At 41.6% G+C, this 72,089-nt stretch overlaps 3 protein-coding genes across 5 annotated transcripts in view; 1 reads left to right on the top strand and 2 right to left on the bottom strand.

Annotated features, from left to right (window-relative positions):
- Positions 1–3,253: 3,253 nt before the first annotated feature.
- On the bottom strand, positions 3,254–25,643 carry aldh1l1 (aldehyde dehydrogenase 1 family, member L1). Of its 3 annotated transcripts, XM_028407273.1 has the most exons (23): positions 25,534–25,643; positions 24,342–24,487; positions 22,891–23,125; positions 22,630–22,795; positions 21,582–21,683; positions 19,764–19,853; positions 19,484–19,621; positions 8,454–8,579; positions 8,288–8,379; positions 7,682–7,829; positions 7,479–7,598; positions 7,242–7,369; positions 6,786–6,936; positions 6,622–6,692; positions 6,153–6,258; positions 5,983–6,070; positions 5,796–5,889; positions 5,172–5,271; positions 4,997–5,095; positions 4,759–4,924; positions 4,571–4,676; positions 4,302–4,501; positions 3,254–3,683 (listed from the first exon to the last, which is right to left on the bottom strand). In XM_028407273.1, the coding sequence occupies exons 2-23, from the start codon at positions 24,466–24,468 to the stop codon at positions 3,628–3,630; spliced, it is 2,709 nt and encodes a 902-aa protein (XP_028263074.1). In that variant the 5' UTR covers positions 24,469–24,487; positions 25,534–25,643; the 3' UTR covers positions 3,254–3,627. The 3 variants fall into 3 exon arrangements, with proteins under 3 accessions (XP_028263074.1, XP_028263076.1, XP_028263075.1); XM_028407274.1 differs by lacking the exon at positions 3,254–3,683 and having other exon boundaries at positions 4,347–4,501; positions 4,575–4,676; XM_028407275.1 differs by lacking the exons at positions 21,582–21,683; positions 22,630–22,795; positions 22,891–23,125; positions 24,342–24,487; positions 25,534–25,643 and adding an exon at positions 19,958–20,082.
- Positions 11,742–15,357, top strand: LOC114436807 (zinc finger protein 2 homolog). The gene is made up of 2 exons (XM_028407277.1): positions 11,742–12,009; positions 14,228–15,357. Exons 1-2 carry the CDS (start codon positions 11,811–11,813, stop codon positions 15,001–15,003), a joined length of 975 nt encoding a protein of 324 aa, XP_028263078.1. The 5' UTR covers positions 11,742–11,810; the 3' UTR covers positions 15,004–15,357.
- A 38,897-nt stretch (positions 25,644–64,540) lies between the features above and the next one.
- The window catches only part of LOC114436804 (zinc finger protein ZXDC), a 9,163-nt gene continuing 1,614 nt past the window's right edge, over positions 64,541–72,089 (bottom strand). Inside the window, exons 1-10 of the mRNA XM_028407272.1 lie at positions 71,676–72,089; positions 71,290–71,442; positions 71,022–71,100; positions 70,171–70,301; positions 69,915–70,085; positions 68,774–69,558; positions 68,567–68,651; positions 68,274–68,446; positions 65,462–65,563; positions 64,541–65,372 (exon numbers count right to left, since the gene is read on the bottom strand). The exon at positions 71,676–72,089 is cut by the window's right edge and continues 1,614 nt beyond it. Of these exons, the coding sequence (XP_028263073.1) occupies positions 65,286–65,372; positions 65,462–65,563; positions 68,274–68,446; positions 68,567–68,651; positions 68,774–69,558; positions 69,915–70,085; positions 70,171–70,301; positions 71,022–71,100; positions 71,290–71,442; positions 71,676–72,089 (2,180 nt within the window). The 3' untranslated portion in view covers positions 64,541–65,285. The remainder of the gene's footprint in view (positions 65,373–65,461; positions 65,564–68,273; positions 68,447–68,566; positions 68,652–68,773; positions 69,559–69,914; positions 70,086–70,170; positions 70,302–71,021; positions 71,101–71,289; positions 71,443–71,675) is intronic.

Below are 72,089 nucleotides of genomic sequence, written 5' to 3' on the forward strand. Positions count from 1 at the left end.
GCATGAAAAGTTTTGCAGCAGGGTCACAAATAGGCAAACAATGGCCACAAAAGTCAAAATGGAGGACTTCCTGTTGGGTTTGGAGGGGGGGGGGGGGGTCCAAGAGACTTTTTTGTGCGTCTTGGGCACATATGTGTGCCAATTTTCATGAGCTTACCCAAAACAGGTGTTACACGCCTCACATACAGCGCGGCCTGTAGCAGTTTTATGCAGGTAAAATATGGACAGGAGACGTTAGCTGTTTCTGTGTCAGCAGGCTGTATCCGTCTTATATTAGACAATATTTTTTCTCTATCTGTGTTTCTCGTTTCCTCTTATAAAATAATATCTAGCAAAATCTTTTGCAATTTCAACTCAAGTCACACATAACGCCGTCTTACAATTCAACACTTGCATCACAAAATAAATGCACCATGAATGCATAGTGTACACCACTGGCATCTACACATAACCAGATTTGGCATTCTGTTTGAAACAATATTGCTGCACATTGCTGTTATCAAACGTTTCAGATTTAGTCAAAAGTATATTACAGTGAATTTCACACTGTGAATAGCCCACTTTACAGTTTACTACAACACAAAATATTCTTAACGTTCTAATTATCTAAACATATCCAACCATACTATATAACAACAAGTCCCAGCACATTTACAACCTTTCAAAATGACACTCAATAATAACTAAATTTGTCTGTTTAACTGGTGCAAAACCGCTCAGACATTTGCTCCATACACTCATTTAACTAGAGCTAGCAGGTAGCCATTTTAACCAGGAGGCCGCATTGTGTTTACATGGGAGCCGCCATTACGATCGGTCACAAAGTGGATTTAAACATAAAACTACAAGTTTCCTCAATAAACCTCATTAATACCAGCTCTGGTATTAATGAGGTTAAGGTTTCAAGAATCCTTGGAAATGTTTTGACAGTACATACATATGCATTACTGACCTGTTTTATGCAGGTAAAATATGGACAGGAGACGTTAGCTGTTTCTGTGTCAGCAGGCTGTATCCGTCTGAAGGCGGAAACACTCCTGCCCACCTACCACAGCACGCGTCTACCTGGGCCAACACTCCCCCTTGTGGCACAATATTGAAACTGCATGTTATTGCATACAACGTCAAATTATACAAACTACACATATAATTGCAGCCACCCACACCATTAAAACATAAAAATACGTGGCAATACAGTGGTAGGTGTCACACAGGCCAGACGGGCATGCAGAAAAACCTAACACAACATGTTGTGTAGCCAGTAGGTGGCGCTCTGTCAAAACCTCAATATTGTTGTATATATGTGTTTAGGGTCAGACTCTGATCATACATGTGACATTTGGTACAGATTGGACAGTAAACACAGAAGTTATAGCAACTTCCTGTTTCCTGTGGCCAAACTTTGAGGCCACGCCCCGGTCACACTGTAAGACCTTTGAAAGAGTTTTGGAATACATATGTTTCGTGATCCTGTGTCACGAAACATACGGCCAGAGGGGCTACACTTTAGGGTGCGCTATAGAGCCGTTTTTCCATGTGTGTTTAAAAATTCAGCAAATTTCTAAATTTTTCGGGTGAATGAATTTTTCCACCAAGTTTGGTGAGTTTTGGGGCATGTTAAGGCCCCCAAAAATGCGATCTTGGGGGGGGGGGGGAGAAAAAAAAAGAAAAATAATATTTCCTAAGGTTTCAATAGGGCTCTCGCACCATTCGGTGCTCGGGCCCTAATAATTCCATTACCATTTATGCTGCTGTGCAATGTTTGTACATAATTCCTCTTATCTTTTATTTTTTACTGTACTGTATTTTATTTTATTTAGCTCTTGCTCTGACTGTCGATGTTGTATTGCTGCTGGTACCCAAATTTCCCTGAGGGACCTTCCCAAAGGGATTAATAATAAATAAATAAAGTATATTCTATTCTATTCTATTTTGTTCTATTCTAATTACTAAGGTTTCAATAGGGCTCTTGCACCATTCAGTGCTCAGGCCCTAATAATAATCCCTAGGGTTTCAATAGGGCTCTTGCACCATTCGGTTTTTGGGCCCTAAAAATATAGTTGACAGGAGTAACTGCTTTTGAAATCACTCCGCCCAGCAGCGGTGTCTGGAATGTAGCTTTGCAATGCGTCGATAAACACTCATATCTCATAATGTCACGTTTATATTTCATAGCGTGGTGAATGTTGAGGTAACAACGAGTCCATGAGAGCGTTTTGGAGTTGTTGGACTGTGTATTTGATGAGTTTTGAGGGAAAGCCTAACACACCGTTAGCCTCCACTATGTGAGCTGAGCAGCTCACTGCTCTGTCTCTCCTGGCCCCGACAATAAAGGTTAAAATTAATGCTGAAGTATCTCTTGCAATAAAGAGTGGCAGTGTTCTTTGCTCTGAGACGCTTGGTGTCTGCGAGGCATTAGCCCAGTGGCCTCCTGCAAATCCATAGCTTTTGGCAGTACTGTATCAGCAGCTGCTGCTCCTGCCTGGTGAGACAAAAAACTAAATCCTGTTGATTTAGATCTTCTAAAAGCTCTTCCTTTACCACAACTCAATAGACTATTGGTGATGATGAGAAAATAATGACATGCCTAATGCAAGTGGAGTGCTTGGTAAATGCAGTGGTGGCTTGACATGTCTATTCAGCCTCTACTTTTCCAACCCAATTTCTTTTACATGTAGGGTTTTACTGGTCACAGAATCTTCTAAGATTCAACTTTATTTATATTAGTGTACAACTGCAGCAATCACATTGTATCAATAAGCACCTAAAATAAAGTCATTTAAAGTTGCATACACTGGTTTTGAATTTTTGTAGACAGGGTGTGTTTGGATGAAGCACTACAGCCCTACAGTTGTATAGTTGTCCTACCTTCTGCTGTGTTTAAAGTCAATCTGCCTGAATCATATATTCTCAAGGTATTTGGGTTATTGCATTCTACCTGCACTGCTCATCTCGACACCCAAGCGCTGTCTTTCCACTGACCACTATACCATAATGCCAAAGATGTTACACTGACAGCCTGTTTAGATCATTGATTTGTTGGTTAAGTTGTATGCATACATACATAGAATGTTTTCTATTCTACTCTCTATTTTGCAACATATTTTATTAACTGAAAAATCTTTGTTGTGATCTGTTTAAGCCAAAGCTTAATGGTATCAGTATTGATAAAAGTAAAATTGCGGTTTTGGTACAAATAGTAGTGTTTTAGAATCTACGGAGTGAAATGCATCTTGAATAAAGAGGTCTGCAGTAGTGGGGGTCTCAGCAGTTTTAATTGATAACAAAAGTTGTTGTTGAAAATGTTTACACTTTGTAAGACTTTTCTGACCTAATGTAAGCTATATTAGAAATGAATGAGACAAGCCAAACTCCTGTCCTGTAATTAAATCACACATCAAGTCACTTGGTCTACCTAGAAACATCACCATTTGCATAGGACAGAACAATACTTAACAATATTTACTTACAATGTGGCTCTGTGAATTCTGATTGAACAATGATGTTTTAATGTTAATGTTATCAGCGTCTTAAATCACATACATATTAAAGTTAGTATCACTATGTTGGTGCTCACTCATCACTGAGCAAGGCTGATGTCTCTGCTTCCTGTCTCTTGTGACGAATTTAATACTCGATGGTCACTGCCTTTGTTTTCAGGTATTCATTGAGAGCCTCTTGTCCTGTTGGAGTAATAGTAAATATTAATATTAGTCATCACAGGCTTCACTACACTGTCCTGAGGCTGATGTTTACAGCTGTTAACAACGGTAATAAAACAATGGGGAACCTTTAGAATCAGTTTTGTAACTAATAAATTGCTTGACGTGGCTATTGTGGATCAATGGGTCATGTTAACTTTGCACTTCCTTTACAAGTCACAGTAACTTCACTAAAAGTTGTATTATAAATTATGTGGTGCTAAATGGTTGCATTTTTTAATCCTTTCACTACTTTGGAAAAATGACAGGCACACAGAAAATAGGTCATGAGAAAAGCTGGACTTCAGGTAACCTTAATGATTCTGATGTAAACAAGCTGAATTTTAACTGCCTATATATGCTCTCAAGTGCACTATTTTGGTTACCTTTCAATATCAACTTAGCATTCAGTCTTCACTATACCTATTCTTTAAATTGCCATGTGATGCAAAATGGACATGTACAAGTATAGTATATATATAGGGTGGACATCATGGTCAGGTTATTTCAGTCATGCCCAAAACAGACTTATTCTGACTGTCCCTTTTGACCATTTTACTTGATTTGAAATACATGAATGTAGAATGTAAAATTTCTTACCCAGGTCTTTGCCAAATCCAGACTGCTTGAAGCCTCCGAAAGGTGAGGCTACATCAGTCTTGTTGTAGGTGTTGACAAAAACAGTGCCAGCGTTGAGTCTCTCACTGACATACAGAGCTTTGCTGATGTCCCGTGTAAAAACTCCTGATGCCAGGCCGTACTCTGTGGCATTGGCCCTTCTCAGGACATCATCCACCTCACTGTAGGTAAAGGAAAACAAAGACCATCAAGCACGGATTGGTAAATTTCAATTGAAGCAACAAACTTACCCACTCTCGAACTTGGAGATAATCATGACAGGGCCAAACGACTCCTCTTTAGCAATGTACATGTGGTCCTGTACATCAGTGAATACTGTGGGCTCAAAGAAGAAACCTGGAAACAAACATGCAGCAAGACAGCCCATTACAGATGAGAAATGAACCAGTCTACAACTAATCAAGCTTTGTTGCCTTACCTGGTCGCTGGACCTGTTTACCACCACAGACCAGTGTGGCTCCCTCTTTGATGCCAATCTGACAATACTCCACCAGTTTGTCCAGGTGGGCTTTATGGTTCTGAGGGCCATGGTCTGTGGAGCGATCCAGTGGATCACCAATCTTCATCTTCTTGACTTCCCCAATCTAAGACATTAGAGAAATAATAACTTTAATCCATAATAAGGCTCAAATGTCTGAAGAGAAAATGACACATACCACTTTTTTCACAAACTGGTCATGAATAGAGTTTTCCACAAACAGCCTGCCAGCTGCAATGCAGTTCTCTCCTTTGTTGAAGAACACTGAGCTCATGCCCTGAAATACAACCACACAGGTGTTTTACTTCTGAACTACTTGCGTGTGCAAAATGTCCAGAAAAACAAAACCTCACCATCCGTATAGCCTTGTCCATGTCACAGTCACTGAAGATGATGAGTGGGGATTTTCCTCCTAGCTCCAGCGAGACTTTCTTTACATTACTGACTGCACAGCTTTATATGCAGGGGACAACAGACAAACACAAATGAAGGCTAGTGTCAGCGAAGGTTCTCAGTCATCTAAGTGATTTTTATCCAACAGTTTCAAGCAAGACAAATGGACTTGTTCACCAATCCTCTTTAAAGAGATGCTTTCGGCTTGCACGACAACATCTACGACCATCATATTTGTTCTCTGTAATGTATGATGTTTGTGCATGTTTGTTCCTCTCTCTCTATCTCTGTCTCTCTCCCCCTCTCTCTTCTTCATCCTCTCTGTCCTGTCTACCTCTTCTTCTCCTCCTCTACCCGGCCGACTGTCAGCAGGAAGGTTCTCCTTATGAGCCGGGTCCTGTTCAAGGTTTCTTCCTGTTAAAAGCAAGTTTTTCCTTGCTCTTAAGGGGGTTCAGGCTCTGGGTTAATGTGAAGCGCCTTGAGACGATTCTGACGATTCTGCGCTATATAAATAGGATAGAATAGAAACTACTATTGTTGCCTAATGTTTGTTTTACATTTTGTAAAGGTACTTTAACTTTCACCTCTTCATGATATGTTTGCCAATCTCAGTTGAGCCAGTGAATCCCAGTTTGCGCACATCAGGATGGTCGGACAGATGCTGACCCACCAGGGCACCTAGAAGAAACAGCTCTGTTAGGCTTTAGTCATGAATAAACTGTGTGTCTGTGTTTTGTTTGTGTCCCTGATGTATTGTGATGTATTGTGTACCTGATCCAGGCAGAATGTTTACCACTCCCTTGGGCAGACCGGCTTTTGCTGCAAGCTCAGCAAACTTCAGTGCTGTCAGTGGAGTCACCTGGAAAAGGATCAATGAGCAATGACTTTAATGATTCACTGTTGTTAGTGTTTGATGTCCAAATCAGATGTGTTGACTTGACCTGTGCAGGTTTCAGGACTACTGTGTTTCCAGCTGCAAGGCAGGCCGCAGTCTTCCAGGCCAGCATCATTAGAGGATAGTTCCATGGGATCACAATGGCGCACACTCTGAGGAGGAAGGAAAAAGGAGGTTTGTGGGTGTTTTGTGGGTGTTAATTATAACTTAATTATAACATCTGTGTGTAACACAGTAGGGGGTTCCTATAAAAGGACAGCTGGATTATAGGGGGTCATGTCATGTCTTTTTCACTTTATTGGTGCCTGCCAGTAAGTAATGCACCACCAATCTCCGAAGGTGGCAATAATGCACTCAAAATATTTTTTTTCCAAGAGTTTAAATCAAGGCAACTCGACTCAAGGATTGTTTTTTGAAGACGTTCTTCTTCGGTAGCATACCATTGTTGTGTGAATACTTGAATATTTGTATGTGCGAATGTGAAGCATAATGCTTTACTGCACTTCATTCCTCACCCTATTGGCTCCTTCTTGGTGAAAGTCAGGTTACGGTTGGGCCTGGCCTGGTTGATGGGTATAGTGCTGCCCTGTAAAGGAACTGTTATTTACATCTATGTACACAAGTGTGAATGCAAAATTAAATCTAATGTGTAACACATCTTTTACATTTGCCTTCTTACATGGATTTTGTCACACCAGCCAGCAAAGTAGCGGAAGGTCTGGATGGACATGCCTACATGAGTCTTGAGTGCCAGAGTGTAAACAGCTCCAGAGTCTATGGCCTCAATGGTGGCCAGCTCCTCCTGGTTCTCCTCCATCAGGTCAGCCAGCCTGTGGGGAGAGAGACCAAACACAGAGTCAGTTAGATCATGTACCATGGTTCATACTGCAGAAGGAAGGTATGTATTATAAATAATGTATAACCACTTGGCCACATAATTAAAATACATTTGTGACTGGCTGGCAGGTTTTGCTTTGAAGGTTACTTATGCAGTTTGCAGGGCCAATTGAAAAGTGTTATGTAGTTCATTGATTAGTGACTAATCTCAACCACAATTCAGTGTTGCTGCTGCACCACAAAGCACTGAGGCCGGAAGCCAAGTGCCACATGCTGATGATGTGTACTGTGTACTAACTTGTAGATGAGTCTGCCTCTGTCTCTTGGGTTCATCTTGCCCCACTCTCCCTCTTCAAAGGCCTCTTTAGCAGCAGCCACTGCCTTGTCTACATCACTTATCTGAGCAAGAGACACATCGCAGATGGCCTGTAGGAAGGACAGAGACAGGACATGTAAGTTATAAAGCCAGCAGTGGTGACACAGACATATTCCTTTTGTCATAACCATCTTCTGCCCCTTTCCTTTGCTGTCTCACCATGCCATCAGTAGGGTTGATGGTCTTGTAGGTCTTTCCTCCCTCTGCATCAACAAACTCTCCATTGATGAACAGCTGATGAGGCATCTTTATGGTCATGTTGTTGATGCTCTTCTCTACCTGAAGAGCGTACAGGATAAAATGGTCAACATGTCATCTCACTCGCACTGATCCACAGCAAATACTGTGTATTTAAATCTCACATAGTCGACAACCAACTCCTCCTCCTCATCCTCCCCTCTGAGCTTTCTGACACACATCTGGATGAAATCCTGGAAGGTGGTGTTCATGTAGACATCCTCATTTTGCAGCTGGCAGCTGCTGGCCCGAAGCTTCACCTCCTCCACCAGCCTGGAGGTAGCCACAAGAGGAGGAACAGAGGAAGAAATGTTGAATATTATTAGATCAATATCCCTAATGCAATTATGTGTAAGCAGATGTTTATCTGGACTGAACTGGACAAAAACCTCAGCTGATATTCTTTTCTTTGGCTGAGCTGTCCTTGCCATTATATGTAAAACCCCAGTAGTTGAATAGGCCTATTTTTTAGGTGACACAGGTTTAGCTAACCAATAGTGTGCAAAACTATCATCAAGGCAAAACAGTGGCTACACTGAATAATCATCATGCATTTCAAAATTTTTTTAAACTCAATGAATGCAGACCTGTTAAGATAGTGAATAGTAAATAGTAAAAATAGTGAATCTCTAAATGAAAGGGTGTGTCCACTATTTACGTTAAATAAAAAAGGATCAGGAATGATAAGGTAACTATTGGACATAAGTTTTACTTGAACCTGTTTTTCTTACCTGACCACATCCATAGAAGCTGCACCAGACTTGAAGAAATCTGTGGAATCTTCAATCTTGCTCACATTATTCAGAATGCTCTGCCACACTGCCTGGGGATGTGGCATTAAAGATCAGCACGACAACAAAAAGATTTTTCATTGTTGTTATTGACTTAAAGTCTTACCCTCATCTGCTCAGCGAAGGTTTTCTCCTCCTCTGTGAGCTCCATAGCAGCACTGCTCCCAGAGCTGTAGTACTGTGCCGCAGGGATCATCTTCCCATCCTCAAACTGCACATTTCTCACCAGCAGCTGCAGAGAAAAGAAAGATGTGGCACCAAATTTACACCTAAATAAAAATAACCCAATTTCTGCAGGGCTAGTAAAGCTTTCTGGAGGACAGTATAATGTATTTAATACCTAAACTGCTGCTTCTGCTGTTTAGCAGCGAAACGTCTTCAAAACCTGTGTGCATGTGCACTGCACGCTGAATAAGGTGTTCTGGACACACATTTCTTGTGAATTATGAAAAGTCAGGGCCAAACAAATTTTGTTGTTGTTCTTGCCACCTCGGAAACACAAATAGATTTCTCTGTTCTAGTGGAGTATAAGCTTAAGTGATGTGACTGGGTCTCCTTTATCTAGTCGTGGCTCTCTGGATAGCATTACTTTGGCCTTACTTTTGGCCTTTGATCAGGACATGTCATTTATTTCTCATATTAAACAGGTCTCTAAGATCACCTTTTTCACATCTGTAATATTGCTAAGATCAGGAGCATCCTCTCTCAGAGGGATGCTGAAAAGCTCATCCATGCTTTTGTTACTTCTAGACTGGACTACTGCAACTCACTATTATTAGGATGTCCACATTACTCCATTAACAGCCTGCAGCTGATCCAGAATGCAGCAGCTAGAGTTCTGACAGGAAGCAGCAAAGGGGATCTCTGCTGTTCTACCTTCTCTTCACTGGCTCCCAGTGGGCTCCGAATACACTTCAAGATCCTTCTCCTAACCTACAAGGCTCTACATGGACTAGCTCCATTATATCTGCAGGACCTGAAGGTACTGTATGTTTCCTAATAGAACACTCAGATCTCAGAGTGCAGGTTTACTTGTAGTACCTAGAATGACCCTCTTACCTCTCCTCTATTCTTATTAGTTGGTTCATACTAGTGATTCATGTCATAAACTGTTTGCTGTCTTCCTCGTAATTTTCTGCCTCTCTCTCCAGACCTGCAGTCCAGCCCCTGTGTAGAATTGGCACCCAAGTTAGGGCATATGATATTCATTATATTATGACTTGTAGATGTAGTGAGATGGCCCAGCATATTCCTGGTATCTCCACCACATTTAATGGTCCTTGGAGCTGGATCGCTGAGTTTACATCAGAGATAGAACAACTTTCAGAGTATGAGACCAGTGGTGCACACTCTAGACGACACATTCGTCCCCCAGTGCACTATGTGGATTATCTGGGTTACATCAGTCAGAGATGCCAGTCAGAGATAAGAGTAAGATATAAGAGAATCGACTAGCCCCCCTGGAGTGAGCCGAGAGAATGGTTCCATGAGTGCCCTACTGCCCTACAACCAGCGATGTGCACCACACATGATGATGCAAAGTCTGAGTTAGAGGAAATTCGTCATGAAAGACATCTCCTCCAGCAGACACAGCAAAACATGTCATCAGACCTAGGGGAGCTCAGAGCACTGCAAGCTGAAATTAGACAGTAAGTGGATGCTATACAGAATCTACAAAGCCGCCTCCGGCTGTCAGTGACCTGGACCCCATGACTTGCAATGTTCTTCTGATGTGATGTTCGGATGGATCATTACCTCAAGTGGTCTACCCAGGAAATTAGTTTACCAGTCCCCACTGTTGGAAGCACTCCCAAGTTCTGGCTGACCACTTCTGGGCCCGTTTTATCAGGCTTTACATGCCAAGTCTTCAAGGTCTTCTGCTGGTGACATAAGGTAACCGACAGTATTCCGGCAGAGAGAAACGTGTGCTCTGCAGAGCGGATATGTCAGCAGAGTGAGTAAAACTACAGTCGTGCAGTTAACAATAACATTGTGGCAAGTGGTCTGTGCCTGGGTGAAATGTAAGTATATGTATATATATTGTTAAATTGCTGTCTATATATATATATATATATATATATATATATATACACACATATATACATATATATATACATACATATATACATACATACATATATATACATATATATATATATACATACATATATATATACATATATATATATATATATATATATATATATATATATATATATATACACACAAATCCAGCCACTCAAGGGGCAGTTTTTTTTTACAGAATACTTCTTGATAGAAGTATTCTGAGGTAGGTACATAAACAGGCATGGACAGATAAGTTGAATGTGCAATTAAATGATATGATATGGGAGGAATGTCTACAAAATGTGCACATATGTTGAATGAATATATATACATATATATATATATATTCATTCAACATATGTGCACATTTTGTAGACATTCCTCCCATATCATATCATTTAATTGCACATTCAACTTATCTGTCCATGCCTGTTTATGTATGTATATGTTTATATTAAAATCGAAGCTCTTGATGTTGAATGAATATATATTCATTCAACATCAAGAGCTTCGATTTTGCATTCATTAATGTACTATGTGACTTTATTTGCTATAGGAAACCACATGATCTCATTGCCTGCCAAGGGAGAGAAATAAAAATCCATTACCTGTCCCTTTCAAGAATCATGAATCTTTTTTGTCACTATGCAAGGCACAATGAAATTTTTGTTCATCTTTCTTGGACATACTGGAATATAATACTATACAATAATAATATACATGAGAAAACTTGGCCTTAAGTTTGTGTTCTGGTCAATGTGAACGTAGGGATTAACTCTGAACCAACACCAGAAGAAGCATATTCTTGGTGTCACCACTACACCCTAGTCATTCTAATGCTTGCCTGCACCAGTCTCATTATTATTATTATTTATTAACTAATGAGATAAACAACCACTATAATATAAACACAATACTTTCAGCTTGCCAATATAAACAACCTGTCATGTTTGTTCTCTGTAATGTATGACGTTTGTACATGTTTGTTCCTCTCTCTCTTCTTCATCCTCTCTGTCCTGTCTACCTCTTCTTCTCCTTCTCTACCCGGCTGACTGTCAGCAGGAAGGTTCTTCTTATGAGCTGGGTCCTGTTCAAGGTTTCTTCCTTTTATATAAATAAAACTGAATTGAATATACCTATTCTTTTCCCCCCATATGTATCTGCACCACTACAGGGCTAACATGTGCTGACATGACAAATGTTGCTGTAAGTGGGCCTACCTACTATACTACTGCTATCTCAGTTAACACCAGATTGTTTTATATTATGAAACCTTTCTTCTCCAATCTCCGGAACAGTAGGTGGCGGTATTGGGATTAGGAAAAAAGAGAAGAAAGATCGAAAACGACAACACCGCCTGCAAACACAAAACTGGTAATATCGGCAAAGTCACAGAATGGCTGCAGCTACGCTTCAGACATTCAACGTGTTCCTGACGGAGAGATTAACCGTAGCTGCGGTGGACATCTACGGCTTCGTTGAAAAGACGGTGGTGGAGTATCAGGAGGAGGTTTACCGGACCAAGCTGGAGAATCAGAGGCTGCAGCGGTTGCTGGATTTGGTCTACAAGCCAGAGATAAGACTGCAGAGGGCGGGTAGGTTTCTCAGGAGTCTCGTGTTTTAAATAGTCGTGGTATGGGCTCAGATAACGCAGTCAAGTAAGTTAAGGTGTTTACTGGCTGATTACGTGGCTTGTCCACACAGCCAGCTGAATAAATCAGGTGAGAGGAGATAATTCAGACAACAGAAGACACATGTGTGTCTAAAGCCAGATTATGTTGGCTTTATTACACAGATATGACAACCACACACACACAAGCACACACTGAGTTACACAACAGTGTGGTGGCATGGGGCGTTTCCAGCGTAGTACTGTCACACCCCCATGTGACACGCTCGACTCCCAACTTATGTAGACAGAGCCTTGATGTATCATTTTTAAAGAACCTTATAGCAGTACAGTATAACCTTTTGCTGTGGCATCTTTGAAACAGCTGTGCTTCTTCACAGAAATTGTAAGGAAGTATACCGTTTAGATAATGACATGGTGTGATATCTCTTTGGAGGTTTGGAGTTTTAACTATAGAATTCAAGGATGTCCTTTCTTTGTGGCTATTTGCATTTGTACAGTAGCTAATTTAACCCACATGGACTGTTCACAAACACTACCCTTATGTGTTGTTCGGGACAAAAACGTCCCCTAACTTTAACGGTTTTAAAAATATATCAGATAAATATTTTTTTTTAATTTTTTTTGCATAGACCTTTTAATTAACTTCAGTTCTGATCAACAGTAGTGAAAAAAATAATTTTCCCCCAGGATTTTAACCCTTTAATGTAAGTCTATGGGACAAAATGGGAGAAAAAATGAAAATCCAGTGCTGTGCAAAAACTAATAATGCAATAAAGTTCATTTGTGATTTTTACAGTTAACAACTTAATGACCATATGGTCATTAAGTTGTTAACTGTAAATATCACACATTTTACCTCCTACCAACAGGGTAAACCACCAACAATCAAGAATGCATGATTATGTAGTGCCATGGCTGTGCAGTCAAAAAAAGTGTGGTTATAATGTAAGTCTATGGGACAAAATGGGAGAAAAAATGAAAATCCAGTGCTGTGCAAAAACTAATAATGCAATAAAGTCAATTTTTTACTGATGTTTGACATGACCAAGACTGTAATAAAGGTTAAAAAAATCCAGTCCACATTCACCTTTTCTATTAAAAATGAGCCATTTTGTGTGTTTTTTTCCAATTTTCAGCACCACCCCTTATAAAATTGGTGTTAAAATCCTGGGGGAAAATGATTTTTTTCACTACTGTTGATTAGAACTGAAGTTAATTAAAAGGTATATGCAAAAAAAAAATCAAAAAAATATTTATCTGATATATTTTTAAAACCGTTAAAGTTAGGGGACGTTTTTGTCCCGAACAACACATTAGGGAGAAAAAATGAAAATCCAGTGCTGTGCAAAAACTAATAATGCAATAAAGTCAATTTTTTTACTGATGTTTGACATGACCAAGACTGTAATAAAGGTTAAAAAAATCCAGTCCACATTCACCTTTTCTATTAAAAATGAGCCATTTTGTGTGTTTTTTTTCCAATTTTCAGCACCACCCCTTATAAAATTGGTGATTAAAGGCTTAAAATCCTGGGGGAAAATGATTTTTTCACTACTGTTGATTAGAACTGAAGTTAATTAAAAGGTCTATGCAAAAAAAATTCAAAAAAATATTTATCTGATATATTATATAAAACCGTTAAAGTTAGGGGAGATTTTTGTCCCGAACAACACATAAGGGGGTAAAATTTGCCCACAGTGTACTGTTGACCTATGAAAAATTTTAAAATCATATTAACAAAATGTATGTAAAATTAAGCTTGTTGAGCAAAAATGATTCAATTTGTCCACATATTGACAAAGTTATGGCCAAAATAAACAGAAAAATTTCTCTCAGAGGATAAAAATGTCCCGAACAGTGCATGAGGGTTAATTTGAGATACGTGATTAAATATCACAACTTGATTTGGAAAGTTCAATGTTCTGTTTGTTTCTCAAAATATAGTATTAATTAGTATCACGCTACTGATGTTTGGGTACAAACACACAGAATAGGTATCTAGTTGAAGGTTTTCTAGTTTCCACTAACTGATTTGTCCTTCTTTGAAGCTCATGTTGGTCTGACAAGGTCACTAAAAACAATCTAAATTCGTTAAAACTCTTAAAGAGTGCGGATCAATGAGAAGACTTTTATATCTGTAACACTGTGACATTAATGCATTTACATTCTTGCTCTTGCAGATGCCAAACAGCCAATAGTCCCAACACCCCCAGAGGAAATTTTCCCTAAACAGCACGAGTGGAACCCAAATGTGTGCCAGGACGAGCCGGGACCCTCCGAGATAAAAGAGGAAGAGAGAGAGGAACTGTGGATCAATGGGAGTGAGGAGCAGCCATCTGCAGAGGACAGTGATGACGGCGATGCTTTGACTAAAGAACTCATCAAAACAGTGCAGCAGTTAGAGGACTGTAAAGCCGCAGAGGAGAGCAGAGAGCCAACGCAAACATCCACAGATGATCCACAGCTCTCTGAAGAGAAGACAAGCGCCACCTTCTTCCGCTGTCATATATGCAACTACATATTTACCAAAAAGACTGTGCTAACGTGGCACCTGAAGACACACGAAAGCAAATCGCACAACACTAAAAGTAGCTTTGACTGTCACATCTGTGGCAAACACATTCCTTGTCAAAGCAACCTGCAGAACCACATGAGAGTGCACACAGGAGAGAGACCATACAGCTGCCACTTCTGCGGCAAATGCTTCAAACTGAAAGGACACATGACGGAACACATACGGACTCACACAGGAGAGAAGCCTTTCAGCTGCCACATCTGTGACAAGTCCTTCAACAGGGGCTCTACCCTGAGGAAACACGTTTTAGCCAAGCACAAAGAGGAGCGACCATACAAATGTGGGGACTGCGAGGAGTTATTTACAGAACGGCTGCTGATGAAAAGGCACATGAGGAAGGTTCATGGCATCAAACTGTCCACAAGTCAGAGTGTGGCATAACAAATCCTCAGTGCATGTTCCACAACAGTCAAAATCTTAGTGTTTCTAAAATCATGATTGAAAAATGTCAACTACAAAATTCTTTTTACATAAATCCAACCTGCCAGCTCTTGTCAGACTGCTTGTGAACATGTAGCACTATTGGTAAAATTAACTTGTTTGACATTAATGCAAAAACTCGAATATGAATAATTGTGTGTAAACGTGCAGCCTTGAACTACAGCCAGAAAGAGCAAGGCTGGTTAGCAGCTAAGCTAATTATTTCCATTTCTACACTCAACAAAAATATAAACGCAACACTTTTGTTTTTGCTCCCATGTTTCATGAGATGGACTTGAAGATCTAAACTTCATTCCAGATACACAATATTACCATTCCTCTCAAACATTGTTCACAAATCTGTCTAAATGTGTGATAGTGAGCACTTCTGCTTTGCTGAGATAATCCATCCCACCTCACAGGTGTGCCACATCAAGATGCTGATCTGACATCATGATTAGTGCACAGGTGTACCTTAAACTGCCCACAATAAAAGGCCACCCTGAAATGTGCATTTTGTTTCTGCTTTATTGGCGGTCTGGGGACTCAGAACCAGTCAGTATCTGGTGTGACCACCATTTGCCTCATGCAGTGCAACACATCTTCTTCGCATAGAGTTTATCAGATTGTCTATTGTGGCCTGTGGAATGTTGGTCCACTCCTCTTCAATGGCTGTGCGAAGTTGCTGGATATTAGTGGGAACTGGTGCACGCTGTCGTATACGCCGGTCAAGCACATCCCAAACATGTTCAATGGGTGACATGTCCGGTGAGTATGCTGGCCATGCAAGAACTGGGACATTTTCAGCTTCCAAGAATTGTGTACAGATCCTTGCAACATGGGGCCGTGCATTATCTTGCTGAAACATGAGGTGATGTTCATGGATGTATGGCACAACAATGGGCCTCAGGATCTCATCACGGTATCTCTGTGCATTCAAAATGCCATCAATAAAATGCACCTGTGTTCTTCGTCCATAACAGATGCCTGCCCATACCATGACCCCACCACCACCATGGGCCACTCGATCCACAACATTGACATCAGCAAAGCGCTCACCCACACGACGCCACACACGCTGTCTGCCATCTGCCCTGAACAATGTAAACTGAGATTCATCCGTGAAGAGAACACCTCTCCAACGTGCTAGACGCCATCGAATGTGAGCATTTGCCCACTCAAGTCTGTTACGGCGACGATCTGGAGTCAGGTTAAGACCCCGATGAGGACGACGAGCATGCAGTTGAGCTTCCCTGAGACGGTTTCTGACAGTTTGTGCAGAAATTGTTTGGTTATGCAAACCAATTGTTTCAGCAGCTGTCTGAGTGGCTGGTCTCAGACGATCTCGGAGGTGAACCTGCTGGATGTGGAGGTCCTGGGCTGGTGTGGTTACTCGTGGTCTGCGGTTGTGAGGCCGGTTGGATGTACTGCCATATTCTCTGAAACGCCTTTGGAGAAATGAACATTCAATGCACGAGCAACAGATCTGGTTGACATTCCTGCTGTCAGCATGCCAATTGCACGCTCCCTCAATGCTTGTGGCATCTGTGGCATTTTGCTGTGAGACAAAACTGCACATTTCAGGGTGGCCTTTTATTGTGGGCAGTTTGAGGTACACCTGTGCACTAATCATGATGTCAGATCAGCATCTTGATGTGGCACACCTGTGAGGTGGGATGGATTATCTCAGCAAAGCAGAAGTGCTCACTATCACACATTTAGACAGATTTGTGAACAATGTTTGAGAGGAATGGTAATATTGTGTATCTGGAATGAAGTTTAGATCTTCAAGTCCATCTCATGAAACATGGGAGCAAAAACAAAAGTGTTGCGTTTATATTTTTGTTGAGTGTATATACACTACCATTCAAAAGTTTGGGGTCAGTTGAAAAGTTTTAAAAAACAAAAAAAAAAAAGTTTTTTTTTTCCCAATGAAGATAACATTAATTAGACATACTACGACGGCGTATTAGGGCCATTGTAAGAAAAAAAAAATACTGACCCGGAAGAGGAGGGAGGGCTAATATTCTGAGATTTAAAGTAGCAAATTTGCTAGAAAAAAACTCGCAAATTTACGAGAAAACCTCAGATATTCTCTGACATTAGGCTATAAAGTCGCAAATCTGGAGAGACGCTGCTTGCCGTCACAGTCGCCATGGAAAATCTCATCAAGTTGTGACAATGCTGTGAAGAAGATAACACCGTTCATAACCTTTCCTGCTTCAACCTCCCGACCATAGTCAGGGAGCACAGAGGACGAGCTACGTTGCTCGTGGTTGACCCCCACCGTCACAAACAGCTGGAGTACCAGAACACTTTCCTGTCCTTGCAGGGCGGCAGCTTTGTTCTCTTATTCTTTACGCTGTACATATATATTGTTAATAAATCGCCCCTCTCTCAAGCTAACAAGTCATCTTCTCTCTCACTCCTACACAAACACGCTGTCCTGTATCCTGCACACACACACAGGTAAGCACACACGTACTCACTGCCTTCCTATTATAAGGCATATAGGCCTACAACTCTCATAACACAGTGATAAAAAAATTAAAAACTTTAAAGAGTTGCATTTTATCCAGTTTACATGTACACATAAACCGTGTGCATGTATGCAATGAAGATAACATCTTGGAAACGCGACACGATTCCATGACCAGGAAAACGGATGCAAATTTCTGACTTTTTTCTAGAAAATCTGCTTTCTCTTCCGTGTCAGTATTTTTTTTCTTACAATACGCCATGGTAATATACAGTCTCTACATTGTTAATGTGGTAAATGACTATTCTGGTTAGAAAAGACTGATTTATTAGAATATATACAAAGTTATACAGAGGCCCTTTTTCAGCAACCATCATTTCTGCGTTCTAATGGTACATTGTATTAGCTAATCGTGTTAAAAATGGCTAATTGATGATTAGAAAACTCCTGTGAAATTATGTTAGCAAAGCTGAACTGTTATGCTGATCAGAAAAGCTATAGAACTGGCCTGGTGACCCCAAACTTTTGAACGGTAGTGTAAATGTGGTATAAAGCCCTATGTCCGAGTACTTGTAAAGCTGGATCCATACTCCACAAGAACAGAGAACTCGCTCCTCGCTCCCGGTGTTTCACCCACTAAATGACATCATTTTTTTTTGGAGCACCTGTTCTGCAGCTCTCGTGGACACATGGATGGCAGCACTTTTTCTCTCAGTGGTGTGCGAGAACAATTCTGTGATTGGTCGGAATTTAGTGGGCGTGATGAATGGAGTGGAGAAGCGCAAGGGCTTCTTCAGGTGCGCAGAACACACAGCGAGAAGGAGAAAGTATAACGATGATGGACAGTTTAGATGAGCAGCTGGCAAACAGCTCCTAAAAGGAGACACACGGCGCACAGAGGAGAGTGTCTGTCCAAAAGGTGGCGATAAAAATTAATCCCAGTATTGTCACGACGTTACAGTGGCTTGACGTGCACATTAAACACCAGGAGACGGGATTTATTATTGCAGACAGTCATTCACACGTTTACAGAATTAAATTCACACAGACCAGAGGTCTGCTATACTAATCTTCTATTTATTTTCACCATGCCGAAACAAGCTTTTTTTTTTTTTTTTTACTCTTACCACCCAGGGAGCGAGGAGCGAGTTCTCTGTTCTCATAGGAAAATGTATGGTCTGAACAGGACAGAGATCTTTACTGTCTTTGTCACAATCATTCCAGTTTACTACATTATCCTATAATCTCAGGAATAAGCATATTTTCTATTTCGACGGTTTCTTGATTAAACAGTCCTGCTGCCACACATACAAATTGTTACATATAAAAGTTTATGGTGACACCAGCACCATCCTAAAATGTCCAGAGATTGTCAGCTCTTGGCACTCATACAGGATACTGCACTATGCAGCTGCACATTCTCTTTCCATTGTTAACTAAAAAAAAATATTTACAAGCTCATAAAAAACATTATGCCTAGCACGATCTTATGTCATGCCAACACTCACACTGGTTTAGGGCTTTTTGCCTCCTCTTCTTTAGTCTGCCTCTTCCCTGGCTCTAATACTTAATATACTTAGCACATTATCAAAAATGTAAAGTTATTGCTGTAAATGTGAAGAAGTATACCTGCCTGCCTTTCTTAAATTTGTGGACCTTCAACTTTAAATTTTAGTTCTATAACAACAGTATACTGCAGAATGTTCTTTCTTTAAGTTTACACTACTGTAAAATACTTAATATTTTATACATATTTGTTGGTTGTATTAATTAATTTGCCGAAATTCAATCCTATGATGAACTTGTTGTGTGAACATTCAAAAAAAGATCACACATTAAAGTGTAAAAAATGTCAGTAAAAGGAGCCTCACTGTTATCGTTTCTTTTTTGTGTAATAAGTTCCCTCTCTTAGTCTTTAATAAGCTGCAGCAGTGAAAAAAGGGAGAAAAACAGTAGACTTACCGCCTTCCCATTGTTGCCAAACAGCACCAGTCCTGCCTTGGTGACAATGCCGGGCTGGCTGGCACCAGGGATGTCTAGGGGCTTACCATTAGCTGCAGTGCTATTATCTACTAGACTGGAGCCATAGAAAGTCACTTTCTACAGGGACAGATACCAAACAGTGCAGAAGTCAGGTGGTCGCTGTCATCAGTGTAACTGTCACATGTGCACGCATATCTTCAGTACTATCATTCATTTTCTAGCATATCATAGACAATATTAATCGCTGACACTCTATTACCTGTCCATCAACCTCTGCCCAGGCTCCGGGCATTTTGTCGTTTCCTCTGATCCAGTTGTGCAGGGCCTCGGCTGACTGGTTCCAGTCAATCTGCCAGCAATCACATTACTTTTTCATTTTTGACACAGAGAAATCTGACACCAAACCTCATGTTTAACTGAGTGACAAATAAGATTTAAAATCACATCTACTACCTGCAGTGCAGTGCTTTGACTGAGTCATGTGGTATGTGAATTGCATTGTGCTTCCATGCTGCTCTCCCTCCCTCCCTACAGGTGGTGTTGTTGCTTCTTTTTTTCTTTTTTCAAACATCCACATGCTAGGAGAATTGATGAGAGGGACTGATACTGTCATTATTGATTTCCAAGAAATTATATATTTTTTTATTGATTTACACCACAGATGAGGTTTTTTCTTGGCCATGTGAAATAAAAAGATGTGACACCAGGGGCCGTATTCACAAAGATTCTTAGAATTCCCTCTTATCTTAGCCTAAAAAATCTTAGTAAGGACTCCTAGCTTAAAAGTGATTTAAGAACATTCTCAGAGTGACTCTGAGAAAGGAGCAGACTAAAAGTTTCATCTTAGTGAGGGGGCGTGTTTGACCCCATTGCTAAGTGTGACACATTGTTTTAGCAGATGTGATTGGTTGACAGTAAAAACATGAGAATACGTTCCTAATATATAGGGAGAGTGGGGTAAGTATTGCCAGTTTTTAATTAAAGTGCCACTTACGCAAGGGGATTACAGGAATGCCTCCAACTAAAATATGTACATATAGTTTAGGATGTTGTGCATCCCTGGGAGCAATCAGGCCCACCATTTGGATAATTTGCAATTTGCACAATACTAACTGTATAGACTCATGATGTAGTGTACTAAAGCACTAAAACATGTGTGTACTGTTTGCAACATTTTTTTATTATTTAAACACAGCAATCAAAAAAACCTTAATGTGAAAATTTTACTTTGGAGGGCAAAAAAATGTTTTTTGAAATTAAATGTGCTTACCTCTCAAGCCATGTGTCTCACTTCTTTGCAGGATGAGTGAAATAGATGCCTCTTCAAAATTATGTGGTCACATGACTATCTTCTACTATGGTTTTCTAAATAACAGGGGTGGCACTACTTGCCCCTTGGCACAAAATATCCCACTCTCACCTACGCAACACTGATTGGACAGTGACAGGGGCCGTATGCACAAAGATTTATGTTTCCGTTAGGAGTGAAATTCTAAGAACATTATTAGAATTATGACGTTTCTAAGAATTTACTCTTATATTTAAGCCTAAATCCTAGTAAAGATAAAAATGATTCGCAAAAGAGTAATCTGTAGTGCTTTAGGAGTTGAGCGTCATTCATAGTTTGGAATGATTCATAGTTTCAAGGAACTATCAAACCTCTTAAAAGTCCTCCTCTCCACTCTTAACAGTTTTTTACCTTAAGACCTCTTTTATCTTTACTAGGATTTAGTCTTAATTAGCTATAAGGGGAAATTCTTAGAAAACGTCATAATTCTTTTCTTAGAGGGAAACTCCTAGAATCTTTGTGAATACGGCGGTTTTTAGGTTTTTATAGTTTTGGTTTTTGTTATGATGCTTGGTGCACAGTGGAACTTTTTCACAACAGATTAATTTTGTGAATTCATTTATTATTTTTTGTCGATTTATTTATTTTATTTTATCCAGTATTTGACAAAGACACAAAATAGATAAACAGCATTGTTGCATTGTGTGTGAGTGAAAGTTAATAAAAAAGTGAAAAAACAACTACTACTACTAAAAAAAGAAGAAGACATGTCTGTAGGACTTTACTTACCTTAGAATTGTCTTTCTTCTGGATGCACTCATATGTGGCTCCCTCCTGTGGCTGTGTAACTCTTGGGGCTTTCCCACCTGCAATCAGCCTTACCGCCTCCACCTTGAACCAGAACAATGCAGTTAGAGCTGCCGAAGCAAACCAACTGTGCTATCATTCCCCCTGGACTTTGCCATCAACATGTTTGTCCTGTTGAGACACTTGGAACATCCATAACATGATGCGGGGTATGTGTTTGTCCAATTTCTCTTCCTGTGACACCAGCACCCTTCTAAAAGGGCAGATTGTCAGTGATGATTGACTTACTTATGAGCAGTGGTAAAAACTGCAAATCATTTAAAAAAAGCAGATATTTTGTAAGATTGTGTGGTAAGAACATTGCTTTGTGAACCTTGGTATGTACTAAACAAGAGGACCAAGACTTTTTGAAGAGGTGGGTCCTGGTTTTTCTAACAAACCATCTATGTTTGTCTATCACAAGACCAGTCAAATTAATGGAAGAGGAAACACTACATGCAGCTGGGAATCTTAGAAAGCTAGCAAGTAGCAGTTAGCATAAACTGTTGTCACATCTAAAACTGGCCTGTAATGGCCAGACTGTACTTCTTTACAGGATTCTGAATGGAAGCCTGCAAAATTGATAGCAAAAAATGGATTTGGGTGAGTTTGTGAAGTCACAAATCTCACATGAATCCAGCTCACAGTTTTTAGTACCATCAACAAAGTAAAAGCACAACGTTAGTAACAAGCTGGTGAAAATATTGAAATATTTAAAGATAATTTACATTCTATGTTATTAAAATTGTCATACCACAGCATGCTCCAAATGACCTGCTTTAACCTCTGAGGTAAACCAAACCTAAAAGTTAAAATGTAACTGGCAGATAAGAACAAAGACCAAAGTCAGCAAAGACACACTGTCTTTCTTTCAACTGCAAGATCTCCAAGGACAGTTCATAATTTGAAGAATGTTTTGTGATCAAACCACACACACATAACACACATTCTTTATGTATTGAATGTGTGTACAATATAAATGCTCACTTACTGTGCCTTTGACTCCCTCTGGGAAAAGAAATCTCTTGTAGATTGTGTTGACAGTGTCATTGGGTTTAACATCACACTCCCTCTGTAGCAGGATTGGTCCAGTGTCCAGTCCATCATCAGCCCAGAAAACTGTGAACCCACCCTTTTTGTCCCCATGGATCAGAGTCCTGTCAAGTGCAAGACACAGGATATGAGACTAAAAAGTGTCACCTGGTGTCAACACCCACTCCGCCCAGATTAATGTACTGTGTGTATCACTCACCAGTTGATAGCAGAGGCTCCTCTGTGGCGTGGCAGAAGTGAGGGGTGGTAAATGATGGAGCCATGTTTGGGGTGATCGATGACCTCCATGGGGATGAACTGGGAGCAGAAGGGCAGCACATTAAGCTCTGCACCCGTAGCCTTGTACTGAGCCACCACCTCAGGGATGGCCTGGCCCTTCACTCGCCAGCGTGGGAACTTGAAGACAGGCACACTGTCTTTTTGTGCCTCTGTGGCTGCAGGAGTGTGAAGATGATAAAAACATTATGATACTTGTGTGCCGTGCAAGGCTGTATATAACATATATTAGTGGATTTATTTATTATTTAGAAATGTTAACAGCAGTTGTTTTATTGGAACTATACTTGGCGTTTTAATTGTGCCATTTTCTGAAATTTGTAACAAACCACACAGCAAGAAAGAATTTTCAGTGTGTTGATAACATAGTAGCTACTTTTTTGTCAAACTGCAGGTAGTCTATATAGTGTGGTCACTGAGGTGACAAGAATATTTATGATCCATTGTAAGCAGTCAGAGAGAATCATGGTTGTGACAATGACACAACGTTTGAATACAAAACAATTTCAAACATTTTCTTATTGCCCAACAATGCTATACATCTATCAGTTTCTTTTCTGTTTCAGTTCTGTTCTGTCACTTGTAGTGCTGATAACCAGGTAATAAGTGTATTTTTAATTTGTCTACATCACTTTCTGTATAAATATTTTTACTTTATTATTAAAGAGTTTTTTGTAAATTCTTGTCAAAAAGTGAAAATGATATTGTCCATGATTTTTTATATAAAAGCAATTACCGTAAATGGAAAAACATCCAGCTGTGAATACTGTGCACTATATAAAGATAACATGACACACTGCTCTTATGTGACAACAGTTATGACATGACAACTTAAAGTTGTCATGTCAAATGTAAAGCCAGTGATGCCAACAGACTTGGGTAACCCCAATCACCCTCTCCTCCCTGTACTGGACAAACAACAGGGCGCCTTTTCCAAAAGGCTCAGACACGTTCGCTGTCACTCATATCAGGAAATCTTTCCTGCCTCATGCACATAAGACTGTACAACACCTCATCTCTGTGCCAGAGATAGCATGGACTGAGTGCTGTAATGCCTGTATATTGCCGCTGCAATAGCAAAATTTCCCAGGTTGGGATAAATAATCTATTTCTATACTATTCTATTCTATTCTAAAAGAACCACATTCATTTTTTGTGAGTTTGGACAGCCATGGTGATAAAAGCAGTCATTCAAGAAGTACAAAATTCATCTGGCAGGCATGCTAAAAATATTGTTTATTCATGGCATACACACACTCTAAAAACTGACAAGATAGATAAATAGATAAATATTTGACTTTAACTGGTGTCAAAGTGTATTCATGGCAAAGCCCAGTCATGGAGGGGTTTGAAATGCATGGCATGAGCTCTCACCCAGTGGATCTGCCTTGCCATCCTTGTCAGGGATAGTGAACACTCCTACTATGATGTGGCCATCTTTTCTCAGCTCCTTGTAGACCTCTTGGCCAAAGAGACTCTGACCAATCACTGCAATCTTCATCCTTGCACCCAGCTATGTTCTAGTGACACACAAAAAGATTAGCAGAAAATATTATTGGAGTCTGTCAGGTAGAACACTATTATGGGTCAAACTCTAAAAACTAAAACCTAATAAAAATAAAAATTTATTTCTTTTTTTATTCAGCTAAATATTTTTTCAGACATTATTTAATAGAACAATTAAGACTTAGACAGCATTGTGTTGCAAAGATTAATGGGGTAGCCATTATAGCACCAGCCCTTATTCTAACAAGAAAACAAACAAAACAATTAACTATTATTACAATTTTAAGTTTATTAACTCAACTGTGACAAGCAGCAAACACAATACTAACCACCCTTTATGCAAACATGACCTCAACTTAAGAATGTGTAGATACTTTACAAGAGATGTAGATACTTTTGTGTTACGTTTATAGGCCTAAATGTATTTATTGTGTTACAATGGCTGAAAATAAAGCAGTCTTCTATATTTGTCCATGTCAGTCCATAAATTATAATCAGTTTTAGACTGCATTGCTCCGAATGTTTTGCCTCTGTCTCTCTCTCTGAAAGGGGTTCAGGCTCTGGGTCTCTGTGAAGCGCTTTGAGACAATTGCTGATTGTAAAATGCGCTATATAAATAAAATTCAATTGAATTGAATTATACACACTGATATTTGTGCAATCAACGGAAACGCCTACAGCTCTTTCATCATCTTGGACTCCGTTGACTTTGTTGAGCCTAAGCAAAGGGGGCGGGGCCTAAATTATCTGGCAGTTTACTTTAACCAATCACATCACTTTAGCTCAACACCTCCAAGTGTTGACAGTCACATACGCTGAGGTGTATGACAGAAACACTTCGAAGCAGACGGCTGAAAAAGTTTCGCTGCAAGTATTCCTCATAATGATCACTTACTAACACTTATGGATTCATGTGCAGTCATAATGTGGAAATAAGCTCTCCGGCAGCTGCTGCAGCAGTTATGCAAAGCACAGAAGTCGTGTGTTTATTGCGGACATGTCTACAGAGTACGGTCGTGCCAATAAATTTAAAATAGAGAGTGAAGCCTGGTTTGCTTACCCCCGCCAGTAGACCAAGTGCTCCTCCGCCTGCTGAAAAAGAGTGATCAGGCGGAGAGTGTCGCTTTTAATTTCCTCCCCTCACACACACGCGCAGGCGGCCCAATTACATAACATACATGCAGCTGAGTGATTGGATGGGGCGGGCCATGAGGCTCCGGAGGTCACCTATCAACTGCGACTGTCTGCGAAAAACACTGTAAAATGTAGTCTATAATGTTAATAAAAAAAATCCGTAAATAGCTATACAACAATTTACATTGCAACATACATTTATTTGATAGGACCTCCAGGTGGGACTTTCTTTTCTTAATTTTAACTTTCTCATCAAACAGACTGAAGCAGGCTGGTTGACCTTTTCACCTATAACTCAGATTACTAATGTTCCAGCAAACCCTGTAAAAAAATCCTTCAAGTAAGGGTGACAAAGCCAAAAATCCAAAAAACACCAAGGAGTGCCAACTAACATGTTCTTTCCTCCACAATTAGTAAGAAAGCCAGACGTTCCTGAGATGACTTGAGAACCTCTTTTGAACTGGTCTGGGATTATCTTCTTCCTGCTGCTTTCACAGATTCAATTTTAGAATCTGTGAGAGATTTAAGGGGACAGGGAACTGCTCAGTGGATCATGTTTGTGTTCCCCGACAGCGTAGGCCTATAGTAGCATAGCTATCCTAAAAGTTAAGAATCAGCCCTATGATACCTGTTATACCTGTGGCTCAGGCCATGTTGACAAGTGCCTGTATCTATGCCTAACTTCTCTAAACACTATAGTTTAGACTAGTTATACACCTTACTAAACAGAAAGGTTTAAAGTCTGGTCTTAAAGATGGAGGTGGTGTCTGCCTCCTGAACCCAAGTTGGAAGCTGGTTCCATAGTAGCGGTTCCTGATAGCTAAAAGCCTATCCTCCCATTCTACTTTTATGAATCCTAGGAACTACAAGTAAACGTGCACTCTGAGATCTGAGTGTTCTAGTAGGAACATACGGTACTATCGGTACCTGCAGATATAATGATGTAGGGCTCTACATGGACTAGGCTCTCCAGTGGAGATGAAACAAGCTACAGGAATGAGGTGCACCTTCTGGCCGAGTGGTGCAGAGACCACAACCTCTCCCTGAATGTGGAGAAGACAAAGGAGATGGTTGTGGACTACAGGAGAGCACACAGTCGGCACACCCCTCTGACCATAGATGGTGCTGCTGTGGAGCAGGTGTGCAGCACCAAGTTCCTGGGTGTGCACATCACTGAGGAACTCTCCTGGAACAACAACACTGTATCACTGACCAAGAAGGCACAGCAGCGCTGCTTCCTCTGCAAGCTCTACTTCCTCCGCAAGCTTAAAAGAGCCAGAGCCCCTCCCTCCATCCTGTGCACCTTCTACAGAGGGGCTGTTGAGAGCATCCTGTCCAGCTGCATCACTGTGTGGAACGGAGCCTGCAGGAAGACGCTTCATCGCATAGTGAGAGCAGCTGAGAGGATCACCGGCGTCCCTCTCCCCTCCCTCCAAGACCTCTACGACAGCCGTCTCACCCGAAAGACCCCACCCACCCTTCCCACCGCTTCTTTAGTCTGCTGCCATCAGGAAAGAGACTGCGCAGCCTCCGGGCCAGGACCAGCAGACTGAGGGACAGCTTCATCCACCAGGCTGTCAGGAAGCTGAACTCTCTCCCTGCTGTGCCCCACTTTCTCCCCCTTCCCTGACACCACCCCCCACCATCCCCACCCGCCACCCCCAACCCCTCCCCAAGATAGGAACTCTTTGTACCAGCCACTTTACCAAAAAGGAACTCTGTGCACCAGCCACTTTATCCTGTGTATTCTCTTGCACCTTAGTCATGTCATACCAGTCTCATATAAGCTGCTATAACTTAAACTATTCCTGGACTGTTTACATTATGCCAACTGCACTGTCTTGGACCATTACATCTTTTGCACTCTCATACCAGTCTCAAAAAGCTGTTATAAGTTAAACCATTCCTGTTTACATTATGCCAACTGCACTGTCTTGCACTATACATCTTTTGCACTCTTACTGCATTGTGCCTTCATTTTGTGCCTTGTATTTTGTGTGTGCCTCATTGCAGGTACATTTTTTTACACTTTATATTTATCTTAAGTTTTTAGTTGTATGTTATATGTTGCGGAGTGAAAAGTAACGCAATTTCGATTCTCTGTATGTCCAGCACATATAGCAGATTTGACAATAAAGCTGACTTTGACTTTGAAAAAAGTTGAACATTTTAACTGAAGTTTGGAGAGGAGGTCAACTTGTAAATTATGTCATTTTTAGTTAAACATTAGCAGCTAATCATGGCATAGCTAATCAGAGTTTGGCAGTGGGGCCACCATATCTTTGTTTTAACAGGAAATATGTGAAACGATACAGAAAGAAAAAGCACTCCATCAGCTGTATCATTGCTTCTCTTTTGCACATTTCTTTTTTCTGTAACTTTTTCTTTATTAGTGTTTTGCATATATAGACAATGAACATGAGTACATCATGGGTGTCATATTTACAGTCATGGGATTCTGTTACACATACATCCTTGCCTTACATCATGTTATTCATACACCGTCCATTTTTCCCAGCGTTCAGTACACTTCTCCAACTCAAGTCTTAAGACGAAAGTAAGTGTCTCCATACAATAAATGTCACTAATGATCCTGTGCCACTGGTCCAATGTTGGAGGGTCTAATTGTAACCATTTTCTAGTTATGGCTTTTCTACTACTTGCCAAAAGTATCTTCAAAAGATATTTATCCTATGGTGGGACCGTTTCTTGTATTTTGCTGAGGTATAACGTAACAAAAGAGTAATCTAAACCCAGCCCCATTATTTTATTTATCTCGGTTGCCACCTCTCTCCAGTATGGCTGGATTTTCTCACAGGCCCAAAAAATATGGAAGTGATTGGCCATATCACCTCCACACTGCCTCCAACAGATGCCTCGGCTCTGAATGCCTGTTTGTAATGCTGTTATTTTAGGAGTTCTAAAAAATCTCACTATGTTTTTCCAACTGAACTCTCTCAATAGTCATGAATTTGCAACGGTTGCTTGTGTCTCACATATGTTGGTCCAAGTCTGGTCTGATATTTGTGTTCCTGACTCCCTTTCCCATTTTTGTTTAATATATATTGTTGAATGAGTTTTAGAGGCTTGCATAGCGCAATATCCTTGAGATCAAAATGTTATTCTCTTTATTTTGGTATGCATCATGTAATATAGAGATCAAATTATATTCCTTCCCTTCATTGGTTTGTAATTTTTTTATTATAATAGTCTCTGGCTTGCAGGTATCTATGGAAATCCTGCTTTTCTAGTCCAAATGTGTCTGAGATTAACCCATAACTCTGGAGCCCCGGGAGGAGGGAGCACACGAGGAAGTCAAGACACCTGAAACGAGAGGGAGGTCAGTGATTTCAAAATAAAACAGAAAGTAAATACAGAAACCGGAAATAAAGCAAGAATCAGGATAACATAACAAAATACAAAAATAAAAGCCCTGGCTCAAACCTGACTCCTGACACATATGGCCCTCCCACTGCAGTGCTCCGAAAACAAAATGATGTCATTTTGAGAGCAAAAAGAAATTTCTTTGTTCTCATGGAGTATAGAACAGGCTTAAGGAAAAGAGGGCCAACATACTGTATGTTGTTCATTTAGCTCAGTGGATTTATGGCACTGCAGCACAGGCAGCCATGTGCTGGAGGTATGCTATATCATGTAGGTGTAAGATGTAGTGTTGTTACAGAGATATTTGTTGGAGTTAGTATGTAGCCCTTCTGTATTACAAGCACCAAAAAGGTCAACTCAGTCAATGTAGCATCTGGTCTCCTCCTCTACCCAGCTGACTGTCAGTAGGAAGGTTCTCCTTGTATATTGTACATTCTGATTCTACTTTATTATTTTTTTTTAAATAAAAGATATTCAACTTTCTGTCTTTAAAAGGTAGGGTAGGAGATTTTGAAAACTCAGTCAGCCAGATTTTGAAAGTAAACACACCCCCCTTTCTCTCGGAGCTTATCCCAAAGCCACGCCTCCCAACCAGTCTGTGACTTTGGCCATCATGCACGTACCTCTCTGGTGCGCGCAGAGCAGGAAGAGAGTGACAACCAGCCAATACTCCGCGCAGGTGCGCCTCGTAGGATTGATGTAGGATTGACTGATGTTTTTAGCGTTTTATAGCTTCCACAGATGATTAATATTCTTCGTTTTAAAGCGAAACTGCCGAACTAATTGGTTGCTATCGGATTGTAAAGGGAAGTTACACTAATTTAACAAAAAGTGCATCAGAATGAAATCTCCTACCCTACCTTTAAGTAACTGTATTATTCTGTGCAATGACTGTGAGTTACCTCTCCTAGCAATGACTGTGCTCTGTGTCCACAGCGTTGAGCCCACACTGACTAAGTGTCCACAGGGGTGGAAAAGACCCAAAAGCTTTGGGTGCAGAGGTTAAATTGGTGTTGTGAACACAACCGTAATAAGAACATGGGACAGTAAAGTTCATGAGTCTAACAATGTTTCAGGAAAGTGGGAATTACATTAAGTTGTTCAGCAAGTTCTATATAGAAATGAATGTAAAAAAGATTATTCTTATTTCAGACGCTAGAGATACAGACATTAAATGGACAGATGTAAAAGGGAACACTACCCTGCCACACAGTCAAAAATCAATTCATGTTTGAATCCATCAATGTCGGTGAGTGAGTACATGTGTGGATCAAAGTGCATCCGTGTTTACCATCAATTATTAACTGTGTAGATGTCAAGATATTGTGACACAAATGCAGACTTAGCCAGAGGTAAAAAACAAACTCAGTTCCTTTAATACTAGCCAGGGTTCGGTACACGGGTGATCAGTCAGTGTGGCGAAGGTACAAACAACAAAAGGCAAAACCGTAGTCAAGAATCCAAGCAGGGTCAAAACACTAGAGAATCCAAACACAGGGCTCAACACTTAAACACCACAAAAACTCACGAAAACCAACAGGCTGTAGAAAGGCTGGAAAACTTGGATTACTCACAAGGAAACACAAAACCAGTGTTAATTTTGGCAGCAATTTCGGATTTAGTTTTTATTTTAGTCTTGTGACTAAAATGTCATTTGATTTTAGTCACGTTTTAGTCATCAACATTTTTAAAGTTTTAGTCTAGTTTTAGTCGACTAAATATCAAATAATTTTAGTCGACTAAATCTGCCATGGATTTAGTCGACTAAAATTCTATGATATATATTTTTCATGAAATATTTAAGGTTTGATTGTGCAATAAAAACAGGCACAGCTTTAACTTGTGTTATTTGAAACAAACATCTCTTTATTTAATTGCTATTACCTTTTCACAAAAGCAGCAGTGAACAGTGAGCTGCTCTCCCTGAATACACTGTTCAGTCATGACCTTCTTCATGAATCCTCCATAACTACAGCAAAACACTTCAGTGACAACTTAGAAACAGGTCGCATGCTGTAAAACCATCAGCAGCGGTGTCTTCATTTATAGATTTTGTCACGTGTATCTTTGAACGGAAGTTAAGATGACTCGTCTGCAAATGTCGCTTCAGGTTTATTGTTTTTACCGCTGATAGTCGCTCCGCACGGTTTGTAAACCGTCTTGATTGTCTTGAAATTAAACGTGTCCGTGTGTCTGTTCTTCTCCTGTGTTGTGTGACCATGCATGAGGACGCCTTCTTCCAGCATCGCGGCGCAACGTCCTTACACAGAGAGAGCACTTCTGATTGGCTCTCTGCCGCCGTCCCCTGATTCGTCCCTCCCTTTCCACAAACAAAATTTGCTCTGATTGGATCTCGTCTCCATCAATAATTTTGTCTCGTTTTTATTCGTTGACGAAAGTGTCAATCCATTTCGTCTTCGTTTTTGGCACCGTGCGTTAGTTTTTATTTAGTTATCGTCTCGTTTTTATCAGCAAAAAAAGGTCGCTAACGAAAACTATGACGAAAATGATTCGTCAACAAAATTAACACTGCACAAAACTCACTGAAGAAACTCGAAGGGAAAATCACAAGCGTGGAAAGGCAACTTGGACAGCTGTGTCACTAGGAATACTCACAAAACGAACTGGCAACAAGGGGCAGGAAACACACAGGCTTTATACACAGGAGGGCGAGAAGACAATTGGACACAGGTGAAGCGCATTAGGGCGGAGCAGGTAATCACAGGAGGGGGAAGGGAGCACACATGAGGAAGGGGAAGTAAACAGAACTGAAACACAAGGGGAAGATCAAGTTTCAAAATAAAACAGGAAGTGACTAGTAAAACTAAACCTAATACAAACAGAAAATGAACTACAAAATAAAAGACCTGGCTGAAACCATGACAGTAGAAGACAGTACATGTTTTCGACCAAAAAGACTAACAGGACTGCCTCTCTGTCTCCCATACAATGTCACCACAGACCAACATAAATCCAATTTAGTTGTAGTTTTTCAGGCAATGATTCATTACAGTCTCAGGTTACATTTGGTGATAGTGGTCCCCATGCAGGCTTGACTGGATAAGTAAGTAAGGGGAAACAGGAGAGCCATTCTCTGCTGGGACAGAGAGCCCGAACTTTAGGGACTAATAATGACAGAACATCCATTAAACGGAGATTATGACTTCCATGTTTCCTTGTTGAAAGACAAGAAAGATAGGAAAGGGTGATGCCCGAATAGTTTTGTAAATGAATACATACCATTGGCAGAGGCATCGTCCGCATGATAAACACTGTCCAGCATGCAAAGGCAGCGATCAGAAGCATTGATATACAACAGATCTCCATAGTCTGCAACAGGCAACAAAAAGGTTGTTTTCATTAATTTCAGTTTCACACAAAAGGATAAGCAAGCCTTGTTTCTGTAGTAAAATCCCAATAAGAGTTGTAGTTTTTTGTAACATATTGAATATGATCCTTAAAACATAGCTGGTGTTATGATCCTGTGTTTGATCTTTGTTTTGTTTCCATATTGTTTATTCCTTCCAGTTATTTATTATTATTTTAAGATTATTTAGCATTTTCTTTCCTCTCTTCACCCTTCTTTCCTCCTATTGTCTTCTCTGCTCCTCCCGCCTTCCCTGCTGTTCTTCCTTCCTCTTGTTCTCAGCTCCTCAGTCCTTCCCTCGCTCCTCCTCTAGCCCCCTCCCTTAGATTACCCTCACCTTCATGGTTTGCCTTAATGTTTTGCTTGCTTTAGTTTTTGTTTTTGCCTTAGTCTTCGGCACTGTTAACAGTAGCTCGCCTTATGTTCTTCATGTTTGGACTGTTTAAGTACCAGTTTGGAATAAATCCCTTTTGTTTTGAACTGTGGTCTGCACCTGGGTCCTAAACTCACCAACATCACACATAACAGAAAGATCCAACCATGATGGACCCAGCAGCCTACATTAGCGCCTGGGATGGGTTTGAGAACAATGTTCTGTCTCTCCTGGTGTTCTGGTGACTCTTTACCAGCCCCCCCCCCCCCCTTCCCCCCAAAGGGGGCAAATCTTTAAAAAATTAAAACCAATTGCAGATGACAAAGTTGTTCCTGAACTTTATCAAATGCAAATTGTAAGTATTTGAAGGCCTCGGCAGGAGTGGGGGCTGTGCAATATATAACCATGTCATCAGCATAAAAATGAAAAGTTGAGTTTGGAATATTGTGTCCAAGATTATTTATGTATATAGTGAATAATAATGGGCCCATCACTGAACCTTGGGGAACACCCTTGTGTATTTGTAGTACCTCAGAGGAGGAGCCCTCAATCTGAACAGCCTGGGTTCTACTTGTGAGGGAATTTGCAAACCACCCAACTGCCCTTGTGACCTCTGTTATAGTAAAAGGACTGAAGTTAAAAACTTGGGTATTCCCAATAAATCTATCAGGAGATAGAGGTACTTCATCAGAATTGTCAGAATGAAACAGAAGACCAGAGGAAATAAAATGATTATTAAAATAGTTTAGCATTTCACTTCTGTCACTTACTCTGAGGCCATCAACAAGTATGCTAGCTGGCAGATTGACAGAGCTACAGTGAGCAGACAAGGATTTGATGGTCGCCCAGAACTTCTTTGGGTTTTTGAGACTCTCTGTTGTCATGGAGAAATAGAATTCTGATTTTGCTTTCTGAATAAGTAAGGTAAATTTGTTTCTTAATTGTCTAAAATTCAGCCAGTCTGATTCTAATCCTGACTTGTGTGCCCTGGCCCAAGCAGCATTTCGCTCATGCATTACGTCTGACAGCTCCGTTGTAAACCATGGATTATTAGTCCTTTCACTCTAAATTTGCGGAATGTTTATTCACAATACTCAAAAGGTTTTTGTGGAAATAGTTCCAGGCCAGTTCAACATCATCAAAAAGTACAACTCTACCCCAATTAAAATGGTACAAGTCATGTATAAAAGCTTGTGCCTCAAATAATTTCATATTACATTTTTCACTTCTAGGAATCCTTGTGTCTCGTACAACTGCAATCACGCAATGATCACTCAGAGAGAAAACACCTGATGCTATATATTTAAAAGGCATATTTGTTAAAAATAAGTCAATAAGTGTAGATTTTTGAAAGCATTTAAGATTGGGTCTAGTGGGTGAGCTTCACATTGTGCCTTCAGTGGATCAGACACAGATGTGAGCCAGTCCCAGTTTAAATCACCAACCAATACAATTTAATTGTATTTCAGTTGTGCCAAAAGTTTCAGAAGGGTAGATAGAGAGCTACTAGGTGCAGACGGAGACCTGTAACATTCTGCTAACATAATGTGGTGGTTTTTGGTTAATTTAATCTCTATTGCTAACAGTTCAAGCTCTTTACTTATGGTCTCAGAAAGCACTAAATTTGCATCAAAGTTCCGCTTAATGTATATGGCTACTCCACTATGGCGATCAGTATGGAAAACATTATAGCCAGACATGTAAATATCTTTACATGCACAGATTGATTTAGCCAAGTTTCAGACTACAATATCAGAATTTGTTGAGTTTATCCAGATCTTAACCATGTCCAGTTTAGGTAGTAAACTCCAGACATTGATATGAATAAACCAGACCTACATTTAAAATCTGCAGGTGTAAAACATTGTGCTGGTACGTCAGGGCCTGGATTGGTCTCAACATTTCCTGAGAGCAACAGCAATAACACAACTAGAAATGTATGTAGTATGCTTTATGTTACCATCTTTTGTGTCGTTTTCCTGTCTGGGAAAGAGTATGGTCACACAAGGGGAAGCTGTATCAACAGTGAAATGGACCCTTAACACAAGGAGACAATAAAAACGATTGGATTCAAGCATTATATGCAACCATTTTGTTTTGTCAAAAGTCACAAAAACGGTCAGCTGAGATGAAGTTGAAGTTATTTTATAGCTGCAACTATCCTGAAATGTTAACCTTTCATAGTTATCAAACTGTGCATCTTGAAGTAGTATAGCTTGGGTTATCAGACCCATTTGGCATATCAAAGAAACCACACAGCAGTATAAAGCACAGTACAAAGATTTGTGACATCATGAACGGAAAATAAAGGTCCACTGTTTTACCACTTTTAAAGATGTTAGTAGGTAGGTAGAGATGATAGCTGAAGGTTCAACAAGTAGAAGCCAAGTTAGAGGGCTAACAGGCAGGCCAATGGATAAAGGCTAGTGTGCCAGTCAGGCTAGTGGCTGGAGCCTAGCAGAGGGGAAGGAGTAGCAGGCAGGCCGATGGTTGGAGGGTGGAGGTAAGCAGGAGTACAGTAACAGACAGGCTAATGGCCCAATACTGAAGGGAGAAGCAGGCAGGCAGGCTGATTCCTGGAGAGTAATAGGCAAGCCGATTCCTGGAGAGTAACAGGCAAGCTGATTCCTGGAGGCTAGCAAACAAACAAGGGTGAAGGCCAAAGGCTAGCAGGCAGGCCAATGATTGGAGGCTAACAGGGGGCTAGCAAGCAGGCCTCTACCTGAAGGCCTGCAAGCAGTCCAGTGGGCAGAGATCAGCAGGCACAGGTGATGGTTGATGACTAGCCGACCAGTCTGATGGCAGGAGGAAATAGATGGAAGGTGGAAGCTAACAATGCTAGCTGTCTGCTACTGCTACTCCAACAGGTTAATTGTAGGTAGGCCGAAGCCAGTGATAATCCAATGTCATCTGATGACCATGTATCCACCAGAGAACCCCCTCTGCAGAGAGCTCGTCAACATTGCAGTACCACCCATAAAAACTCAAACGTAAAGAAAATCTCACACATAAAACACAAAAACTCAGACCTCAGGTACTAAATACGAACACAGATCTGTCATGGCTGCCATATTGGGTTGGGGGTGTATTCATTGTACTTTCTGTGTACAAACAGCAATCTACTCTTTACTAAAATAATCTATTATTATTATGTTACGGCCCCCAGGGTCCGTATGAGAGAGAGTGACGTTCACCCTGAGTGTGTGTGTGTGTACAGGGAGGAGACGGTGATCAGAGATCAGTGGTCCGTCGCCTCTGGTCCTTCCTCTGCTCTGGTCATCTGTCCGGACCCTGGAGGGTCCTCAGCTCTGGTCTCCTGCCCAGACCCTGGAGGGTCCTCCTCTTCGTCTCTGCCGACTTTCTGTCCGGACCCCGGTTGGTCACCCTCTTTGTCTCTGCCTTTGTCTCTCCTCTGTGTTCCTGTCCTGTCCTTAGTGGACCACTGCTTCCGAGCTTCCGCCATGACCCCGGTGGGTCCACCTCGCCTTCCTCGTTGGTCTTCAGTCCGGACCCCGGTGGGTCCACCTCGCCTTCCTCGCTGGTCTTTTGTCCAGACCCCGGGGGGTCCGCATCTTTGTCCTCGGTGGTCTTCCGACGGGACCCTGGAGGGTCCATGACTCTGCCTCCACTGACCCTTTTGCCCTTCTCCTTGCCTCTGTGGGGCTTCCGCCGGGTCCCAAACCTCTGACTGTTTTGGCCCCCTGGCCGTTTTGACTCTGTGGCCTCTGACCCGTTCTGAACTTCGTTTCCCTCCTCCTGAACAATTGCCCTCTGGTCCCTGTCACTCTAGCTCCCTGTCTTTTTGTTTGGCCCCACCTCCAGACCTCCCCCCACCCTCCCGGCTCAGTTTGGACTCTTGGTTTTTCTTTTCAGGGAAGTCTGGGACCAATCCCTTGAGGGGGTAGAGGGGGTACTGTTGTGGTTTGATCTTTTGTGTTCTGTTAGTCTTCTGTTTTTGTTGTATTATCCTCCCTGCCGCGACCTTCCTTGTTTGTATCATTAATTAGTGTTACCCTTCCTGTCCTCACCTCCCTCGTTGTGTTTTCTCCTGTCCTTCCTCATGTGTTGTAATGTTGTTTCGTGCTTCCTGTTTTACTTTGTAGTCCTGTCTTCCCTATGTGTCTTCCTGTTAATTTTACTTCATAGTTTTTCCCTCCTTTGTGATTGCTTGCTCCTCCCTGATTGTTCTCACGTGTGTCTCGTCTCAGCCACTATATAAGTCCTGTGTACTCCCCTTTGTCTTTGTCAGTTCGTTGTTTGTCACTCCCCGTGCTGTGCTCACCGTCTTACCCGGTTTTCTTCTGTCATGTCGTCCTCCGTATTCCTCCCGTCCTCCCCTGGATTATCTCTCATTGGTTTGTTGGTTTTGATTTCCTTTTCTTTTGTACTTTGTGGTTTTTGAGTTGTTCTGGACTTGGTTTTAGTTTAGTTATTCTTTCCTTCTGGATATATCTGGCTTTCAATAAAGCTCACCTTTTGTTTAAACTTCACTTTTTGTCTGCATTTGGGTCCTATTTTGCATTGCACATGACACAGACTGTATTAAAAGGCCACATTCTGATCCTACAAATACGAAAACACACACTGAGAGAAATGATGAAATCATCATGAATCAAATCACACTTTAAAAGCTCTGAGCTTTATATTGGTCTCCAATTAAAACTAAGAGCAACAAAGAAATTGTATTTGTACATCTCCTTGACCTGTGGCTTCCTGCAAGGAGTCAGTCTGGGAGCCAGGAGAAAACACAAAAATTACCATGATGGGCCAAGTCCTGGAATTAACTTTGAGGAACAAGAGCTCCTTTCTTCACAGTCATTGAATAATCTTTAGGGACATGTAAAGATGTAATGCTTGGCATCCTTGGAAACCAAAGCTTTGCACCACACATCTTGTCTTACTGGATCTAGAGACTTGTTTTTGCTCAGTAGATACTACTGGATAAGAAGCTAGGCTTGCTATTTGGTTGCAAGACTCAAGAGACTTGCATTTGCCAATCTCTTTTTTCTCTCTCATTTGTCATTGTCAGAAAACATGCCTTAATTGTGCTGGGCTCTATTCTATAAAAAAAAAACAAAAAACAAAGAAAGGAACTCTGTGTACCAGCCACTTGACCCCGTGCATTCTCTTTGCACCTTAGTCATGTCATACCAGTCTCATATAAGCTGCTATAAGTTAAACTGGACTCTTTACATTATGCCAACTGCCTTTTTACTATTACATCTTTTGCACTCTCACTTCATTGTGCCTTCATTTTGTGCCTTGTATTTTGTGTGTGCCTCATTGTAGGTACATTTTTTTACATGTATTTATCTTGAGTTTTTAGTTATATGTTATATTCAATTCAATTCAGTTTTATTTATATAGCGCATTTTACAATCAGAAATTGTCTCAAAGCGCTTCACAGAAACTCAGAGCGTGAGACCCAGAACCCAAACCCCCCTAAGACCACTGTGGCAAGGAAAAACTCCCTTTAAGAGGAAGAAACCTTGAGCAGGACCCGTCAACTTAAGGGAGAACCAGTCCTGCTGCTAGTCGGCCGGGTAGAGGAGGAGAAGAAGAGGGAGACAGGACAGAGATGATGAAGGAGAGAGAGAGAGAGAGAGAGAGAGAGAGAGAGAGGAGCAAACACAAATTATGAGACGATATTACCAGTATGAGCCAGACTAAGGAGAGTAGAGGAGAGGTCCCCCCCTCCCGACAACGTAGACCTAGGGAGAGTTCAGGGGCCGGACTGCAGGTCAGCATGCAGGTCTTGAGACCTGCAAAGAGAGAGAGAGCGAGAGCGAGGCACAAAACTATGAGGAAGACAGTAAACACAGATTATGAGACGATATTACCCAGTATGAGCCAGACTAAGGAGAGTAGAGGAGAGGTCAGAGGGTGAGAGGGAAAGTGCTCAGTGGATCATGTTTGTGCCCCCCAACAACGTAGGCCTAGGGAGAGTTCAGGGGCCGGACTGCAGGTCAGCATGCAGGTCTTGAGACCTGCAAAGAGACAGAGAGAGAGCGAGAGCGAGGCACAAAACTATGAGGAAGACAGTAAACACAGATTATGAGATGATATTACCCAGTATGAGCCAGACTAAGGAGAGTGGAGGAGAGGTCAGAGGGTGAGGGGGAAACTGCTCAGTGGATCATGTTTGTGCCCCCCGACAACGTAGGCCAAGGGAGACTTCAGGGGCCGGACTGCAGGTCTTGAGACCAATGTGAGCCAGACTAAGGAGAATAGAGGATATATGTAGGATATTTCGATTCTCTGTGTGTCCAGCACATATAGCAGATTTGACAATAAAGCTGACTTTGATTTCAGCTATGTTCCTATTTAGGGTCTGCATCCTTTGGAGGACGCAGCCTATGCGGTCTCAGGAGGCCGCGTCCTCCTGAGGATCCTCAACCATTGGTAAATGGGACCGTCTAGCCACCAAAGCACTTCCTGATTGTGGCACGACGTCATAAATTTTGCCCCCCAAACCCGGGAAAAACAAAAGCAGCGACAGCGACACAACACATACTACACAACAAATGAGACAACAGACAAACGGGACAACACTGTGGATTTAGAAATTTGGATTTTTTTATATATTTATTTGTTGTTGGAGAAAGAGGAGAGGCAGCTCCAGTGGCAGCAAAACCAGTGACAGCTCGTTTTTTTCAGGCAGGGAGAGCGCAGTGGGGAGGTAACGTTAAGCTGCTTTTTTAACCCATATTATTGATCATAATTAATACACCAGTTACTGAGCAAACGCTAGCCATATAACCAGTAGATTGACAAATAAGATTAAATGTAATTTATATTTTATTCAATTGTAAGACTTGATACAGGGTTCTGTTTGTAATTTAAATACTTTAAATTTAAATACTTTAAATTACATAGCTAAATGTGTAAGAACCCTGCAAATAACCCTGACTGAAATCACTGCTTAAATGTTGTGTCATTGGGACAGCAGTGGCGCAGTGGTATAGCAGGGTTGTCCAGTAACCGGAAGGTTGGTGGTTTGATCCCAACTCCTCCCTAGTCACTGTTGTGTGTTCTTTGGCAAGACAGTTCACCCTAGCCTGTGGCGCGCCTTGCTAGTCATTGTATGACACTGCTTGGCAGTAGCCGTAAAGAATTTCCCTCTGGGATTAATACAGTATCTAAAATAAAAAAAAAAAAAAAAAAAAAATAAGCATCACCTCACCTTTGTGCCTCAGGTATGTCACTACACCAGAGAATTATTGCTGGTTGGAGGAGCCAGTGGTGCTCCCTGGCAGGATCAGCTGTCTGTCCTGGAGGAGGTGTACTGAACATCATTACCTTTGAGGGGGGAGTATACATATTTTATAGCTATTCATATTTTAAGCTGCTTTGAAAACCTCCACTGTCTTCAACGTGGCATCCCATCCAGTCCACCACCAAGGACTCCTGCTCAGCCAAACATTTATATATATGTTCTTTGTAAATAGTATTTCTGCTGATATTTTATAAATACTACATTGTACATTTTCATAATGCCCACTGGTAAATAGTTAGAAAGGTTCAAATTGTATCTTTGTAACTATTGTATATAACAGAACAATAAATTATTTACTGTAGTAGAAGTACCGGTAGTTCAAAAGTTTACTTAAATTATAAATAGGTAATGAAACACATAATGTAACAAGGTTAGAAGAGTTTAAGAACACACAGACAATAACAATTTAATATACAGTTTAATAAGTAACCATTTAAAACATCAAAAAAATCACAGCCTGTCCACCATCCTCTCCAATGAGCTGAAGTCTGTCCGTTCTTTCTCTGCTCCCTCTCTCCCTCTCTCTCTCTCCTCTCTCTCTCTCTCTCTCTATCTCTCCCTCTCCATCTTTTTTTTTAATGCCGCTATCACTACTAGCATTTAAAAAATCCCTCGAACTACTGCCCTTTACTTACATTTAAATGGGAATTCGGCACTACTGCCGGTGCCGCTGCTGCTCGCTTGGTGCGTCATTTTACGGTGCTGCTGACCACTGTGTCAGACAAACACCGCTACTGTGGTCTACCAGTTAGATAATCCACAATCCATGACACAAGGGGGGGCTCTACCTGCATCGCTGTCAGTTTCTCACCCAGAAGAGCCGGCTTAATAGTGTTGAAGGCACTGGAGAAGTCAAAAATTTGAAACCTTTATGAGTCCCACAATGGGGAAATTGCTTAAGGCAGCCCAGCAAAGAGCGCCATACACCAGTGAGTACACTGGAGGCTATGCGGGTAAAGTGTCTTGCCCAAGGACACACAACAGTGACTAGGGAGGAGTTAGGATTGAACCACCAACCTTCCTGTTATTGGAAGCCGAATCCTAACCACTAGACCACCAGGGACATGAACATGACCCTCACAGTGCTTGCTGGCTTGTCCAGGTGGGTGTAGACACGGTTCAGTAGGTAGATGATGGCATCCTCAACTCCCAGCTGGGGCTGGTAGGCGAACTGGAGAGGGTCCAGGTGAGGCCTAACAGTAGGCCGGAGCTGTTCGAGAATGAGTCTCTCCAGGGTCTTCATGATGTGTGACGTCAGTGCTACTGGTCGGTAGTCCGAAGAACCACTGGGCCGCGGCACTATGCAGGACACAGCACTTCCACAGCACAGGGACCCTCTGGAGACTCAGGCTGATGCAGAAGACCCAGTGTCAAATCTGTTAAAGAACAGGTTTAATTCATCGGCCGTTTCCACGCTACCATCGCCCCCTCTGCTAGCTGGTCTGAAACCTGTGATGGTCCTCATACCGCTCCAGACCTCCCTCATGTTATTCTGCTGGAGTTTCCACTCCAGCTTCCCCCTGTAGTTGTCTTTAGCCTCTCTGGTTTTCACCTTCAGGTCTCTCCGAATGGCCCTCGGCTCCTCCCTGTTGCCACCTCTGAAAGCCCGCTTCTTCTCATTGAGGATGGCTCTACTGTCCTTTGTTACGCAGGGCTTGTTGTTTGGGTAACATTTTACAGTCCTTGTTGTGACGTTGCAGTCAACACAGAAATTGATGTAGGTAGTCAGTGATGCACCCTGTAAGCCCATCAATGTTCTCACCATGCGGCTCACAGAGTACCTCCCAGTCTGTTGTTTCAAAGCAGCCCTGCAGTCCCGGACAGCTGTCCACTGACCATCTCCTCACTGTCCTTGTATTTAAAGGCAGCATCTTAACCAGGGGCTCATAACAGGGGGTGAGGTGAATCAAGCTATGATCCGACCTACCCAGAGGGGGGTACAGCTGTATGCATCCTTCACGTTTACATACAGCAAGTCCAGGGTCCTCTCCTCTCTGGTCTTACAGGTCACATACTGGATGAGTTTAGGGAGTGTTTTGTCAATGGAGACGAGGTTAAAATCACCCGAGATGATGATAAGAGCAGTCGGGTATTCAGTCTGAAGTTTGGCAATTGCAGAGTGGATGACGTCACAGGCCGCCGTCGGGTTAGCGAGTGGTGAAATGTAGACGATGTGTGAGGCGACGGTGTGTGAGAACTCACAGGTTTTAAGTTTAGAATCAGAAAAAAAGGAGCACATTTCAGTTCTGTTTATCAAAGATCCGATAATTCGATTTCATAGCTTTTATTTTCTATCTGAATCTGATTTGCCATGCTACAGGTGTTATGTGTCAATAAATACTGGATCCAAATGCAGGTCTCAAAAGGTGTTCAGGTTTATTCATTGAACAAAAAACAACCACTAGGGCGAAAAGTCTCTGAAGGAAACAAAAAACAACCACTAGGGTGAAAAACTCTCTGGAGGAAACGGGAAACAACCACAAGGGCGAAAGTCTTTGAGGAAAACAGAAAACAACCACGACGGCAAGAATCCTTAAGGCGCTCTGAAGACTGCAGCGAAAGACTGGACGGGACCAGGGCTGAGGCTCCTAGGAGGCGGAAAAAAGTATAAGTACATGCAGGAAGGTGCATCAAAAGCCCAGGAAGGAGATCGGTCTGATTACCGCGATGTGAACAGAAGAACTGAAGAGCAAGGCAGGTAAGTGAAGTCCTTAAGTAGGCGGGGAACTGCATGCAGATGAGGAACAGGTGAGACCAATCAGCGCAGTACTCCGCCCAGAGAAAGCTGCAGCCACAACAGAGCGCCTGAAAGAAAAGCAAAGGGAAAACCAAAAGTACAACAACCAGGAGGCCAAAAGAGGGTGCTGATGCGTCTCACCACAACAGAAGTTGAGAGTACATTTCTTGAGTCTTTCCCTAGGCCAACAGAAATCCTCATGCTGTGTCCAACAAAAAAAAGTTATTTAAGGGTGTGCCTTGCAACACCCTGCTTGTATCTACTTGTAGAACATGACCACATTTTTTGCTGTTAGGGGCTGCCCAACATGTTAAAAATGTGTGCGTGTGTGTGCCTGCTGGGTCACTATCATGCATGAGCTTTTCAACACCTTATATTCAATGCCGCCCTGTGTTGTGTGCATGGACTTACTGACTTCTGTGACAATGACGTTGTGATCTAAAGACATTGTGATCTATACAATGCTATGATTTGGAAGTCAACTGTGGGCTGATCCCTCAAACATGTAATCATTGAGTATACTATCTGGACATAATGATAGCTTTTTTTATGCATATTAAACATGACATGAGAAGCTTGTAGGTTACCACTGTCTGGATTTTTTTGATTCTTTTAAGTTCTTGGTGCAGCATAGTTTGTTTTGGAGACATTCATTCTTTTATATTTTGAAATTGGACAAAACCTATTTGTCTTGATCAGTCAGGAGTGGGACTATTTTAAGTGGGTTGTGAGAGACACTGGAGCTAACTAGAATTCAAACTAAAAGAGCCCCCCTTCCTCCTGCCAGTGCAGGCATGGGGCACCAACAAGGGAACAGGCACACAAAACAACCTGGGACACTAAGCCCGAAGTCATCACTGGCTGCATGTAGGTTTAAACACAGAGATTTAAGTTTTAGCGGGCTAATTGCAAGCCATAATTCGCAAAATTAATTCAGTGATTAGTTGTCATGTGACCATTTAAAGATATTTAAATATATTCCATTTAGGCTTCAAAAATCATAAAAGTGGTGCTTATTTGTAAACAATGTTAAATATCATTAACTTGTGTTTGTTAAATAGCCTTTATACAAACGATAATGGAAAAAGTTTTTTGCCAATGGAACCTTCCAGGTTGGTCCCAAAAAAACATCCTCTGCTCTGCGCCCATAGGCAAAGATCCAGTGGTGGATTCTTCACCTTAAAATGACACAATAATTAAGTTGGTCTAAACAACTCTAGAGTTGCTAAAGCATTTAGTGCTTAGTGCTTAGGCCACAAGCATTGACTATGTATACATGCACACCATATTCTGATTAAGGTCCTTATTCTGGTTCAAGCAATATTCTGAATAAGGTGTTGACATCCACTTCAGCTACAGAGTATTATTAATATTTACAGGTTAATTAGCATATTGAGAATAAACCAGTGACACTCTTGTTGCCAGTTTGTTTTGTGACTGATCCTAGCGTGCCAGCCATCTCAAGCAGCCTGAAGCTTTAGTATTTTCCTGAGTTCCTCTCAAGTGTTTTTTGGATTTCTTGTGTACTGATCAGGACTGGATTTTGACTCGCTTTTGCTTGAGCCCTTTTGTACCTTCGCCTCACCGACTGCTTTCCTGTGTACCGTAAGTAGAGCTACAGACTGTCTTATTTTTAACACTTTACCTGTGAAAAATATGCAAAGTCATTGCATGACTTTTTAGACAGCAGTTCAGGTGGGACTGATACTCCTGGGTTTGTTAGTCTGTCTATAACAGAGAACAATGTGCGAGCATTGTTGCTGTTCCTATCGATGATCTCTGAAAAAAAGGATTGTCTTGCATTTTTTAGTTCTTGGTTGTAGTTATGTAGGCTCTCTTTGTAAATGGTGTAATGAACCTGGTGTTTAGTTTTTCTCCATCTGCGTTCTGCCTGTCTGCAGACTCTTTTTTGAGCTTTAACCAGTGTGGCATTTCTCCAAGGTGACTTTTTCATTCCTGGCAGAACTTTGGTTCTGATTGGGGCAATTGAATCAATAACAGTCATAACTTTGGAACTGAAACTGTTTACAAGGTCATCAACAGGAGCTGTGGGCAGGGTTGGTGATGGTACAAAAGCCTGTGTGAACAGTGCACAGGTGTTATCATTAATGTGACGCTTTCTGATCACCTTTTCTTCTACCTTGTTGGGATTAGCAGGGGTGGTCGTTTTAAACACAAGACAGTAATGATCAGAGAGAGCAACATCGGTCACCACAACCTCAGAGATGTTTAGACCTTTGGAAATAACTAGATCCAGTATATGTCCCTTGTTATTTGTTGAGTCTGTTACATGCTGTGAAAGCCCAAAGCTATCTAGGATGTTAAAGAGTTCTTTGGCACTTCCATCATTAGGATTATATAACATGAATGTTAAAGTCACCCACTAAGACAACCCAATCAAAGTCAATGCACATAATAGACAATAGTTAGGCAAACTCATCAAAGAACTTTGCATTGTATTTCGGGGTTTTGTAAATAACTGCAAAGGTTGCTTGACAGGAGGATTTTAGCTGAAGAGCAACATATTCAAAAGAGTCAAACGTTCCATAGGATACCTTTTTGCACTGGAGGCAGTCATTAAACAAGATGGCGACTCCTCTTCCTTTCTTGTGCAATCTTGCTTCACTCATGAAACCAAAGTTAGGAGGAGTAGCATTCAAAACATGAATTGATGAATCTGCGCTGTGGGAGAGTGTTCTCTCCCTGGGCCTCAGGTTGGTAGTGGGATTATTATGGGTACAAGTCCTCAAACAGCAGAAGCCCTGGGTGTCCTAGTCCCTGATTGCAGTCTTGGTGCTGTTAAAGGCCTTAGAGGCCAGTGCTCTGGGTGGTGGCCGGGGAGGCTTAGATGGTGTGCTTAGGGGAGTGGAGGTGAGGGGAGAGGGGTGGGTTGGGTTGACCTGAGCTGCATAATCTGGGGGGGAGGATGGAAGGGAGATTGCATCTTGGGGGCCTTGAGGGAGGTGTCTGGGGGGATGCTGGTGGATTTTTTTTTTTCAAAGTCGAAGTCAGCTTTATTGTCAAATCTGCTATATGTGCTGGACATATAGAGGATCGAAATTGCGTTACTCTTCACTCCACAACATATAACATATAGCTAAAAACTAAAGATAAATATGTTGCAGTGTTGAGGATAGGACTCTTGATCTGGCTAGATTGGGGGTGAGGGGGACCATTTTGATCCCAGACTTCACCAAACTCTCCATGTGACTTGGAAACCCAAGAGGTGAAGCAGGGGGGAGATGGATATCGAGGAGTTGGAAGAGGATGCAGCTGAGGGGGTGCAGGGCTGTAGTGGAGGAGGTGAGGTGGGGAGATCCAGTGAAGCGGTCCTGCTGTTGTCCCCCTGCAGCTGGTGTTCACTTTGCAGTGGAGCCTTAGGCTGGGCCCAGGGGGGGTCAGAGGCATTTTGGTGTCTCACAGAGTGGAGAAGATTATTGGTTAGCCGCCTCAGTCCACGTCCATTCAGATGAGGGCCTCTTCCTTTAAACAGGTCATCACATTCCCAGAACATGTTGAAGTTATCGATGAAGGTCACTGCATGTGTCTCACAGGTCTTAGACAGCCAAGTATTCAGTGCAAGCAGGCGACTGAATTTATTTATCCTTCTATCAATGTTTGGGAGCGGCCCACTGATAAATTATTGAACTTCCAATTTGTTGAGTATCTCTAAAAGTTTAGAGAAATCTTTTTTCAACAGTTCTGATTCGCCCCTGTTGGTGTCAACTGCACCCGCATGCAGAATGATCTGTTTGACTCCTGGGTGGTTTGACATAACCTGAGGGAGAAGTCCTGTTATATCAGTGACCGTGGCACTCGGATAGCTGCATGTGAGCATCCTTTCATTCTTGACGTCAGTGATAGCGCCATCTCCAAGCAGCAAGATATCTTTGTCCTTCACTTCTGCCTCTGTGTGCCCGATGTTTCGTCTTTGTCTTCCTCTCTGTTTTATTCTTTATGTCCCATTTCTTATTGACTGCATTGTATACTGGCTCGTTTACAGCCAACTCAGACAGCGGTTGATATTTGTTTCTGAGCGGTATGCCTGGTGATGCAGCGTATACCCCACTGATATTATCATTCAGTTTTCTCATTCTGTGCCTTTTTGGTTTGGCAAGTGTATGCCAGGTGGCATCAGTCTGTTTAGGACCAGCTTTCATAAGTTTTGGAAAGGACACAGTGTCATCCAGGTTTAGCATACAGTCTGGACAGTCTGTGTCACGGATTATTTTCCGTGGCGGAGGACTTAATATCTGTTAGGACCAAAGTAACACAGACTGAGACTTTGGGGGAAGCCTGTTTGGACCATGGGGGGTCTTCTGTTCTGGGCTTCAGTCCTGACCCAGATGGACCCTCAGCTCTAGTGACCAGCTCTGTCACTGGAAAATCTCCGGCTCCAGGTTCCAGCCCTGACCCTGCAGAGTTGGTTACCCGTTCTTACCCAGAAGGACCTTCAACCATAGTGACTGAGCCTGACACTGAAGGGTCCTCAGTTCTGGGTTCCAGTTTTGGCCCTGGTGGGCTTTCATCTCCTGTTTCAAGTTTTGGCCCTGGTGGCCTTTTGTCTCCTGTTTCGAGTTTTGGAACCTGGTGGGCTTTCGTCTCCTGACTCTAGTTCTGACCCTGGTGGGGTTCTGTCCCCAGCTTCCTTTCCTGACCTCGGTGGTCCACCGCTCCCGAGTTCCTGCTCTGACCAGTCCTGACCCCGGAGGGTCCTCGGCTCTGGTTTCCTGTCCGGACCCTGGAGGGTCCTCGGCTCTGGTTTCCTGTCCAAGCCCTGGAGGGTCCTCGGCTCTGGTTTCCTGTCCGGACCCTGGAGGGTCCTCGGCTCTGGTTTCCTGTCCAAGCCCTGGAGGGTCCTCGGCTCTGGTTTCCTGTCCGGACCCTGGAGGGTCCTCGTCTCCGGTTTCCTGCCCGGACCCTGGGTCCACCTCCATGTCTCCGATTTCCTGCCTGGTCTTTGGTGGACCACCGCTCTCGAGCGTCCACCCCAACCCCAGTGGGTCCACCTCGCGGTCCTCGCTAGTCTTCAGTCGAGATTCCGGAGGATCCGCATCTGCATCTCTGGTGGCCCCCCCGCCCGGACCCAGGATGGTCCGTGCTCCATCCTTAGTGGCCATCCGCATGGACCCCAGAGGTCCAGCAGCTTCGTCTCTGGTGTTCCTCTGTCCGGACCCTGGAGGGTCCTCGGCTCTGGTTTCCTGTCCAAGCCCTGGAGGGTCCTCGGCTCTGGTTTCCTGTCCGGACCCTGGAGGGTCCTCGTCTCCGGTTTCCTGCCCGGACCCTGGGTCCACCTCCATGTCTCCGATTTCCTGCCTGGTCTTTGGTGGACCACCGCTCTCGAGCGTCCACCCCAACCCCAGTGGGTCCACCTCGCGGTCCTCGCTAGTCTTCAGTCGAGATTCCGGAGGATCCGCATCTGCATCTCTGGTGGCCCCCCCGCCCGGACCCAGGATGGTCCGTGCTCCATCCTTAGTGGCCATCCGCATGGACCCCAGAGGTCCAGCAGCTTCGTCTCTGGTGTTCCTCTGTCCGGACCCTGGAGGGTCCGCCTGTTTGGGTTCCTGTCTGTACCTCGTCTTCCTCGCTGGTCTTCTGCCCAGACCATAGTGACTGAGCCTGACACTGAAGGGTCCTAAGTCCTGGGTTCCAGTTTTGGCCCTGGTGGGCTTTCGTCTCCTGTTTCAAGTTTTGGCCCTGGTGGCCTTTTGTCTCCTGTTTCGAGTTTTGGCCCTGGTGGGCTTTCGTCTCCTGACTCTAGTTCTGACCCTGGTGGGGTTCCGTCCCCAGCTTCCTTTCCTGACCTCGGTGGTCCGTCGTTACCGAGTTCCTGCTCTGACCAGTCCTGACCCCGGAGGGTCCTCGGCTCTGGTTTCCTGTCCGGACCCTGGAGGGTCCTCGTCTCCGGTTTCCTGCCCGGACCCTGGGTCCACCTCCACGTCTCCGATTTGCTGCCTGGTCTTTGGTGGACCACCGCTCTCGAGCTTCCACCCCAACCCCAGTGGGTCCACCTCCATCTCTGGTGGCCCCTCGCCCGGACCAAGGATGGTTCGCATCTCCATCCTTGGTGGCCATCCGCATGGACCCCAGAGGTCCAGCAGCCGTCTCTGGTGTTCTTCTGTCCGGACCCTGGAGGGTCCGCCTGTTTGGGTTCCTGTCTGTACCTCGCCTTCCTCGCTGGTCTTCTTCCCGGACCCAGGAAGGCCCGTCGTCTCGTCCTCGCTGGTCTTCCGCCCAGACCCTGGAGTGTCTGTGACCTTGTCTCTGGTGGTCTCCAGCTCAGACCCTGGAGGGTCTGCAACCTTGTCTCTGGTGGTTTTCAACCCAGACCCTGGAGGGTCTGCAACCTCGTCTCTGGCGTTCTTCCGCCGTTTTTCTCGACCCTGGGAAATCTCTGCCTTCTCAGCCTCTGACTTTTCTTTCTGAGCCCCCCAGACTTCATTATGCTGGGTTTTTGTTCTCTGGACCCTTTCAGACTGATTCTTTGCTCCCTGTATTTTTGTTCAGACTTTTAGTTTCTAGTGGAACGTCTAGGAGCCGTTCCTTGGGGGGGGGGGGGGGCCCTTGTTCACCTTATAACAAACTGTGGGTTACATACACGCACACTTCAATCCAAACTAGATCCTTGCTTTTGTGTACAGACCCTTTGTTAGCTGGGAAACAGCCTGTAGTTCCACTGATGTACTGACAAAGAGATCAATATTATTGATTGCTTTATACCAGGAGGTTTTCTAAGTGACTGAATGTTTAAAGGCTCATTCCACTGTTCTTTGCAAGCTGTGGCAATTCTTAGCAGAATTACATAACAGCTTACAGATTCTTACTGTCAATGCCATACAACACGCACACAGGCAAATCATACGAAAACTGTGTGTACTATATGTCAGTAGTTGGCACCTCTACTTGTGTTAAATGTCTACAGGTTCATGTTTTTCATTTATTGCACAGTAGCTAAAGTGCAAACTGCCCTAATCAATTTTAAATAAAGTGCAATGAGGAGTTTAGGAAGCCACTGGCCTCACTGATTGAACAATTATCAGAATGCGTAAATAACTTCCCCCTATTTTGCAACTATTCTTTATTGCTTCCAAAATCACAGTTTGACTTGAAAACAGTTTTAACATACTAGACATACAAATTACAACTAATTCAATTCAATTTTATTTATATAGTGCATTTTACAATCAGAATTGTCTCAAATTTTCTATTTTAAAATAAAAACCAATAGTTTTACTAAAGGAAATTATACCACTAAAACTATGTATTTAAAATCACAACTGTACAGGAACTACAGACAGTATAAGCTATGGTGTACAGTGTGAGACTTAAATTGGAGATACATTTAGTACATTGGTTGGTATTCCACAAAAGCACAGGAGACTGGTTAAACGCCACACCTCCCCAGTGTATTTGCTCACATATGTCCAGAATGCCAAAACGTAGGGTAAAAAAACTATTATTAATGAAAAGAATACAATTTACAGGACATGTTTAGAATGTGGGTTAATGTTAAATTAATATTAACAACTTCTGTGTTTTATTTTGACTTTATGTTAATATGAGAGACCAATCTGCACCAAAACAAAAAACAATCTAAGCTGATATGATGTATACATTCAATCCATCTATCTGATCATTCACTCTGTCATTGCTTCACATCATTGCAATTAACACTTGTTAAGTCTTCATGACAATCATTAAAAGCTCTTCAGCTGCAGGGCATAGTAAAAAGAAATAAAGATGATTTGCTTTTACTATCTTGAAACTTGTTGGAGGAGATACATGCAGATGACCTTTGAAGAGCTCTCTCATTGACTTCAATGTTAAATAAATTTTGAATAAATAATATTTTGAGAATGAAACCTATTTGAACAAATCCAAATACAACTTTATTAGCCCTTGAACAGTGGAACTAAATAATGTTTGAACGGTTTCTGTAGCTGAAAGAATGTGGAACAAGTTACATGTCAAAGCTGAAGGTGGTTTTGAAGCCATTTCTATTCATTCCTATGAGACCAAAAGTATATCATATCCATGATATCCTCAATGAGCTGAACATTTTGATACTTGAATGGTTTGAATCATTGAACGTATGCTGAAGATACGCTGTGCCCAAACAAAATGTACAGAAGAATAAAAAGAGAAAAAAAAAAGAAAATATAAAGAGGGTGAAGAACATTATTATTATTATTCCTCTTCCTCTCCAGTACTCACCTCCATCCACAACCCTGCCAGTCTTTCCCCTGTATGCCTCCTCAGGTAAGCCTAGCCCTGGGCAGCCTTCAGGGATCTCCTTCTTCATTGTCACCACCTACTCGGGACCAGGTTAGGAAGTCAAAGTTCTCCTACTTTACATTTCCACGTTTTGAGACTGCTTCGCTTCTTCGTGAATCCCACAAGAAACTGGCCAATGGTATAGGTGCCACAGATTCTGCAGACACACTTTTGGCACCTCCTAAGGACACCTGGGACAGCAGGTAGTCCAGGATGCTGTCCTGACTTTCAACACTAGAGTTGCTGCTGTAACTGGAGCTGAGGACCTGGAAATCTGGGCTGGAGCAGGAGCGCGGGCTAGATGACTCACTTAGGTCATCTTCTGAAAATGGTGATGGCATCACCTGGTAAGAAACCAGATCTGTGACCATGTCAGATGGCTGGTAGGCCTGTTGAGAGCCACTGTAAGGAAGAAAAGTCTCCTCACTCAATGGAGAATTATCTACCATCCCTGGCTGCTGCCAAACCACTGTCTCCTGCTGGGTTAAAAGTCTATGTTTAGGATGATTTGCAAGAGAATTATTCTATGTGCTGGTGAATTAGACCAAACAAGCCAATGTCACTAAGGCCAAACTTCCCACTTTGGAGAGAAGGTGAAACAACTGGCATGGAAACAGCATGTGCTGAGAAAAAATCTTGCAGTCCAAGTTCTCAAGAGAGAGTTCAAAATGTCTAAATAGGAGCAAAGAAAGACAGTAAGAAGTATGTTAATCTTAATCCCACACACACCTACCACATTTTTAGAGCTTTAAGGGATTAGGTGTTTTTTGTGCCATATTTCAGAAACATGCTTTTAATAAGTGACTGAGAATGCATCTAACATATCCACATAAATTAGACCCATAGCAATTGTTAAATAGTTGAAATAAGCAATTTTAACAGGAGCACTGATTTCTGTTATTCTCTTAGTAATCATAATTATATTATAGTGGAATATTCCAGTATAATTAGTTTGATTGCAGAGCAACCCTCCTTATTGCAGAGCAATCAAACTTTAGTTCTTCTACTTCTTTATTTTTAGTTTGATTGCAGAGCAATCAAACCTTAGTTCTTCTACTTCTTTATTAGTTTGATTGCAGAGCAATCTTTAAATAAAATGAACTGTAGTTCTTCTACTATTCTTTATTCTCCTTCTTCTGGACAATTATTCGGCGCGTAACTAGTCCCACAGCTTTTGCGCCAGCGACCTGAAACTTTCACAGATCATCCGGCCATATCGGGAAAAGTGTGCTATGACTTTTCTTTCCGTTCCAACATATGGTTTTCGCATAAATCACAAAAAAACAGTGGGCGAACGACAGACGGCGAATGGGGAGGATGATGTCACGCACTCTAGCTTTCCCTCTTTTTTCCAAAACAGAAAAAAAGTTAAACTACTTCAATTTGTGACCACACTGGGTGCTCCACATACATAAATTTGCTATCAAAACGTAGGGATTTTTGTCCCGGTCATGCTGGTGCACCTCTCTTTGCCATGTGACCCACGGTTTTTGGTCAGGTGACCCTCAAGCGAAGGGAGCGCCACTCCCTCCTCCCATCCGCTCCCATGTTAAACTTGGCCAAGATTTCAGATGAAAATCCTGATGGGCAAGGAATTTCTAACCTGCCAGTATGAACACATATGTTGATCAAAACACGTGAATTTGAAAATGACATTAGTAGACAAGTGTCTGGCGCTGATGGTGAAAGAATTTTTCTTTTCGGAATTTTCGTTGTCCAGTAAAAAGCATTTGTTTGCAGGGTTTCCAGGGTAACCTCCACAGGTGCTCCAACTGACTTGGAGGCTTCTCTGATGACATCATCTAACATGGCCGCTCCCATTGACAATGCATTGGGCTCATTCAAACCAATGTAACTTCACTGTATTGATCCATACACAGGCAGACACACACATACATACACAACCATACAGGAACATACACAACTACACTCATACATGCACACAGACACACACACACACACACACTGATTTTCAAAATAAAAGCCTCCAAATCATTACAGACCTTACTAGGCCTGGTAAACTACATACAAGCCACCCAGAAATATGCAGACACACACTATACACACCTGCCAACACACAGACACACAAACAGGGATTTTCAAAATAAAAGACCCTGCACAATAACAGGATCTGGCTGACATTCAGATTTTCAAAATAAAACACTTAAACATGTTTTAACATGCATTAGGGAGTGTCCCCAACCCACCCCCGGACACACACACACTTACACGGACACACACTGATTTTCAAAATAAAAGCCCCAAATTCATTACACAGCTAACTAGCGCTAGCCACCCCCACAAATTATACATCAAATTATACATCAAATCGACCTTGGTCAGGACTACTACCCTCTGAGGTTTGGTGGCGATCGGACAAACGGTGTTTGAAAAAATCCCGAAAAACTGCGATCAACCCTCCCCACAGGCATCAAATCAATGTCAAACTTTGAAGGCATGCCGTTTGAGCATGCTTTCACACAGAACCTTCATTCAAAATGTTAAATGTAGATAAACATTAGACCTCTGACATATTAAGTCCCCATGTCTGTACCACCTACCATATTTACAAGCAAGCCGCTTAAGCTGACCTAACCCTCCTTATAGGAAATAATGGAAAATCTGTGACATCCCTGACAAAACCCAGTCAACTTTGGAAGCTTATCAGTCTGGCATGCATCTACACAGAATACTCATTTCAACTGTTAACTGCTCATAAGGACTTGAACTTTATCATATTGAGTCCTCATGTTCCTGTCTTTTACCCAACTTCAGAAAATAGCAGCCAAACTTGCATCCACATCTTTAGGATTTCTCCATTCAGAATGAATGGACAAGCTTAGGGCCTATTAAACCTTATATAAAACCAATCAGAAACACTGTAAAACCATGAAATGTCATCAGTGGCATGTGGCAGTGATGGTGGTGCTGAGGCTATGAGGTTTTGGCAAGTGGGATGGATGGACCGGCAGCAGAGTGTGGGCAAGCGCGCATTGGCCCACTCAAAATTTCTTGTGAAATTTTCTAGTTTTTATTAGTTTGATTGCAGAGCAATCAAACTTTAGTTCTTCTACTTCTTTATTTTTAGTTTGATTGCAGAGCAATCAAACTTTAGTTCTTCTACTTCTTTATTAGTTTGATTGCAGAGCAATCAAACTTTAGTTCTTCTACTTCTTTATTTTTATTAGTTTGATTGCAGAGCAATCAAACTTTAGTTCTTCTACTTCTTTATTTTTATTATTATTATTATTAGTTTGATTGCAGAGCAATCAAACTTTAGTTCTTCTACTTCTTTATTTTTATTATATTTTCTTCCGTACACTTTTTGGCTCAGCGTATCTTGGGCATACTTTGTGCTATTGAAACCGTTCAAATGTCAAAATGTTCAGCTTATTGAGGACATGATGGGTCACCTTTTAGTTTTTTTCAGCTATTTATAGTGTTTAAAATATTAAGCGTTTTATAAAATTAATTTAACATTGAAGTCTATGAGAGAGCCCTTCAGAGTCTTCAACTTTTAAAAGTTTTCAGCACCTGCATACTTTCAGCTACAGAAACCATTCAAAGATCAAAATGTTCAGCTTCTTCTGCTCTTTTCAGCTATTACTTTTCAGAGTTCTCCTGTTTCTAGTTTTCAAATGGTTAACAGTTTTATACCAAGTGGTTTTGAGGTCTCCTCTGAGTTTAACATTAGTGTGTATTGCGTGGAGACTTCAAAGGCAGAGTGCCGGTCATTCTTCCATTAAGACATAATGTAAAACCAAAAACAGAGAAGCAGAGCTGCCATATTTTCTAACTCGCCGCCATCTCCACATCTTCGACATCCCAGACATAAAAATCGTACCAGTTGTAGAGCAACTTCTTGGGATTCTGACGGTGTTCTTATTTTTTGTCTAAAGTCTTCGGTTTGGAGACACCGAGACGTTGTTCGGAGGGTGCAACCCCCATTAAAATACATGGGATCTGCCTGAGAGGAGTAAAAGGAGAACCACACAGTTGTCTTAAAGAGGGCTTAATTAGGCAGGCAGGGCTGTTACCATGGTGACAGGCTGACACACAGAACTGGCATACAAAGCAGCCATATTTGTAGTCTTTATCCATCATTACGCATGATATGTGCCATATTCATTGCTATGGAGCTGTTTGCTACATATCTACATCAAAATCATTTAGTGTCCCTAAGCCTCAGCTATTATTCCAAGATCAGACAATTCACCTGCTGTTCAAAGCAATTATTCAGCTCCTGTTCAGATTAATTCAGCTGTTTTATGACTGCTTCAGCTAATATTCAGATTCATTCAGCCGTTACATGCAGATTTCATATTTTCAAAGAGATTCAAAGCAATCGTTCAAATAAGCGTTCAAAGCAATGCTTCAGCTTCTGCAATCAAACTTGCATTTTCTTCAGGAAATGCTTTTTCTAGTTTTTATTAGTTTGATTGCAGAGCAATCAAACTTTAGTTCTTCTACTTCTTTATTTTTATTATTATTATTAGTTTGATTGCAGAGCAATCAAACTTTAGTTCTTCTACTTCTTTATTTTTATTAGTTTGATTGCAGAGCAATCAAACTTTAGTTCTTCTACTTCTTTATTTTTATTATTATATTTTCTTCCGTACACTTTTTGGCTCAGCGTATCTTGGGCATACTTTGTGCTATTGAAACCGTTCAAATGTCAAAATGTTCAGCTTATTGAGGACATGATGGGTCAACTTTTAGTTTTTTTCAGCTATTTATAGTTTTTAAAATATTAAGCGTTTTATAAAATTAATTTAACATTGAAGTCTATGAGAGATCTTTCAACTTTTAAAAGCTTTCAGCGTTGGCATACTTTCAGCTACAGAAACCATTCAAAGATCAAAATGTTCAGCTTTTTCAGGTCTTTTCAGCTATTACTTTTCAGAGTTCAGCTATTTATAGTTTTTAAAATATTAAGCGTTTTATAAAATTAATTTAACATTGAAGTCTATGAGAGAGCCCTTCAGAGTCTTCAACTTTTAAAAGTTTTCAGCGCCTGCATACTTTCAGCTACAGAAACCATTCAAAGATCAAAATGTTCAGCTTCTTCTGCTCTTTTCAGCTATTACTTTTCAGAGTTCTCCTGTTTCTAGTTTTCAAATGGTTAACAGTTTTATGCCAAGTGGTTTTGAGGTCTCCTCTGAGTTTAACATTAGTGTGTATTGCATGGAGACTTCAAAGGCAGAGTGGGTGATGTCATCGCTCAGAGTGCGGGAGGGAAAAAAATTAAACCAGTTTCTGCGTTTCTATCCTGCTGCCATGTCTGCACCTTTTATCTGACAGGGATAATTTGGCCACCAGTTCGAAGGAAAAATGGTTTGGGTTCTGATGGTGTCGGTCTTAAAACTCAACACCAAACAGTTTTGCCTGTAGATCGAGCTGTTCGGGGGGAGTGCCGGTCATTCTTCCATTAAGACATAATGTAAAACCAAAAACAGAGAAGCAGAGCTGCCATATTTTCTAACTCGCCGCCATCTCCACATCTTTCATGTCACAGACATAAAAAATTATGCCAGTTGTAGAGCAACTTCTTGTGATTCTGACGGTGTTCTTATTTTTTGTCTAAAGGCTTCGGTTTGGACAAAAAGAGAAGTTGTTCGGAGGGTGCAACCCCCATTAAAATACATGGGATCTGCCTGAGAGGAGTAAAAGGAGAACCACACAGGTGTCTTAAATAGGGTTTAATTAGGCAGGCAGGGCTGTTACCATGGTGACAGGCTGACACACAAAGGCATACAAAGCAGCCATATTTGTAGTCTTTATCCATCATTACGCATGATATCTGCCATATTCATTGCTATGGAGCTGTTTGCTACATATCTACATCAAAATCATCATCTCCCTAAGCCTCAGCTATTATTCCAAGATCAGACAATTCACCTACTGTTCAAAGCAATTATTCAGCTCCTGTTCAGATTAATTCAGCTATTTTATGACTGCTTCAGCTAATATTCAGATTAATTCAGCTGTTTATGACTGCTTCAGCTAATAGTCAGATTAATTCAGCTGTTTTATGAGTGATTCAGCTAATATTCAGATTAATTCAGCTGTTACATGCAGATTTCATATTCTCAAAGAGTTCAAAGCAATCGTTCAAATAAGCGTTCAAAGCAATGCTTCAGCTTCTGCAATCAAACTTGCATTTTCTTCAGGAAATGCTTTCTCTAGTATCTCTTAATATCACCTAATTTTCCCACAGGGATAAATAAAGTTAATCTTAATCTTATAATAATATTCAAGGCACAGAACTACAAATCACAATTACACAAGTCTGACAGTTTACAGTATGGGTCTACTCTTAATACGCACGCATTCATTTGCTTCTACCCTTCCTCCCGCTTTCAAGGGGTGCTGCAAACATAAATCTATGGTCTATGGGAAAGTCTATGGGAAATTACTCGCTTTTGGAGCCAGCCCCCAGCAGTTGCGGCGTGAATTACAAGTTTTGACACTTCCGCATCAGGGTCTGCATCCTTCGGAGGATCCTCCGGAGGATCCTCAACCATTGGTAAATGGGACGGTCTGGCCTTCAAAGCACTTCCTGATTGTGGCGCGACGTCATAAATTTTGTCCCGGGAAAAACAAAAGCAGCGACAGCGACACAACACGGACTACACAACAAGCGGGACAACAGTGTGGATTTAGAAATTTTGAATTTTTTAATATATTTATTTGTTGTTGGAGAAAGAGGAGAGGCAGCTCCAGCAGCAGCAAAACCGGTGACGGCTCATTTTCTTCAGGCTGGGAGAGCGCAGTGGGGAGGTAACGGTAAGCTGCTGTTTAACCCATATTATTGATCATAATTAATACACCAGTTACTGAGCAAATGCTAGCCATATAACCAGTAGATAGACAAATATGATTAAATGTAATTTATATTTTATTCAATTGTAAGACTTGATACAGAGAGATAAGATAAGAGATAAGATAAAACTTTATTAATCCCGAAGGAAATTCTTGTGCCAGAGGTATTAAGTTACATTAAATGCAGTTAAGTACAGAGTATAAGTGTCACTATAATCCAAAAAGAGTACAGTACACGGTATGAGCACAATATATGATACATGGATACAATATGGAGATGTAAGGTGCTAAGTAAACATAATATAGGAATGACAGTGATGCCTGACATGATTATCTAGCGCTTCTCCCTACAGAAAGGGGAGGAGTTATACAGTCTGATGGCCACTGGCAGGAAGGACCTCCTGTGGTGTTCTGTGCTGCTCCTCGGTAGTCTCAGTCTACCACTGAATGTGCTCCTGTAGGACAGCAGTGTGTCGTGCAGGGGGTGAGACGTGTTGTTACGAATACTGAGGAGTTTCCTCAGTATCCTCCTCTCCGTCACCTCCACCACAGACGTGACGGAGAGGAGGATACTGAGGAAACTCCTCAGTATTCGTAACAACACAGGGTTCTGTTTGTAATTTTAATACTTTAAATTAAATAGCTAAATGTGTAAGAATCCTGCAAATAACCCTGACTGAAATCACTGCTTTAATGTGTCATTAAGCATCAGCGCTGCACCTTTGTGCCTCAGGTATGTCACTACACCAGAGAATTACTGCTGGTTGGAGGAGAGTGGTGCTCCCTGGCAGGACCAGCTGTCTGTCCTGGAGGAGGTGTACTGACCATCATCACCTTTGGAGGGTGAGGATACATATTTTATAGCTTTTCATATTAAGCTGTTTTGGAAACCGCTCTGTTGAAGTTATTATTTTTATTTTTGCATCTTTAACATTGCATCTTGTAACATGGCAGCCGCCGATTGTCAGCTCTGCAAACCCTGATGGACGATGTGGTGGACAGAGGAGACAGGTACCCCCCACCCCCAGATGATGTCCCACTCACAGCCAGAGGACTCCAAGGTCTTCACCGTGGCATCCCATCCAGTCCAGCAGCACCACCAAGGACTCCTGCTCAGCCAAACATTTATATACAGTATATGTTCTTTGTGAATAGTGTGTTCTGCTGATCTTTTATAAATAATAAATTGTACATTTTCATAATGCCCACTGGTAAATAGTTAGAAATGTTCAAACTGTATCTTTGTAAATAACAGAACAATAAATCATTTACTGTTGTCACTGAGAAGTGACAAAAGTTTATTTAAATTATAAATAGGTAATGAAACACATAATGTAACAAGGTTAGAAGAGTTTAAGAACACAAAGACAAGAACAATTTAATATACAATTTAATAAGTAACCAAATAACACAGAACATAAACACAGAACATAAAAAATCACTGCTGTCCACCATCCTCTCCATGAGCTGAAGTCTGTCCGTTCTTTCTCTGCTTTCTGCTTTCTTCCCCTCTCTCTCTCCCTCCCTCCCTCTCCAGCCTCACATCCTCCGTTATCAATTGTCATGTTTCATCCGTTTCCCTCTGCTCCTCCTACAACATAATGACAGGCAGAATGACCGTTTGGTATAATAACGATAATATTGCTCCTCAAGTGAACTATACTTCATACTATACCACAGTAAACAATCAAGAAACAACATTCAATCAAAAAGTTTAGTTTACAGCGCCTAGTATCAACAGGACGTCATGTTTGTAAATATAAAACTCATTTTTTTAATGCCGCTGTCACTACTAGATTTTAAAACTCTCGAACTACTGCTCTTTACTTACATTTAAATGTGAATTCGGCACTCCTGCCGGTGCCGCTGCCACTTGCTTGGTCCGTCATTGTACTATTGGACAAAAAGTAGGCCCGCAAAGCATCTTGGGATATGTAAGGCCACGAAGGATGGTAGCGATGCATCCTCCAAATTCAGGCAAAAAGAGGACGCATTTGGAGGACGCATTTGAAGGACCCTTCGACTTTTGGCGAATTGGGAAAGCCTTTGTGCAGCTTTGTGATGTAAGCAGCCTTAAAATGCGCACTACGAAAGATGACATAAAATAGCCTACTTATACGTTTTCTTTAATACTTTTTAGGATTTAGAGAGGCAGCAGGTTGACTTAGAATGCGCTGTAAAGAATTTAGGTAGTTCTATATGAAATGTCACTTATTACTAACCAAAATGTATGTATTTCAGGACATGACTACATAAGATGTACAGAAGTGCTAATCTATTGCTTACATAATCCAGAACAGTCTTTTTCATATTTGTTCCTTGTAATAATGAAAAATTGCAATTTATGTATAGTATTAAATTGAGTTTTATAAGGTTTATAATTACGACATGCTGTTAAACAAATCTGTAATATTTGGTTCATGTTCCCAAGATTGCTTACTGCCTGTATCTGAAAATTTGTGGTACAGCTGTGTCTCTCTCTGTCAGCACTCAAGCAATCTGCCTGGAAACAATCTGCTATGGCAAAACAAATAATCATAGATAAGCACCAACAACCACTAAGCACAAAGTGATTTATGTTGTTTCAGCACCAAAAGACACTAAAGCACTTCAGAAATACCAGCCAGGACAAGGCTTTTCCCAGGTGGACAACAGAAGTTATTTACAGTCCAATGTGTGACCATGTGGTTTATGTTAGCAGAACAGAAGTGGTTCTCTGCTGGTGGAAATCCCCCCTTAGACCTCACAGTAACAAATCACAATGAACTTCCAACCTGTAGCTGAAAGATTATTTCAAAATCTCTGCTGTAACTCTACATTAGTCGTTCTTTCTGGTTTTTGTTTTGTTTGGTTTTTTTTTTGTCCAAAAAGGACTTTATTCCTTTTTAGCCATGTCGAAAACAAACTTGGGGAAAAGCTGTCATAGTTTGATGGTTGATCTAGCCAATCTGGCAAGATCCACCTCCGAGAGGTAGATTTCAATTCGGATTCAAGTCGGATTGATTTCCCCAGTGTGAATGGGGTCTCTGTGTCAAAAAATAATTTTGACACTTCATTTGACAGCGCAGCCCCTACATCGCAGTAGATTAGATGGGTTCTATTATCTGAGGGAATTCCTCCCTTCCAAATGTTTAAGTTGGTTGGGAGATATGGAAATAACTTTGTATTGCCTGTGTAGGCGAATGCGCAACATTTACAATGCAGAGCCCAATACACAGCATTAATCACAAATATCCAGTTTCAACATAATTTAGAAGTGTAATACATATAATTAGCCTAACTCATTAATGGAATGTTTTTCATTGGAGCAGCAAACCCCTTCCGACACTACTGATGATCCTGAGGAGGGGACAGGTAGCCTAACAGTTATTTGAACTAATATAATTATTTGTAATGTTAAATATTATTGTAAAAATTTTAATCGTTCAGACATTCAGAAAGATGTGAGCATGATAGCCTACTTTATTTTAACAAATGGAGACAAATCTGTCAAGGTTTGTCAAATAAGAGGACACAAATGCAAGGCACAGGGCAGGTAATCACAAAAGGCGGTAAACTACAGGAAAGCAAGACAAACACCACAAAGGACAACAAGATACAAGAACTAAACAAAAACCCAGAAAAACGAAACACAAGCCCTACAACTACAACAATAACTGAACACAGGAATAAACAAAAACCCAAACCTTGGAGAACAATCCCAAAAAGAAACACAGGATCATGACAAAATCACTCATATAGAATAAAATGGAATAGAAGTACTTTAATATTATTTTGACTCTATTGTATATTTTTTGGTAGTTTTTATCTTACCTTATTTTTTGCTTTCTGTATCTGTGCTGTTGCAATAACGCAATTTCCCCATTGTGGGACACATAAACATTTATATAATTAAACAGCACCATGATGCAGCATTCAGTATTGTTTGGTATATATAATTGACCAGACAGAAAAGACACTGTGGAGGATGGATTCAAGAAATTTCCCTTGCTGTAGTGACTGAAGAAGAGCACACAACAGGCCTGTCTGGTTGGCTGCCTCATCTCCAAGACTGTGGCCAACAAAATTCACAAAACTATGAAATGGTTTGTTATTGTTAAATAGAATCCTAGTGTAGTGTTATGCAGAATAATGTAGTCATGCTTTTAATACAAGTTTGCACTCATTTAGAAGGGGCACCACCTGTCAGGAATGGTTGTAGGGGACACTGTGAGTTTTATTGTAAACCAAAACAATCCAATCCAAATCCAATCAAACAAAACTACACTAAGAAACCCAACTATAAAACAGCAGCAAGCCAGGAAAACACAGTAGAAAACACAGGGAGCCAGATAAATTATATCCAATGTTCAGTGAACACAAAATCCTGAGAACCCAAAGAAAACAGTCAGGCATGCAGAAGCCCTAGGAGACCATTAATAAAAAGGCATTAATAAAAAAGCGCTTTTAGACCATTTCTGATTGTAAAATGTGCTATAATATGAAATATGGCATCTGAAAAAAGGCACCCATTAAACCTGAGATAATTGGAGCAGTTTGCTCATGAAGAATGGGCCAAAATACCTGTTACAGGTGCAGAAGTCTTATTGACAGTGACAGAAATTGTTTGATTGCAGTGATTGCCTTAAAAGGTTGTGCAACAAAATATTAAGGTATGTGTACCATCACCTTTGTCCAGGCCTGTTTCATTAGGTTTTTTTTTTTAATGATTATGATTAACATACATTCAAAAGCAATGTCTGATTTATACTGGTTCATTTTCAGTAAACTTTTATTTATTATGACTTTTGTCAGATTCAAGTTTTTTTTGTGACCATTGTGGGTTTTTCTTTCCTTAAAAGAGGGGTACCAACAATTTTGTCCACGTGTGTACAGACTACAGTAGTTGGTTTAGTGCTGTAATATGACAATATGAGGGACCAGATTTCATTGAGCTAAATGTGTCACAGTTGGTAATAATAAAATGTTCTACTTTTATTAAGTGGCACATAAAAATAGCACTTCATATCTAATCCTGATGTCTAGTACCAGCCCTATAATATAGCATTGTCATGCATCAGAAGGAACCCAGCATATGGTCTCACAATGGGTCTGAGGATCTCATCCTGGTACCCTAATGAAAGTCAGGGTACCTCTGGCTAGCACATGGAGGGCTGTGTGGCCCTCCAAACAAATGCTTCCCTACACTATTATTGACCCACCACCAAACCTGTCATGCTGGAGGATGTTACAGGCAGCAGAACGTTCTCCACAGCATCTCCAGACTGTCACGTCACTGTCACATGTGCTCAGTGTGAACCCGCTCTCATCCTTAAAGATCACATGCCGCCAATGCCGAATCTGCCAATTGCCCTGCACAGTTTTGGGCTGTAAGCACAAGCCCCATTTGTGGACGTTGGGCCCTCTTGCACAGAGGAGGTAGCGGTCCTGCTGCTGAGCTGTTGCCCTTTTACAGCCCTTTCACACCTCCTAGTATCTCCTCCAAGCTCTGAACACTGTGCTGACACACGGCAAACCTTCTCGCCACAGCTCGCATTGATCCTGGATCCTGGATGAGCTGCTACTTGAGCAACTTGTGTGGATTGTAGACACCGCCTCATGCTACCTCTAGGGGTGACAGCACTGACAAAAAGTGAGCAAAACATCAGGGAGACAGGATGAGAACAGAGAAGTGGTCTGTGGTCAGCAACTGTAGAACCTCTCCTTTACAGGGGTTGTCTTGACAATTGCCTCTCATTTCCACCTGTTGTCTGTTCCATTTGCACAACAGCAGCTGAAATTGATTCACAATCAGCGATTTCACCGAAGTGTGATTGACTTGGAGTTACATCGTGTGTTCCCTTTATTTTTTGAAGCAGTGTATTTATACTATGGCGTTATAATGTGTTCTAGTTTGTGTACTGTTAGGTAAAGAGTAATTATTGTGATTAAAACATAGTCATTCCTGTTAGAAGTATTGGTGCAGCATTTGTAATGAAGAGTTTATGTATAGTTTAATAGTCCACCCTAGAAGGCAGTTCAGCAAATTTGGTTTATATGGCAATTACATGTTGAATGTGAGTGTAGATCCAGAAATGGCTTCTTCCCCAGAGCTGTCACAGTCCTGAATAAAACCACCAAGCACACTTTAACTGTCAGGTGCAACCGGTTTCACATCCACATTAACTAGTGGAACACTAAAAGGACCACTACCACTCATTCTCTGCTAGTCTAGCAATTACCACCTAAGGTATAGTGAGTGTACTCTTGTTGCCACATCTGAGCCGTCTACTGCATTTCCTTCCTCTGGTAATGTGTGCTTAGATACTGGGCATACTGTTTCTGTCATTTATATGACACTTGACCATTTGCTGTCCCTGCTCTGCACCATTTACCACTCATTTCCTTATTTTCTTGTTCCCTTATAGTTTGACAGTATGGACAACACACATTATTGTTGTATTTGGGCAAACACATTATTACTTGAACAGTAAATAATAAAAATACTCGAAATAGTAGTCAAAATACCTAAAGTTTCTCACAGTCAGTGTTTCTAGTTGTGTTTTCTTCTGGTTCCATGGACCTGAAAGTGTCATCAGCATGGAAATGTATGCTGTACTTTTGAATAATAAAAGGCATGTATAAAATAAACAGAATCAGCCTAGGGATACAAGCAAAGTTATTTGTTTAAATAAGTAAAACCAAGTGTTTAGTGCTGCACTTTGAAACACACTGATGTGTATACCTTTCTCTTTAGTTATTATATTGGAATGCATCATTAATCAGCTGTACATCTTGAGATGCGGTTGAAACCTGGTATCTGGTCACAATAAAAACAACAACACAGCAAAATGAATCCTCTACACACAATGTTCTGATTGTGCTTTGATTCTTTAGTTGGTCTGTTTGACTCAGCATTGTGGAAACCAGCAGCTAAACAATAAATAAACTGATCCAATTATTACAAGGTAGTTACTGTTACAAACACATGAACAGACAAGTTTTTACCATCGATGCACTGCTGCCATAGAAAGATAAAGATAACAAAATGATGGCAAATAAAGCCACTGGATGCTTGCACAGCATGTCTCTAAGGCAACTGGAGTGTGAACAGCGCACTATGCGTGTATGAGTAGAAATGTGGCACTGTGGAATGAACACCATTACTGTTAAAACCCACAGGACTCAGAAGCTCAAGGATTCTCTGACATGACAGTGCTGTCAGTTTTGATTTTGGTACTACTGGACTTTAAAAATAAATGAATGATTTTTATCTCCTCCTCTCAAGGTGCATTATATGTGGAATAATGTCCATTCCCTGGCAAACTACACTGAGCACATGTCCATGTAGGCCTTCAAAGTCCTGGGCAACCATTTGGATTTTTCCATCTCAGGTATTATTTGCCAATATAAACTGTAGACAGTGGATGGTGTGCAGACCTCCTGACTCTGCTCCAATGTCAAGGTCATTCCAAGTCTTGGAGGTTGATTGTGCTTCCTGTGAACTGGGAGTTGTCAGAGCCATTATCATCCTCAGTCATCACTGAAGGCTCCTGTGATATATAATTGAAAATTGTACACAGATCATAAATCCTAAATACAGAAATCAAACTACTGTACAATAAATAAGACAGTTTCTCACCTGTAAAATGTTGACAGGCAAGTCAACAGTGAGCTGAGAATGAGAGCTGGATGCCTGAGAACTCAGCTGGAAGGCCAGGTCTCCATCACTGGCTGGGTCATCCTGCACATGGACATACACACACTGTGATGCATTGTATACGCAAGTATGTGTACTAGGTCTACTTCAGCTTCTTCTAAATACAGTCAAACTGAATTTGTTTAGAATTTAAATTATAGGTGAGGTAATTGATTTTTACAATTCAAAGAAACATTGATCTTAAATGTAACAGTATGTGGTCTGTCATAAACATCAACATTCAACAAGGCAACCCAAAAGAAAGAAAAACAAGAAAAAAAAGAAATCACACATTTTCTGCAGCATCACAAATTTCCAATGAATAGCTCTTGCAAAATATAAAAACAGCCAAAGTTGCACCACAGTTTTCATGGGAAAATTGCTCTTGGGCTCCCCCTGCATTTTAAGTAATTTGTGGACATAACACATATTACATAACGAGCAGCTTCATCAGTTCTAACTGTTCTAAATGTCTCCATACTTACCTGTGTTGGTCTGTTGGCGCGTCTACTGACTGGGTAACAACTAACGACGGACAGAACCAACCTCACTCCAGATCACATCTGTGACCTGCTGGACCTCTGCTGGACCACAACTTATTTCCAGTATAATGGAAACTTTTATCACGTATAAATATGGTGCTTAGAGCAGCGAAACGTCTTCAAGAAAACTCAGCCAAAGTTGCCTTGCTTCACCCCACCGGAGGAATACACATAACACACATAACCATACCCATGATTCATTTGCCTCAGACACACACTGTGGTACAGGGCACTCATTTCATCCACACATGGTATTGGTATCTAAAACCTCATGCAATTCACCTCTGTACATTTATATCCAATGCTCGCTCACTCATGCTACACAAAAATCCCAGATTCACATCTATCATTCATTCACTCGCTTGCATACACACATTCATTCATACAGTGCAGTGATAATATGACTGTCCACATCAACTGTTTGAGTAAAGCAGTAAGGGTATTTCCCTGTGCTTACCTGTGTGTACTGTCAACTAACAATCAACAGCTTAAATATGAGCATGCAACAGAAGCTAAACAGTCATTTTATCACTAATGAAATGCTTACGGAAGCGGAATGCAGTCTGATATATTATAAAGGCTATTGCACTTTCTTGCTATCAATTCTTTGTTTCCTCCCTCTTTCTTCTTTGCTGGCTCTGTCATAAGGCTGGCCAATATGCCAGTATTAATAGCATTCAATTTGGATATAATTAAAGTTTAATGTATAGTTTTACTCTCCCTCTCCCTTTACTCTTTCCTGTAAACTACTCACAATACAGAAGTACATATGAAAAAAAAAATATTCTATTTAATAAATAATGTATAATTTGTGGTAAAAATAATGCCAAAACCAAATAATTATTTGACTAACTAGAGAACAGCTGTCGAGATATTACAATATGGTACTGAATAGTGAAATTTTCTAGTCACATCTTTGATTTAGCAAAATGCTATGCTAATTATCATTAGACTTTATGCCCTCTGTCAAATCATGAACGGATGAGTTATATCCATATCTAGTTATCCATCCATCCATCCATCCATTTTCAAACGCTTATCCGGGGCCAGGTTACGGGGGCAGCAGTCCAAGCAGGGACACCCAGACTTCCCTCTCACCGGACACCTCTTCGAGCTCCTCTGAGGGGATCCCGAGGCGTTCCCAGGCCAGCCAAGACATAGTTCCTCCACCACGTCCTAGGTCTTTCCTGGGGTCTCCTCCCAGTGGGACATGCCCGTAACACCTTCCCAGGGAGGGCAGTCTTCCAAGGACCCCCACCTTATCGTGGTGGAGGGGTTTGAGTGCCCAGGTGATCCCAGGAGCTATGTTGTCGGGGGCTTAATGCCCCCAGCAGGGTCTCCCAAGGCAAACAGGTCCTGGGTGATGGGTCAGACCAAGAGCAGTCTAAAAAACCCCTTATGAAGAGAACGCTACCAAGGACAGTGACGTCGCCCAGTATGGCGCAACCGGGGCCCCACCCTGGAGCCAGGCCCAGGGTTGGGGTTCGAAAGCGAGCGCCTGGTGGCCAGGCCCGGGCCGGGCTCAGCCTGAAGGAGCGACGTGGGGCCGACCTCCCACGGGCTCACCACTACCACAGTCGAAGGCAGGGGCCTCGGCAACCCGATCGCTGGACACAGAGACTAGCTCATATCTAGTTAGTTATATCTAACTCATTCAAGCAGCTATAGTGACATATGCCTAATGTACTCTGTAAAGCTGATTGTGTGGTCAATTTGTGTTAATGCCTGAAACAAAGCCTTACATTTTGCAGGTGGAGGTGCTATAGATCTACACAGTGTATGGAAGAGGGACCATTAACAGTGTTATGAATTGATACGCCTATAAAATGCTTTCATAGTCGTTATTTTAAGGTAAAAAGAGTATGTAGTATTTAATTAAAAAAATGCAGCAATCTAATCTAAGGGACAAACATTGACATTGGTGGGGATAAAGTATACAATGTTGGGTCCAACATTATAATGACTGACAAGGCTTTGGCGATGCCCCAACTCTACACAACATACTTACCTGCAGCTGATGATACAACAGCACAATTAAATAAATTCACTGATCAGGGCAGATAACATTAAAAATATTAAAAGAATATTTAATGTGAATAAAATGGACCAATATATAAATACCAATACAATCCATCTACCATCTATCTACTGTCAATCAGATCTACACAACAAGTATTTGGAAAGCCTTACAGTGATAAACCTGGGATTCTAACCTGCAGCAGTTGAATCTGAACATACTGGGCCCCAGTTGCATGGTCACGTAGAGTCAGTCCCCCACTAACTGCTGTGGCTCCATCATTGCAATGAGCAGCAGAGAGGGGCAGTGGCACTGGTGCTATAGGAGCCTTGGCTCCTTTACTTTTTTTCTGGCATGAGCCTGAAGTTCCTGAATTGGGTAAAAAGGTAATATAATAATAATATAACTTCACTGATTCTTTTATCTCTGAATGTAGAGTGTAATAATAAAAAAAATAAAAATAAAAAGAATATGATAAATGCATGTTACCAGAAGAGACTGAAGGGCCTCTTTGCTTCTTCTTCTTGGCCAGCTGAATGGCTCTGTAGTCAGTCCTGGCTGAGCCGCCACTCTCCTGATAAATACAATGGGTGCATAATAGGGCTGCATTACTTCCTCCTTTAGCTAAAGCAGGCAGTTATTATCTATAACAATTTTGCAAATTAAAAAAATCAATCAAACTGTGTGGCTGCTCACCAGAAAACTGCTTGGTGACACAGCATTGAGTTCTGGGTCTTTCTGTGGACTGAAACTGCCGTTGTGACTGGGAAAAATGAATTGAGTGAGGACTTTTCCTGCCTCCTGTGGTCCCAGCACCTCTACACATTCTAGTAGAGGCCCTACACCTCCCTGGCCACCCTCCTCCACCACTTTAGAAGGTGAGGCTAGTAGCTCTGTTACAGGGGCCACGGTCAGCGAGGCTGTAGACTCCACACTCAGAGCACTGGAAGAGCTGAATGGATGCTGCAAAGTGGAATCCACAGAAGCACCTGCTCCCTGCATTGTCAGAGCTGTCAGAGTTCCCAAGGCCTCTGGAGTAACTGACTGCACATCATCCAGGTTAAGGGTCCCTTGTGAACGGAGGACATCTCCCACTACTCCCTCAAGACTGTGGTGAGGGCGCATGTCAGCACTGGCTGTCAAGATAAGAGGATCCACAGTCTTGGACAGTGTGGTACTAGCACTGGCACCAAGTGTGGTACCCACTGAGGAAGGGTCGATTGTGAGGATACCTGTGCTGACCAGGGAGAGGTCCATGGTGAATGTGCCATTAGAGCTGCCTCCACCCACAGGAATTCCAACACCGATGCCAGCAGTCGGCACGGTGCCTCCAGGTACAGCAGAGAACAGAGAGCTGAGGTCTAAGTTAGTCAGCTGGTCACCCCCAGCCAGACCAGACCCTGTAACTGTAGTTGGTGTAGAGCTGATGAGCTCACTACTTGGAGTCAGGGTGGGTGTTGTCTCCATTTGGCTTAAAACATCTGGGATGGAGGAAATGGAAAGCAAAATGGAGAGTAAATACGTTTGAGAAACAAAAGCAAATGTCAGACATTTCTATGGAGTTCTATATTAAAATTAAATCATTTTCAACTAAAAAAAATATCCATTGACACTGCTTTTAGTGCCTACATTAATTAACTCTGCACAGAAACAAAAGTGAGTTGTTTAAGTCATTTATCAGGAGGTATCACAGTACTAAACCTCTAAAAAAAATTTTAACTTTTAATTTTTTCATAATTTACTTCGATGCCATGAGCGTATGGAGATGCTACATCTCAAATTTGGGGTTGTTTCTGTTTGTTTTTTTTGTACAAGAATGGTTGCTATAGTTACTAACCAGGACTGAGGTGGTGGTGTTTGAGCATGTGGCTCTTAAGACTGCTGCGGGAGGAGAACTGCTTGGAGCAGTTGGCCACAGGACAATGGGTCCTCAGGGTGCTGGAATCCTGCTTATGCTTTTTGGAGTGGATGTACAGGCTACTGCGTGCTGAGAACTTGGCATTACAGCCTGGGAAACATACAGGAGCCAAATATCTGACAAGTGATTATATGCTCAGAAATTAAAACATCAAAATAATATCTAATTAATGTACCTTCTGCATGGCACTGGAAGGGCTTGGTGCCAAGATGGGTGATACTGTGACCCTTAAGGTGCTCAGCCCGGGTAAAGGACTTCCCACAACCCTCCTCTGTGCAGACAAAGCGGCGGTCATCATCATGTTTTCTGATGAAACATGTGCACACACAAATTAATATAGCAATTAAGAAATACCGAACAGCAAGTCTGAATTACCATATGACAAGAACAGACATCAATTTTTATTCAGCTCCATCAAAACTGAAAATGCACTTAAAATGTGCAAGTACCAAAAACCAAAGTATGACAGTGCCTAATCCATCAAAACGCTATTCTTACTAGCCAGTTAATCCCATTTTGATTAAAGGCAGCAACCAAAGCCTGTGTTTACCTGGCCAATTACAGTGTCCAAAGACACGTGTCTCTAAGCAATCTTGTGAGTGTGGCACTGGTAATTACATTAGCACTCACCATCTAACACAGAGAGATATTCGAGGGTCCTGGAAAACTGTAATTGTGCCAATCCAGGATTTAATGTTACATAGCAAAAACTGCTAGGCTTAAATTTTTAACTGACAATATAAGTAAAGCTACTGCTCAAATAACAAACTATACTTGCATTTTCACACACTCATTATGGACTTGATTGCTTATTGCTGACTTGTGTGGCTGATGAAGTGGCTAGTCAAGCAGACAAACAGGTGCTATGGTTATCTCATCACTGTTAAGGTTTTTCTGATTCTAACATTAAGACCTTCTAATGATTATGTGGTAGATAGATGATAAATCTATCCTTATTGTGCTCAACTTCTTTCAGTCAATTCTTTTTCATAACTCCTATTTCCCAACCTTATAGTAAATACTTACCGTTTATGTCGAAGAAGCTTGGACATACTGGTGAAGGACCAGCCGCAGCCCTTTGAGTCACAGACAAAGGGCCTCTCACCTAGTTACAAGAAGTTACAATTTTATTTTTGTCTAAAACCTATATTACTAAGATAAGAGTTAGTTAACAGTGAAAATACTCAATTCAGACAATACACTTTGTGTATAGGTCAGAATTGAGGCCACCTGCAACCTAGATAGTAGTAAGAACTTGTTTCAATGTCTACATATATATCTAGTATCAGCTTACCAGTGTGACTTCTCATATGGATTTTGAGGCGACAGGCTTTGTCATATGCCTTGTCACAACCTGGGTAGGTGCACGTAAAATGGCCTGTTTCTCTAAAGTGCGTACGATTGTGGGAGAACAGGGCACTGAAGGTGATGAAGGTTTTCTCACAGCCTGAACAGGAATGAAAGGGAAAAAGCTGTAAGACAACTTGTACATGGAAAGCACCAAAATTCCAGTCATTTCTACCAGCAGAATGTTTGGCAGATCAACATGCAAAATGTGGCTTTACTTATCCATTTGGCATAAAGCATTAAAACCAATCTGTACAGTAAATAGGCTAAATTTGGGGCAATCTGTCAGCAAAAAGCAGATTAATGTGTAAGGAAAACATGGAAACTGGATACCTGGGAATTCACATTTGTGAGGCCTCTGTGGCTCAAAGTGGACCCTTTGGTGATTGCTGAGCCGTGTAGCACTGCGAAACCTTTCACTGCAGATCTCGCAGATGAAGGCATTATCCTGCTCATGCACTTTGACATGAGCCTTGAGATTGTACACAGTGGTGAAACATCGCCCACAGCCTTCAAAATGACAGGTATGTGGCCGCTGCTTGTCATGTGACTGAAGATGCCGCTTTAGTTTGTAAGATGTAGCAAAAGCCCAGCCACACCCCTGCACTGTGCATTGATACGGCCGTGGGTCCTCAGCATGGTTGAGAAGATGAACCTTGAGTTTTTGACGAGTGTCAAATGTGCAAGAGCAGCATGGATCAGGGCAGCCAAAAGTTGCCACAGTCTCTTTCTTGGACCTGATCAACG

Source organism: Parambassis ranga, chromosome 5, assembly GCF_900634625.1.
Source record: "Parambassis ranga chromosome 5, fParRan2.1, whole genome shotgun sequence".
Lineage (NCBI taxonomy): Eukaryota > Metazoa > Chordata > Actinopteri > Ambassidae > Parambassis > Parambassis ranga.

What these genes read in the sequence shown, in the direction of transcription:
- LOC114436807 (XM_028407277.1), top strand. Translation starts at nt 11,811, where the DNA reads ATGGCTGCAGCTACGCTTCAGACATTCAACGTGTTCCTGACGGAGAGA. An exon ending in GATAAGACTGCAGAGGGCGG is followed by an intron (nt 12,010 to 14,227) that starts GTAGGTTTCTCA and finishes TTGCTCTTGCAG; the next exon opens with ATGCCAAACAGCCAATAGTC.
- aldh1l1 (XM_028407273.1), bottom strand. Translation starts at nt 24,468, where the DNA reads ATGAAGATTGCAGTGATTGGTCAGAGTCTCTTTGGCCAAGAGGTCTAC. An exon ending in TGGCAAGGCAGATCCACTGG is followed by an intron (nt 23,126 to 24,341) that starts GTGAGAGCTCAT and finishes ACACTCCTGCAG; the next exon opens with CCACAGAGGCACAAAAAGAC. An exon ending in AGAAGAAAGACAATTCTAAG is followed by an intron (nt 19,854 to 21,581) that starts GTAAGTAAAGTC and finishes GATTGCTGGCAG; the next exon opens with ATTGACTGGAACCAGTCAGC.